A 72,089-nucleotide genomic window follows, 5' to 3' on the forward strand; every position below is an offset into this window, starting at 1 on the left:
CGACTTCCTAAATACGGCATAAAACTATGAATTATCTCCAACCTATAGCAGCAGGATCAATTTTAGAATCAGATTTGGAGCTGGAAGATCTAATATAATCCCCTCATTTGTAGATGAAAAAAACTGAGGCCCAAGGATTTTCAATGACTTGCACAAGAACATACAGAGGATTAGCAAAGAGGGGATTCAAATCCAGGACCTTAAAATTCTATTTCAATTTTCCTTCTTCTACAGTATGCAACCCAAACTTACAGTGGTCCAGATGTAGACTTTAGTCCACTACAAAGCTAAGAATGGAAAAGAACTGGCATATAAGACAGGCTGAGTAGTTGATTTTGCATAGGAATTGAATGTGTAAATGCAATGGGCTTGGTTTTCAGAAAATGGGAAAGGGAATAACTAGTTGAAACTTATGAAATGTCCTAGACTTCTTTTTTCATGTTCCTTCTATATTTTGTCTCCAAGTTATAAAGTAGAAAAAATTCTTTTATATGATCCTTGGTTTCAGATCATTGACTTAACATTCATTGGGCTCTTTGATGGACATGTGTTTTGTTGATATGCATATTGAAAAATAACACATAAATAACACATATAAATAGTCATGCACAAAACCATACATGATTACACACACACACACCACTGAACAAAACAATCAACACATTTTGTCACTGAGATGCTGGTACAAGAGAATATCATTTTCTACACAGTTAAGGAATGAAAATGAATTAACAAAAAAAATTCTCAATTTTTCCTGTGAGTGCAGAGTAGTAGACATACAAATTGAAAAACAACATAGTCCTTGCCTTCAAGAAGCTCATATTCTAATAGGGAGAAACAATACATAGAGGTTTCAGGTCTTAAATGAAGAGGTTTATGGTCCATAGAACATGTTAGCCAAAGAGATAATAATTCACCTTTAATGCAATTTACACTTTTATGGACCTTTTCTGCTTTCATATTGAACCATTTGGCAGTTCATGTATTTTGCTGATGAGAATTTTCTTTTCCAAATAATCAGTTGTAGTGACTATGGGGGAGGTAGGACCTGAAGCATTTGTAGTGGAGTATACAGGTCTCATCTTTATTAGGGATGCTAATGGTGGACTGGAGAGGGGGAGGAAGCATTGAAAGTAGTAATCTGGCAGGTCTGAAGACAAGCTGTGGTGATGGTTTGACTTTCTTGGCACCAGCTGCTTCTTTTTTCTCCCTCAAGAATCCTTTTCTTTATGAATTATAAGCAAAAGCAGTACTTACATAAATATCCCTCATACTGGGATAGTATTTGTCTCTCCCCTTGGACATTCCCATGGAGATAGTGGGTTCAAACAGCACATGTTGCCAAAGAAAAAAAAGTTTCTGGTTACTGGTTACTAGGGCATTTAGGGATAACAGCTGCAGTCCTGAAGTCAATAGTACCTGAGTTCAAATCTGACCTCAGAAACGCAATTCTTGCTAGTGGGCAAGTCTCTTACTTGAGCAAGTCACTTAATCCTGATTGCCTCGCATCCAGGGCCAACTCCAGGTATCCTGATCCATATCTGGTCACTGGACCCAGATGGCTCTGGAGGAGAAAGTGAGAATGGTGATTTAACACAGTCCCCCTCACTGTGCATATCATTATATTATCACCTCTCTGATGTCACAGTCTTCTTCAAGAACAAACAACATGAGTTCAGATGAAGCTCCTTTAGGTAAAGTTCTCACTGACTCCAAGGGTCAGTGTTCTTAGAGTTCAGATTCTGTCCTCCTACTATGTGCTGGGTTGTCCTTAATGGATCTCCAGGTTCTCCATGCAGACACTGTCCTCAGTGACTGCAGCTCCAGGAACACCTCTACTGATTTAATTGGACTTTCAAATCTCCCATTCTTTTGGAGTCCAAGGGATAATCACCCAATCCATGGGGATGAGGAGAGAACATATCTTTCTTCTCCATCTCTCTCTCTCTCCACAATCAGCACTTCTATGACCTGAATGCACCACTGCATTTGACCACTAATTTGCACTAATATACAGGCCCAGAACTGTAAAAAGATATTTCTTGTGCAGCATATGTCATCATTCATTAATCAAAAAATTCACTTCTCTCATACTAATTAGGAACTTATTCACATCTAGCTTATGCTCTACCTTTAATAGATGTAATGCAGCTATCTGGGTCTACTGTTATTACATTAATATTAATGAGGATCAAAAATCTGAAGTCATTAGTTATATATATGATAATATTTAACTTGGATATTTGTCTAAATAATTCTTGATTTACATCATCATGGGTTATGCATGAAAAATGGAAGTAATAATTCAATCTAAATGTCATTGATCCAGCAAGTACCCAGATTAAATCTAATGGTATCAACAACTGAATCTAGTGAGAAGTCAGTAAAGACCCAGTTACTCTTCACTCTAGTTTCTCCCCCCACCAAAGTGGACTGACCAAAGATACCAAGCTCTGTAAGGAACTGATTAATGCAGCTGACTAAGGGAGTTGCTCATCAATCAGTAATGTCTTGCTCATAAGTTAAAATTTGTGGAGATGCTATGAAGGGAAGAAAACCCTTCCTGGTCAAGAGGCAACCCTTGGTGACATGGGTTGGTCCACAGTGGTGTCATATTATTTTCTGCTCTAAATTTGGGTCTACTTTCTTCATGGATTCAATGTAAGAAGAAATAAATTTGATCCAAGTTGGGGGGGGGGTTCTTTTGCATCCTCCATCTTTTTCTCTACCTTTGCAACAAATATACATTGTGAAAATCAATAGAAAAAAATGAACTGCTTAATTGATTTTGGAGTTAGTTGATATTGATATAAACTGGGGTAAGCCAGATGGGACTTCTGAGTCCCTTCTAGAGACTTCCAAATGATGGGAATAGGATTTGGAGAAGCAGGTTGGAAGGTATTGTAAATGTGGGGAAGGGGAGAGGAGTTAATGCTATATTTGATTTTAAAAATTGAATTATAGTATTGGAGAGTCACAAATATTATCAATCACTATGGACAGGCAAAGGAATAAACACAGAATTTGGAGTCAGAAGACATGGGTTTAAATCTTGGCCTTTTTACTTATTACTTTTGTGACCTGGGATCGCTTAACTTTACTGGGGCATGGTTTTGTCCTAATAAAATCAGAGGATAGAGCTAGATGACTTCTAAAGACCTTTTCATATATAACTGTCTATGATCAGATTATTTATTTAATATTTTTGTGGGAAAAATTAATGAGGAAGGGGAAAGGGGAAAGCAAACATATATAAGGAACTGTATAATATATCAAAATGAAAATGAAATAATATAATTTTAATCTAAAAATCACTATTATTTTAAAGGATAGAATAAAAGCTATCATTTTTGATTTGAGTTCATAAATCTATTTTTTAAAATCAAGATGAACAGAAACTAAAAAGATACCTACAAATTAGGAAATGGCTAACCAAATTATAATATAAGAATGCAACAGAATAAATATTGTGGCATAAGAAATGACAAAATGCATGATTTCAGAGAAATCTGGGAAGATTTGTGAGAATTCAAGTATAGTAAAATGAGTAGAATAAGGAGAATAAGAATAATAATAGCATTGTAAAGGCAATTTTAATGGATTTTAGAATTCTGATCAACACAATGGTCAATCATAGTTCCCAATGACTGATAAGGGAAACATCAGGACAGAGAGCTCATGGATGCAGAGTGAAGAATGAGATTTTTTTGATTACAGTCAATTATGACCTCACCCCCACCTCTCCCAATGGGGTAGGTTTTAATTTTTTACAAAGTATCAAATTTCATTTCAACATGAAAAATCAGAAAAGTATATTATACTCATTCATAACATTTCATAGTAGAACAGACTTCTCTAAAGAAAGCTAGAACTAGAACCCAAAATATAAAAGAATATATAACCCCCAAACATCAGTAAAAGAACAACATAAGGCTAGAGATACTCCTCAGAAATAAAAGATTCAAAAATCTTTGATAACTCCTTAGTTTTCTCTTTCTTTAAGAAACGTGAGCTACTTCTACCAAAGGGCAAAACCTGGAATAAGACTTATAGTTATTTTCTGAGCAAAGCTTGGTACAGGAAGGACTGGTGCATATCACCACTATTTATTTCCTAACATTCACTTCCATTAGAAGGGGTGGGTGTGGGGAAAAATAGACAAAAAAGTTCATGTTGCTGAGACTAGACTCTATGAGATTTTGTCTCAGAGTGGGATCACTCAATCATTCTTGCTGAATTAGTTAAAATGATATTTTCATCCAATAAAAGGTCTAATTTTGAAGATTACTCAAAGATTACTAGCAAACTTGCAAGTCTGACATCTGAAATAATAATTCTCAGGAATGAACAGAATATATTATGTTTCAAAGAGGGAAAATGATTTATTTCTCCCAAACTCCTAGTCCACAATAAATAGAATGGACTAAAATTATATAGTGGGTATTATATTCTATTTTGAGCAAACAGAGTATAAGGTTATATTTTTCTTTCAGGTGACTTAAATATTTCGAAAAACAGGTTGTAGGGTGAGAGTGGAATAGATTTCTTCCCTACTCACCTCATGTTCAATAACCCCATAACTGTCTTAGTTTCCTATATCTTTCCCAGAGATATTTTATATTGGGCCAAATTTGTTTATTTTGATCTATATTAACGTTCCTACCTTGAGATCAGTTCTCATGATGCTACCTGTCAGCAGCATACAATAGGAATAGTACAGCTATTTCTGAAGCCAGAATTCTAAACATAATGTGCTTTCTCACATCTGAGAGTAGTAGAGAGAGCAAAGAAGATCATGAAGCAGACCTTAATGATGATCTCATAGGTCTGGGGAAAAAAGAAGAGAGATGAAAGAGGAAAAAACAAGAATACAGATAGGGCAAGGTTAGAGGAACAGAAAGATCCATAAAAGGTGTTTTGACTGACTTCAAAGAGGTGAAAAGAGATTTAAGCCCTTCAAAAGAACCTAGAATTTGTTTGATCTCACTCTCTATGCACTTCAAATCATGCATGGATTAATGTAAGGGTGATGTCAAATTAATTGTTGATATTTAGACATAGTCTAATGAATCTAAAAGGATCTAAAAGTACTCTTCTTCATCTTCCTTCTTTTACTTATCCAAAGGGTTTGCAAACTAAAGCAGACACACTGCTTTAGATACATATTTTTTTAAATATCATAGAAAAATACATGTATAGAAAGTCCCACTTTCTCAAGTTTATATGATTCTGTCTTAGCCAAATTGTAATTAAAACTGAAAAGGGCAACTGATTGAGGGTTTTCTTTGTAAACTGGCACACATTTAAAAATTTTTATTTTTACTTTTCAAAATCCATTGATTATTTAAGAGTCCTTTTTAGCTGCTTATTGTTTAGGCATAAACTTTTTTAAAAAGATATATGACACCCTGAGTTTTATAGGTACCAGAAAACCAAAGTTATATTGACTCTCTACTAGCAAGGCTTGGGTCCTTGCATTTTCATTTGGACTTTGGGGAAGCAATGTTTTAACAAAATAAGAATGACTTATAAAGTCCCATTCTAAACTTCTATACAGCATATATTCTATTTGCTCAAAATAGAATATAATTATTTTTTTCAGAAAGACTACATATACTAATATATTTATAGCAGGCAGCACTTTTTGTAATAGTGATGGGCTACAAATGAAGTTGATTCCCATTGATCAAGGAATGGCTAAATAAATTGTAGTAGGTGAATTGAAGAGATTAGAGGGAGCAGATAGTTGGCACACCTGAAGTCAGGAGGACCTGAGTTCAAAATAGGTCCCTTATTTAGCTGTCTTACCTTAGGCAAATCACTTGACCTTAATGCCTTACAAAAAGAAAAAGAAAAAGAAAAGAAAAGAAAAGAAAAGAAGAAAAAAAGAAAAGAAAAGAAAAAAGAAAAAAGAAAAGAAAAAAAGAAAAGAAAAAAGAAAAGAAAAAAGGAAGAAAAGAAAAAAGAAAAGAAGAAAAGAAAAGAAAAGAAAAGAAAAAAAGAAAAGAAAAGAAAAGAAAAGAAAAGAAAAGAAAAGAAAAGAAAAGAAAAGAAAAGAAGGAAAAGAAAAGAAAAGAAGGAAAAAAAGAAAAGAAAAGAAAAAAGAAAGGAAAGGAAACAAGGAAAGAAAAGAAAAGAAAAGAAGAAAAGAAAAGAAAAAAGAAAAGAAAAAAAGAAAGGAAAGGAAAGGAAAAAAGGAAAGAAAAGAAAAGAAGAAAAGAAAAAAGAAAAGAAAAGAAAAAAAGAAAGGAAAGGAAAAAAGGAAAGAAAAGAAAAGAAAAGAAAGGAAAGGAAAGGAAAGAAAAGAAAAGAAAAGAAGAAAAAAGAAAAGAAAAGAAAAAAGAAAAGAAAGGAAAGGAAAAAGGAAAGAAAAGAAAAGAAAAGAAAAGAAGAAAAGAAAAGAAAAGAAAAGAAAAGAAAAGAAAAAAGAAAAGAAAAGAAAAGAAAAAAAGAAAAGAAAGGAAAGGAAAAAAGGAAAGAAAAGAAAAGAAGAAAAGGAAAGAAAAGAAAAGAAAAGAAAAGAAGAAAAGAAAAGAAAAGAAAGGAAAGGAAAAAAGGAAAGAAAAGAAAAGAAGAAAAGAAAAAAGAAAAGAAAAGAAAAGAAAAGAAAAGAAGAAAAGAAAAGAAAAGAAAGGAAAGGAAAAAAGGAAAGAAAAGAAAAGAAGAAAAGAAAAAAGAAAAGAAAAGAAAAGAAAAGAAAAGAAGAAAAGAAAAGAAAAGAAAGGAAAGGAAAAAAGGAAAGAAAAGAAAAGAAGAAAAGAAAAAAGAAAAGAAAAGAAAAGAAAAGAAAAGAAAAGAAAAGAAAAGAATGGGGGAAGCTCCCAGAACTTTTGTCAAAACAATTTTAAATGAAGCTTCTATTCAGACCTTAAAACTACAAATTCCACCAAAAAAAAAGAGTGAAACAAGTACTCAACTGAAGATATTATGGAGGAACTTCAGTAAAAATCTGCCTTACCTGGGTAAAAGGGAAGAATAACCCAATATAGGTGGAAGAGCTGGAAGGCTATCAGCTAAGGGAGACAATGCTGCAAGTAGCCAAAAAAGAAACAATTTAAATATCAAGGAACCACAGTCAGAATTAAGCATGACTTATCAGCTTCAATATTAAAGGATCAGAGGGCCTGGAATATAATATTCTGGAAGGCAAAGGACCTTGGATTACAATCAAGAATCAACTACCCATGGGGGCTGCTAGGTGGCGTAGTGGATAAAGCACCGGCCTTGGAGTCAGGAGTACCTGGGTTCAAATCCGGTCTCAGACACTTAATAATTACGTAGCTGTGTGGCCTTGGGCAAGCCACTTAACCCCATTTGCCTTGCAAAACCTTAAAAAAAAAAGAAACAACTACCCTGCAATATTCGATATACTCTTTCAAAGGAAAAGATAAGGGGCAGCTAGGTAGCACAGTGAATAGAGCATTGACCCTGGAGTCAGGAGTACCTGTGTTCAAATCCAGCCTCAGACAATTAATAATGACCTAGCTATGTGTCCTTGGGCAAATCACTTAACCCCACTGCCTTGCAAAAAACAACTATAAAAAATGTGGTCTTTAAAAGGAAAAGATGAATTTTCAGTGAAATAGAGGGTTTTCAAACTTAGTTAAAAAGACCAGAACTGAGCAGAAAATTAGATCTTCAAATATAAGACTCAAAAGGTAAAGCATAAAAAGGTAAATAAAGAGGGAAAATGTTAGTCAATAACATTAAACTATATAACACTAAATACATACTGACACAGGAAGATAATACTTATAAGTCTTGAAAATTATCTTTCTCCTAGTATAGTTAAAAGAAGCATACTTACAGAAAGGGTATGGGTATAGATAGAGTGGTCTTGAGAGTGATTTTTACTTTACATGATAATTTAGCTCATGAGGATTGTATTTCTATAGAAAAGTAAAGAGGATTTGGTACAAATTGATTAAAATTTGATTAGGGTTTATGGCTCTTGAGAATTTTTATTTCTAATGTGATAGTTGAGAGGAGTACAAAAGAACACAGGTTGTGGATATGAAGAAATTATAAATTAATGATGCTTATAAATCATTCAATCAATCAATCCTTGAGAACTGTACTTTTATCAGAGCAGATAAAAAGAATAAGATGTACAGGAGAGGCATTAAACAATTAAGACATGAGAAGAAAGATCATATTGAAAGAAGGCAAAGTATTAGAGGAAAAATAATACCACGTTAAGAGGCACAAAGATCTATGTATCATAGTAGAAGGAAAGAAGGAAAGGTGTGAGCATTGAGTAAATTTTACTCTTAACAAATTTAATCTATTAACATACATTTCTGGAAACATATATTTCCAATTGGAATTAAAATTTTATCCTAGCCTACAGGGAAAGAGGAACTAATAAAAGGGTGGGCAAAAGTAAAGTTAAAGTAAAAAGTTTTTAAAAGGAGAATATTAGTGTGTTAAACATGATTGTACATGTACAATCTATATGAGTATTCTCTAATATGGAGGGGAGGTTGGGAAGGGAGGGTGGTAGAAAAATGTGAAACTCAAAACTTTCAAAGTATAAGTGTAGAACCACCTTTGCATAGAACTGGAAAATAAAAAATAATTAAAAAAAATAAGAATGTTAGTGTGGTGCAGTAATAGATGAATACAAATGGAAAAGCAACAATGCCATGATTACAATGATGCTAATTAAAAGAATAACAACAAAACAATGCAAGCTGAGTGCTTCAAAATGATAATGCCCAAGTTTAATCACAGAGAAGAGATTTGAAAAAGCACATCCCTCTGTTCTTTGAGGTGATGGAAGATTATAGCCATGGAGCATTGAACATAAGATCATGCCTTTTTTGACATTTTTGTCAGTTCTGCTTCATTTCTATTTTACCATTTTTTATAAATAATGATTTTATGGGGGGAAGCATGATCAGAGATAAGTTGAGAAATATGATACCTATACATTCTAAATTATTTCTAGGAACTCTCTGTGGGCAAAGAACTGAAAATTGAGGTGATGTCTATCAAATGGGAAACGCCTAAACAAGTTGTGGTATTTGATTGTAGTGGAAAACTATTGGACTATAAGAAAGGATGAGCAAGTTAATTTTAAAAATCATGGAAAGATTTGCAGGAAATAATGAATAGTGAAATGTGTAGAAGCAAGAAAATAATAGATATAGTAACAACAATTTTGTTCTAGGAACAATAAGAATGATTAAATTATTCTGAATATTATATATTTATCCAATTTAACAACTAAGAACCTAAGAAGAGAGATAATATCCACCTTCTGAGGGGAAACAACTGATAAATAGAAATATGCATTATATGATTCACATAAACACACACATATATCTATCTATGTAAGTATGTGTGTGGGAGTCAAATGTGATCTAATGTGTAGTGGATAGAGAAGGAGGGAGAAAGTTTGTGACTTAAAATGTAATAAAAATTAAGAAAGTTAAATTTTTAAAATTCTATCACTTCCCAGGAATTCCTTCCCACTTGTAGAACCTTTTTTGAAGGAAATACAGTCCAAGAAACCAACACATTGTTTTTTTCCTAACAACAAATGTACTGTCCTATAGCTATTGTCCACCATTTTTCTGCTGAAAGAAAAGAAATATGCTTCACCATCAGTTCTCTGAAGTCAAGAATGATTAAAGTTATCAGAACTCTGATTTGCTCCAGTGTTGTATTTCTTTATGTCATTTTACTTATTATATTAATTCTTAGTTTTTTGGCTTCTTATGTACTTTTTTACTTTCTAGTTATTTTATTGGTGCTCTTTTATTTCTGTCACCTAATGACTCTTATTGCCATATACACATCTACCCACTAATTGAAGTCCTCTTTGTAACACATAAATCCAGTTGTAAAAGACAAAGAAACTGCTGGTAGTTCTGATCTAAAGCTGAAAAAAATGGGGCACATCATCCATCTAACCAGAGCAGAGCAAAGATGTTCATTTCAGATAAAGCATTGATTTAGTTGGGTACAGCTTCCTAAATGTATTAATGTTGCTGTTCTATACTCTGAAGTCTTAGGGAAAAGGCTCTAGGTCCAAATGATCTTTCTGTTTTGTACTCAGATAATCATAAATCTATACCTATAGCCTGAGCTTTAGTCCACTGAGCCATCAAATATCAAGAACTATTTAAGTACCTTTTAAGGAAAAGCTAGCCTAACTCAGGGGAAAAAGGGAGAGAGAGTGTGTGGTTAAGTTATTACTGTCACCAATCTGGCAAACAAATCAATATATTGGACATATCTGAAAAGTAATTTTTTGTTCTCTAACAGTATGCCAAATCTCTGTGATAAACAAAGGAGAGGCATACTTCGTGATGTTTCCTCAAACCACAATTGGCCATTGTGTTGATTAGAGTTATAAAAATTTTCAGTGTTGTATTCTGTTCAGAAAACTTTCTACACAATCCCCAGGATAGAAATTTTGTCCCTTCTTCACATCTACCCAGAACCTGACTTTATTGTGTTTCCTGAACTACTCTTTCAACTCTCTAAAAATTGTTTAAAATTTATTTTAATTTGCTGTTTGTGTGTGTGTGTGTGTGTGTGTGTGTGTGTGTGTTTGTGTGTGTGTGTGTGATGTCAGAAATAAAAAAGGGTTGGCTACCATTTAAGGGAGGTCCATGTTTGTTTCAGATTCCATCTCCCTTTTCACTATAATATCTTGGTTTTTAGGGTTATTGGGTTCCAAGATAAATTCTTTCCTGATTTGGGTTTTAGCCCTGATGCCAATATTCAGTTCTTTATTTCCTAGCCATTTAGAACATGCTAACGTTTGATTTTATGTATCCTTTTTCCTAAAGTAACTGAGATCTTGTTCTTTGAGTTATTTTTTTAAGAAAGATTTTATTTATTTTGAGTTTTACAATTTTCCCCCGATCTTGCTTCCCCTCTCCCATTCCCCACAGAATGCAGTCTGTTAGTCTTTACATTGTTTCCATGGTATACATTGATCTCAATTGAATGTGATGAGAGAGAAATCATATCCTTAAGGGAGAAAAATAAAGAATAAGAGATAGGAAAATTACATAATAAGATAATAGAGGGGCAGCTAGGTGGTGTAGTGGATAAAGCACCGGCCTTGGAGTCAGGAGTACCTGGGTTCAAATCCAGTCTCAGACGCTTAAAAATTGCCTAGCTGTGTGGCCTTGGGCAAGCCACTTAACCCCATTTGCCTTGCAAAAAAATGGATTTTTTCCTAAATTGAAGGCAATAGTTTTTGATCATTGTTCAAACTCCACAATTCTTTCTCTGGATACAGATGGAATTCACCATTGCAGATAGCCCAAAATTGTCCCTGATTGTTGCACTGATAGAATGAGCCAGTCCATCAAGGTTGATCATCACCCCCATGATGCTATTAGGGTGTGCAATGTTTTTCTGCTTCTGCTCATCTCGTTGAGTAATTTTTCTTAAAATTACTTGTTCTGTTATTTAATAACAAAGTTGCTACAGTTCTCTAAAATGACTACAATAATATTAAATTATTTAACTAGGTAATCATTTCAATTACTCAGTTCTTTCTCATGACACTATGGCATTAATTCTAAACAACCAGAGAAAACTTTTTGATGTAGATTGAGAGCATTTCTAAAATTCCTAGTCGCAAATGAAGAAGTAGCTATAGGAGTCACACACATTTAGACTTTAAAAATGGATTTTTAAGCATTAAAAGAAAAGTTAGGTAGGGAAATTCTAAAAAGCAATATGTTTAAAAAGAATTAAAGACCCTAACATCTGAAATTTTGACCAGAATAAGAAATAATGCTAATTATATAATTCTAACTTACTAACTGGACTAACTGTACCTTCTCTATCTCTCTTGCTCTCTCTCACTTTTTCTCTCTGCATATGGTGTTACTTCTATTAGATGAATTCTTTCTATTACATGAATGCTGTCTTGACTTGGCAAGGATAAGTATGAAGAAGACATATGTGACTTGACTTGAAGCATCAGGTGGGACATGAAGGCACAAGTCTTCTGAACTTTCTTCCTTTTAATATTGATCCCTTTATGCGGTTGAACTAAGTAACACTGGGCATTTCTAGGTTTTTCTCTAACTTTTTTGTCCAACTACATAATGAGGGAGCAGAAGAATTTTAGTTCTGCTCCTGCTGCTTTGCCTCTCTTTTTTTTTTGGATGGGTGAATAACGTTTTTTTACCATCTTTGTAGATAGCAACAGATGGAAAGGTAGATTTTTAGAAACCACAAATCAAAATGTTTAATAATTTTTTTTAATTTTAAAAATTGTTTTCCCACTTACACTTTCCCCATCTATGTTAAGAGGTTTAAATGGAATGACCAATATTACTTTCAGAAATGCTTACATCATAATTTTCACATTACTCTAAAGGATTTCATTCTAATTCAATATTTTTTATACATTTCAATATTTGTACTGCAATAGTTATTGTATTCTTTTAGTCATCCATTTGCTTGGTGGTAACTATTAAATATCTCTCAGGAAAAATTTGTATTTATTTTATGCACTGTCTCTCAAACAATTTAGACTGCTGAAATCTCAATATTAAACAATATATCAACTAGGAGCAATAAATAAAAGTTGCAAAAAAATCAAACTTAGACTTGTCAAAAGGAACATTTTTTCCAACAATTGGAGCTATAAAAAGGGAAAATGGACTGCCTCAGTAAGTAAGGCTCTTTTTTTATTAAGAGGTCTTCAAGCAAAAGTTAAATATTGAGTGTATTTTAAGTTTGACTGGAGCAGAGAATGGATAAAGGGGAATAATAATGTGAGATAAATCTTTAATAGAAAGTAGTACTCATTGTGAATCCCTATTCAGAGTAGAATATGCTATGGATGGGTTCTTTTTTAAAGGGAAGAACAAGAAAACCAAAAAAATTTCTTTCAACTCTGAAATCTATAAAACTGTGGCAATCAGATAGTTAGTAGAAGAAAACTGTAAAGTTTCAATAGCAATGAAACCAATAAAACTATTCATTTCTTGATAGTCATGGAAAATGAAGGAAATACTGAAAGATTAGATATGAGTATATGTTTCACTTTTTGAGAATGGATAAAACTGGGGGGGGGGAGCCAAGATGGTGTGGAGGTAGCATTTCCCAGGAACTCCTTCCCCAAAAAACTCCAAAAGTCATAAAATTTTGACTCTAGTCAAATTTTAGAAGGGGCAGAATCCACAGAAAGACTGAGTGATACATTTTCCAAGTTCAAGATAACTTAGAAGCTCCACAGGAAAGGTATGTTTCACCAGGACTAGGAGTTGGAAAAATGCCCCGGCCACAATGCAGCCCAACCCAGCCCAGGGATCACCCCAGGAACAACTTGAATGGGTGGTGAGAGAACTCTGCTACACCAGAATGAATGTGGAGTGAGGAGCACCAGCCATATGGGAGAAACCAGCCTGTACCTGCAGAGCACAGCCCACAGACAGTAAGGGGGGTCAGAGGAGACTGCATAAATCTTTTGGCTCTCCATGGGCAGGAATATGCTGTTTACCTACATTCAGATCCAGCTTGCAGTTTGGCCTTCCATACTAAGATAGCAGGGTTCCTCCTCACAGTTCCAGGGAAGAGGGAAGCACCTGTGATCATCTACATATCAAAGCACAGTCAAGAGAGCATAAGACCTTGGAGGAATAAAGGGCCCAATGGAGTATCCCCCCAAGTAAAACAAGCCCAAGGTCTTGGAAGGCCTGAAAATTGGTCCTGGCTTGAGGACATGAGTAAATAACAGAAAAAGAAGAATTTGACCATAGAAAATTATTTTATTTCCATGGAAGATCAAAACACATACTCAGATGATGATAAAATTGAAACTTCCATATCCAAAACCTCCAAGAGAAATAGAAAATGGGCTTAGACTACCGATGAGCTCATAAAAAGACTTTGGAAAGCAATTAAGGGAGGTGGAGGAAAAATTGGGAGGAGAAATGAGATGGATGCAGAAAAATCATGAAAACCAAATCAGCAGCTTAATAAAAAGAAATACCAAAAAATTGAAGAAAATTATAAATATATATATATATATATATATATATATATATAATATTAGTTTTTGCAAGGCAATGGGGTTAAGTGGCTTGCCCAAGGCCACACAGCTAGGTGATTATCAAGCGTCTGAGGCCGGAGAAAATAATATAATAATATATTAAAAGCAAGTTTAGACCAAATGGTAAAATCAAAACAAAAGGCAAATGAGGAGAAGAATGCCTTAAAAAGCAGAACTGGCCAGCTGGAAAAAGAGATTAAAAAAATTCTCTGAAGAAAATAATTCCTTCAAATGCAGAATGGAACTAAAGGAAACTAATGACTTTACAAGAAATCAGGAAGAAATAAAGCACTTCCAAAAAAGGCAAAAATTAGAGGAAAATGTGAAATATCTCATTGGAAAAAAAACAACAAACCTTAAAAACAGATCCAAAAGAAATAATTTAAAAATTATTGGGCTACCTGAAAGTCAAGACCAGGAAAAGAACCTATATTTCATTTTTCAATAAATAATACAGAAAAAATGCCCTGGGATCCTAGAAGCAGAGGGTAAAATAGAAATTGAGGGAATTCACCAGTCACTTCCTGAAAGATAAGCCAAAAGAAAAACTTACAGGAATATTATAGTCAAATTCCAAAACTCCCAAGTCAAAGAGAAAATTCTAATAGTTGCCAGAAACAAACAATTTAACTGCCATGGCTCCATAGATAAACTTACACAGGATCTGGCACCAACTACATTAAGGGCTCATAGGGATTGGAAGATGATATTCTGAAAGGCAAAGGATCTTTGTTTACAACCGAGATTCAACTACCCAGCAAAACTGAACATCCTCTTTCAGGGGAAAAGATGGACTTTCAATGAAACAGGGGACTTTCAAACTTTCCTATTGAAACAACCAGAACTGAACAGAAAGTCTCATCTTCAAGTGTACAGGACTCTGGTGAACCATAGAGGGGGGTAGATGAGGACCAACTATGAGGAATTTAATGATGTTGAACTGTTTGTATTCCTGCATGGGAAGAAGATATTGATAATTCATATGAACTTTCTCATTTATGAGTGCTGTTAGAAGGAACATATCTAGACAGGGCACAGGAAGGAGTGGAATATAATGGTATAATATAGTAAAAAGATGGAGTCAATGAGTAATAAGGGAAAATACTGGGAGGAAGGGAAAGGAGAGGAGGAAGGACCTAAGAAATTTCACATATAAGTCAAGAAAAAGCTTTTTCAATGGAGTAGAATGGGGGAAGACAAGGGGGAATGAGTGAGTCTTCTTTCTCATCAGAAATGGCGCAAAGAGGAAATAGCATACACACTTAATAGGGTATAGAAATCTATTTTACCCTAGAGAAAAAATGAGAGGAAAGGGATGTGATAAGGGGATTGGGGGGAGGGAAGTAGGGAGTAGGTGATAGGAGAGGGAAGATCACGGGAGAGGATTCTCATATACAATACAATTCTGAACAGGGACAGGGTAAAAGGACAGTGAAAATGGAATAAATGAGAGTGGAGAAGAACAGAGTGGAGGGAAATACATCTAGTAATAGCAACTGTGGGAAAAATATTGAAACAACTTCTCTGGTGGACTTATGATAAAGAAGGCAACTCATCCCAGAGACAAAGCCACTGGAATCTGAACACAGACTAAAGTACACTTCTTTTTTTTTCCTCTCTCACTGTTCTTGAGGTTTCTCATCTTCTTGGAGGGAGGGAGGGGGGGTTTGTTTACTCTTATAACAAAATTATTGCAATAATATAAAAATAAATAAACCAAAATCATACTTTAAAAAATGAATGGATAAAACTGAATTCTGGACACTCCAGATCAGATTACTAAATATTGATCTCCAAAATTTTATAATACTAAATTAAATATATCATACCAGAGCACTGAGAAGAAAATTTGATGATCCTTAATAACTGGCATAGGTTCATGCTAAATTAATTTCATTTCTTATTTGAGCTGTAAAATTGCTAAATACAAAGAAAATGGTAAAAATATTTATCTTGGTTTCAGCAAGACAGATGATATATTATTTTGTAATATTCAAATGGGCAAAATAGAAATATAGGCTTTATTATACTATTATTTGAATATCCACAGATCATTGAGTGACTATGTTTATTGAAATAATGATAGTTAAATGCTAGTTAACATTTACATAAAATCTTAAGGTCACTTTACATATGCTATCTCTTTGAATCTTCACAACCATCCTGGGAGTCAGATGCTATTTTAATATCCTCGGGTTTTTTTTTTCTTAAAGGGAACTGAAGCTGAGAGAAATAAAGGGACTTCCCCAGGACGACATAGTTTGTAGGCAATTAAGGAAGTGTATCCAACTTTGGATTTTACTTGCTTCAAATACCACATTCTATCCACTATATTACTGAGCTGTTACAAAGTACATCTAATATTGATATGAAACTGGAGGAAAGTCTATAATATGTCAAAGGACCTTGGTTTCTGCTCTATTTAGCAAATTGCATTGACGACATGAAAGGAGAAACAGAAGACATTCTTTTTAAATTTTCAGAATACAATAACAAAAGGGTATAGCTAATGCAGAGAAAGAATACACTGGATTTTTGATCACATAACTAGTAAATATTTGAGGCTGATTTTTAGTTCAATATTCTTATCTTTAAAATAGAGCTTTCTATCCATAACAAAACCAAGTTGCCTGAAATTGAACAAAACATAAATGGATTCCCAACAGGAACTACAATAACATTTACAAAAATCTTGGGAATAGAGTTTTATCAAATATTTTAAAAATTAATTCCAATATCATATAAATTACTGAAAAAATAGGGGGGAAAAAGAATTCTACAAATTTTCTTCCATGATACAAGATATATTTTTAATTCTTAAACCAGTGAAATTCAGAGAAAATATAGATCAATAATTTTAATAAAAATTTATGAAAAATTTAAATAAATTTATAGCAAATAGTTCATAGTAATAATTTACAAAGATTTTATATTATGATCAAATTCAATTTATACTAGGAATGTAGAGTCAGTGTGAAATGAGGAAAACTACCAATATAATTAACCATAATAATAAAAACAAAAAGCATATAATTATATCAATAAATTAAGAAACTTTTTTAAAAAATCCATACATGTTAAGAAAAAGACACTAAAATAGAAATAAATGGATTTATTTATATTGAGTATAAGTTATATGTGTCTAAAACGCCATTCATCATTATATGTAATGAAAATTACCTAGCATTTTTTCCATAATATCAATGGTAAAACAAAGATACCCATTGTCACCACCATTATTTAAAATTTTGGTTTAATTAGTAGCTATAGCAATAATTTGAGGGGATAAATTGAGGTAATAAGCATAGATAAAGAAATATGTATTGCTTTTTGTAGATAATGCCGCTTGCTTGAAGAATTTTAGAATGCTAACTAAAAAATTATCAAAATAAATTTAGCAAAATTCTAGGACATGCAAAAAACCACATAAATCACCAACATTGCTGTATATTACCAACAAAACCAAATAAGAAGAAATGGAAAGGAAAAAATCCATTTAAAAACTATATAATATTTAAAATACTTTGGAATCTATCTTCTAAGATTTATTTAGGAACAATATGAATACAACTACAAAGCAATCTTCATGATGATAAAGGAATACCTAAATAATTGAAGAAATATTCATTGTTTATGAAAAGGCCAAACTTAAATAATAAAAATGACAATAGTAACCAATGCTCATTAAACTCTACCCAGAAAATTATGCTAAATTTGTGACAATGATCTTTAAAAGTCTTACTGATGAACTACAGAATTTCCAGCCAAGGGTCACAATAAGGATGTCAAGGTGTCGACAAAATAGATCATATGAAAAAAAGGTAGAGGGAACTATGATGTTTAAACTGGAGAAGGAACCCTTAGGGAGCTTATAATACCTGTCTTCAAATATTTGAATGATTGTTAGATGGAAGAGGGAGTGAATATTCTTCTCTTCTCTTTTTCTCTCCAAACATTTACTCTGGGGAATCTTGTTCAAAATGTTGGTTTCAATGACCACTTGGTTCTGAATTTCCCCCATTCCAAAAAGTCTATCTGCCAATATATCTGCTACTACCAACATATCTATGTCAAAAAGCCAGTTTATAAACCTGATTTTGCTCTGATCTTAGTTTTTTTTGTATCACTTTTCATCCTACCTCATGTTAATAAGGGATCTACCTTTAACTCTTCTCTCTCCTTCACATTTCACATTCAATTAGCCTCCAAGTTCTCTCAATTCCATCAGAAACAATTTTTGCATCTAAACAAATAATAACAAAAAATGAATGAAGCACCAGGTCAAGTGCCAGATGCCAAGTGCTAAGAACTTTGAAAATTTCAATTACCTCTCAATATAGACACTCATCACCACCCAACTGGATGACATAGAAATTGCCTTGTTGTTAACTAATGAATAGTATGATGGATAGAGTAATGGTCTCAAAGTAAGGAAGACCTGAATTCAAATTCTGCTTCAGATACTTACTAGTTGGGTAGCAAATCATTTAAATTCTCATGGAATCAGCTTCCTCATCCACAAAGTGAAGAAGCTGTATTCAATTGACTCTAAAATCCAAGATCTTTCCAGCTCTAATTCTATAATCGATGATTCTTATCTCTATTGTTGCTGTTGTTCAGTTATTTTACAGTTATGCCTGACTCTTTTGGACCCCATTTGAAGTTTTCTTGCAAAGTTATCAGAGTGTTTTGCAACTCATTTTCCATTTCATTTTACAAAAGATGAACTGAGGCAAACAAAGCTGAGTGACTCACTCAAAGGTCGCTCAAACATAAGTATCTGAAGCTGGATTTGAACTAAGGAAGGTGTCTTCCTGAATCTAGGCTCTTGCACCTTTTCTACTGTACCACCTAGCAGTCTTATCTCTACCCTGATTTTATCACAATTTACAATTTATACAACTAACGGAATTTTTCTGACTCATGGATCTTGTCATTCTTCTTCTCAAAAATATTCTGATTCCTTATTGCATACTGAATATGATTAAAACTCACTTATCTTGTATTCATAACTTTCCACAATCTGTCACCACTCTGTTGTTCCAAAATTATCTTACCATTCACTCTAATAATAATATTATAATACTATCACAACAACAACAATAATAATAATAATAATAATTCAGCTCTAATATTTACCTGCATTTGCTCTTTTCCTTATGGCTGGAGCATCTTCCCTCCCAATCATTAAAAAATAATAATAATTAATGATGGGAAAAATTCTAAATAATATTAAATGGCATGGACATCTATGGCATTAGGCATTCCAGGCATGGACAATATGTGCCAATACAGAATAGGACAAGATAATACTGGCGGGGGGTGGAAGCAACCATTCAGTTGATATAGTAAGTAAAAGTGGCTGGTATACAATTTTTTTCCTCAATTGATGCTTCAGAAGTCAGGATTAAGGTTATCAAGGAAATTCTATAGAAACTGATAAGAAAGTTCTTGTCCAAACTATCCTATTCCATTTGATTTCCCTCACTTCAAATAGTATATGCATATAAATTCAAGCTGGCATATGCATTTTATACACATAGAAGAAATAGTAACACTAATCTATTTAGTAAATGAAGATAAACTAAATGTAAACAAATGTTTGTAATTGTTATTCCTTGATCATCTCCAAGTGACATTAGCCAAGTGAATTTCTTTTTGCAATCATTTCTTTTATGAGCCCCATTTGGAGTAGAGTAATGGTGGATGATGTGGAAGAAAAATGCAGCCACATGTCTTAAACACATACTTTTATAAACTGGAATATGAAACCATCATGCCTTGAACTGGCATATTTGCCAGAGCAATTTTCTGTAATTAAAGAGATAAATTAAAAGAAAAAATTAAGGGAGGTGATAATGACTTTGGTCATAACAATATAAACCAATCATGTCACAAAAGAAATGTGGCAAACTCAAAATGATTCAATGACACTAATTAAAGCAGCAGTGGGAAATACAATTATAAAATGAGTTCTGGCTGACCCATTTCTTCTTCCCTTTTCCATTCTGAATCCAGTTCAGGGAGATGAGTTGCCCTCTTCAGTCTTCCATGTTTATTTTATAAACCACTGCTGATTAATATTTGAAATTCAAGGGCAAAAATATCATAACAAGAAAGTGGTTTAAAACACGAAGGTCTGATTACTACAGGGTCTGTTTCACATTGAATTAAATCCTATATACAATATGTCGCTGGCAAGAGAGAAGCTTTACGTAGAAAATTGCCAATGTGTTGTATTCAGCTGCTTGGTTTTTATGGTAAATTAAATTTGGAGTAATTGTTTTTTAGTAAATTTATCTTTGCTCTGGCCGGCAGCTAATTAAACTTAGTAAAGATTATACAAAGTGGTGACACAGGGCTCCTTATAAAGCAACAAGAGACTTTGCTTCAAAGATGGCACTTTTATACTAATTAGGAAAGGAAAGTTTAAATGCTAAACATTGACTTTTCTTCTCTACAAAGTTTTATGGTTCTTTTAAAAAGTGCTGAGGCAAATGGTTAAATTTTTTCTTATACACCAACACTGTCTAATCTTCCAAACTACCTTGAACAATAAAAAGAGGGAGAACAGGTGTAATACAGAGGAGAAGAAGGCAGCAGCCATGGAAGGAGTTATACATTATTGCTTCTTAACCCCTAAGAAGGCCAGTGGGTATATAGAAAAAAAAAAATAACCAACAGCCTCAGTTTTGTGAGTTTTAGAATGAGAGGGTTGATCTAGACAGATATTGTGTTTTTAATTCTAGGTTTGATTCTGTAAAGATAATTACAAATCAGGGCAGCTAGGTGGCTTAGTGGATAGAGCACCAGCCCTGGAGTCAGGAGTACCTGAGTTCAAATCCGGTCTCAGACACTTAATAATGACCTAGCTGTGTGGCCTTGGGCAAGCCACTTAACCCCATTTGCCTTGCAAAAACCTGAAAAAAAAATACAAATCATATAATAGTGCAATGGAACATTACAAAATAAAGTGTCTATATATGGCCTTAGGGAAATTTGTCCTTAAGAATAGCCACAAATTCGCTGAAGTCTTCCCCAGCTTCCCTCTATCTCTCAAGATTAAAAGCAAAACAAAGACAATTCCTGTCCCAAATATTTATGTTTTATCTCTCAGACAAGTGGAACTCTACCTCATAAACATGAGCCAGTTACACATGCATTAAAATTATGTGTACATATGTTTCATCTCCCCTATAATAATTAGCCTTTCTTAAGGGAGAGGACTATTCCATGTTTCACCATCCTATTCCTAATTTCTGGCACAGTAATCTGGATCATAGATAACAATGCTTTTTTAAATGGATTTATGAATGAATAACATGGAAGGAAAAATGAGAAGATAATTGGTAAAAATATCAACTTTGCTTTTTTTTTAGGTTTTTGCAAGGCAAATGGGGTTAAGTGGCTTGCCCAAGGCCACACAGCTAGGTCATTATTAAGTGTCTGAGACCGGATTTGAACCCAGGTACTCCTGACTCCAAGGCTGGTGTTTTATCCACTACGCCACCTAACCGCCCCATCTTTGCTGTTTTTAAGACACAAAAAAATATGGCATCTTGTAGTAGAACCTTCAGATAAATGACACTTATGGAATGATCACTGACTACTTCCAGGATTATTGTGCAAATCAAATAAGAATATAAAAAACAATTCATTAATGCTTGTTACCCCCTCTTCTCCCTGCTTTCAAGGAACATATATTATTTTGTGATTCATTACTAATATTACCAAACTGGTAGGTCTACTTCTTCATTCCATGTATAATTTGGCAAGTAACAAAACCTTTCTGACTCTCATTTTCATCATCTGTAAAAGGGGATGGTAAAATTACTGAATCAAATGAAATAATTTTCAAACCCTAAAACAAAACACTATTTAGAGGTAGTTATTGCTATTATTAATAAATATAAGGTTTTGCCTGTAGGGTCATTATATCATTTGCTTTTATTTTTGTACATTATAACAATATGTAGCACATACAGTACATTTCAGAAGAAATTACCGAGGATATTTCTGTATTATCCTCTCTGTATTAAATGAAGCTTCCATTAGAATCTTCTTCAAATGCCTCTTTGTAGGGTGAAGATAAGCCAGTAGGACACCAACCCACCAGTCTTTAAGTCTGAAAACTTTTCCTTGGGTCTCAGTTTTCTTATCTGTAAAATGAGGCAGTTGGATTACCTCTAAGATGTAGTTGATTAATTGGACTAGAAACAGCAGATCAACTAGAGTGGGTATCTGAGTTCCCTTGAAGTTCTAAAATTGTCTATAAAGTTCTGATATGACGTTCCGAGTTGAAAAAGTTTCAAATTTAACACAGACTAAAACACATTTTTTTCTTTCTTTTACTTAACTTCTCATGAGATTTTAAATTTTTGTGGGGGAGGGGTTATTTTGTTAACTCTTAAAAATATTTTAGTATTGTGTAAATAAATTAAAGTAAATTTCTAAAAAATGAATATGACATAAAATCTAAATACATAAATGGAAAGTAAATTAAGTATGAAAAGTTTGGTTAGGCCTAGAAATGTTACAAATCATTTTCATTATTCAGCCCTTTCTTATTAACTACTTATATACCTTTTTCAAGTTTCTTGTTTTTCTTTGCTTTTCAAAATACTATATTGAAATTTCTCTCTTGCAAATTTAATAAAAAGTAATCTTAAATGATTCAGACTGAAAAAATAAATAAATATACATATTTATACACACAAAAAAAAGAAAAAAAAGAAAAAGTTTCAAATTTGTCCAGTAACAGATGATTGCCTGAAAACTAGGTATGCTTAGTTCAGAGATATTCATCACCAGAAGCCTCTAAGTTATTGTTACTGATGCTGTCATTGTTTTTGTTGATTTTTTTGCTATGGAAATTAATGAAATCTACTAAGGTGTTGACATTACCTGTGTCAGTGAAGAGGTACACAGATGAAATCATGACATTTTTACTGTACTGAAGCAAGTTAAATGTGTAATATTAAGTGTTGCGATTCTAGGGTTCACATACAAATGCATGGTGAACTTTGAAATAGAGTGGGAATCAGTAAATTTACCATGACTTACGGTTCCACATTTTTCCTACGAATTAGTGTACATATTTTCCAGAAGAATATTTCAAATGTCCAATTTCTTGCATGATAAATATTTGATACCCCAACCTCTTAGTTACACAAAGGACCAATGCTGTACCTTGTTGAGACAGATGGATTGAAATTTTATATCAGACTTAATTAGCAATAGAAAGAACAAGTCTTTCCTTTCATAGCACTGATGGCCACAGATATGTGCCCTGATGAATGCTATGATATAAACTCTACAAGTATGTTTTTAGGCATAGGTTAGACACGACTGCATGCTTTAATTGCTCAGGCTCATCCAAATATTTTTGAATCCTTCTATTTAACATGAACTAGTTTATTTGACTGACCACCTGTTAGATATTAAATGTCTCCTGATGCATTTTCATACTATTTAGACATAAAATTGCAGTTTTCTACACATGAATCATAATCATCAAGAGTTCATCCCTACTTAATAGAAAGCTATAATGCACTAATTATGAATTAACTATGCAAAGTAACTGAACAAATCATTAGCATATGTTTGTTACAACAATTAGTTCATGGAAATAAATCCAGATTCTTTATAGTTTCTTCCCCCTTTTTCAGCACTTAAAATTTTTCTTGGGTTCAGAGCTCTGATTTCAGCACTATGGTAAACTCCTAGTGACTAAATTCCCTAAATTGATAAATATAGCTAACTCCTCTATAACACACTATGGAGGAAGAGAAAGTAACTTCCGCATTGTTCCCATTGTTAGTATGTATCAGATGCAAGACTTAAATCTGTCTTCCTAAATTCATGGGGAAGTTCAATATCTCCCTATCTTCTTTCCTTTATATATTTTCCATTAGAGTACTATTATTCTATAAGAACTAGGAATGATCAGACCCTAATGAATCATGGAAAGAATTACAGGAACTAATGCTGAGCAAAGGGAACAGAACCAAGAGATCACTGTACACATTAACAACAAAATTCTGAGTTGATCAACTATGATGGATGCAGCAACTCTCAGTAGTTCAGAGACCTAGGACAACTCTGAGAGACCTGTTATGGACAATGCCATCCACTCCAGAGGGGAAAAAACCGACAGAATCTGAATGAATACTATGTTCATTTATTTAAAAAATTCCTCTTATGTTTTTCCTTTTTTTTCTTTCTTTATTTCTTTTCTCTCAGTCCTAATTCCACATTCACAAAAGGACTAATATGTAAACATGTTAAACACACATTTTTACCAACTTTTACCAGACTATTCACCACTAGGGGAGGGGAGTGGGAAGGGAGGGTGATAGAAAATTGAATTACTTATAAATATGTAATTGGATGAATGCTGAAAAGCTTTCATAATATACAATTGGAAGAATAAAATAAAATGTCAGTCAGAAAAATTAAACATATAAAAATAAAAATATATCCTCCATTCAATATAAAAAGTATTCTCTTGAGCCACAAACATTGACTACTGACAACAATATCCTCCTGTATGTGTCCATGATATTGGTAAATTGCTATTAGTGTTTTTAAAATTATATTTGTGACCAGAATAATCTTGTATACTGTAAATGGAAACAATAAAGATAGATAAGAGATTCTGCTATTTAAAGACACCAACATATATATACATATGTATAGTATATATATATATATATATATATATATATATATATGTGAATCATTATTAAAGCTTATTTTAAATTTATGGAATAGAACAGTCATCTTCATAAAATTGTATAATAAAAAAGATGATTGCACATAAAACTGCAAATCTACCATGTACAACTTGCTAGTGCCTTCAAATATACAACAAAATCTTCATGCAAATATCTTTTTTCTTTTCTCTCCAATCCCCTCCCTAGAGATGTCTACTTTTAGAAACAAACAGGAACAACTCATATGTATTTTTTAAATATATTTTTAAAAATATCAAACATTTATTATTTTCTCCACCTATCCCCAATGAGTAAAGGGAAAGGGGGAAAACTCTTTTAAAAACCTTGTAGAAAGTAAAGGATCCATAAAGAAGAACCGCAGTGGTGGTATTGTCCTGGGTGGTCTTTCTTTTCAATAACCAATAAATTATTTTAATTTCTGTGACCCACCTCAGAGTTATATACAAATTTTGATTTATGGAAGTGAAGCTAAGTAATGAATTATTATGCCTCCAAAAGTTATTTCAGAGTCATTTAAGTCATATTTGATAGAATATTCCATTAGAGGAGCTGCTCCTTGTTAAGGTTAGTGACTGAGTCCAGGAAAAATGTGGCAAGGCTAAAATTTCATATAAATAGATTAAGTATATTATCAAGTAGATTGTCTTTGTCCTAAAGGTAAAATTTTAAAATTAATATGTATATATGCCCATATATATGTTTCCTGTTATTTGTCACTACAAAAGAGCTGATTGTCTACTTTTTAATTTTCTTTGAATTTTACGATTACTTATCAATTGGGGGAATTAAATGAACAAATTATGATATATGGATTTAATGGAATAATTTTATGCTGTAAGAAATGAGGAAAGTGATGGTTTTTAGAAACTAGGGCACAGGCAGAAGTGAGAACCAATAAACCAATATTGGGATAGATTATGAGACATGGGAGACACTGGCACAGAACCAGACAGCATGATGAGCCCTCATAAGAAGGTAATTATGAAGGTGAATATGTTAAAAAAAAAGGTGAATATGTTAATTCAGTGTTGATGGGGTATTCATGGAGGACTAGCATCTCTGGTGTTAGGGCTTGCCAAGTCCTTTTAGAGCTGCTCATCCACCTTTAGTGGCTTTCACCTGTGGTTCCAAAAAGCTTTTACATACACAATGTTCACACCTTGATAAAACCATCTCAGCAGGCTGGCTAAATAAGACTGAGGGTAATCAACAGGTCTCAAACCCATTGGTGAGTTAAGGGAATGTCTATCCCAAGCATGTAAAGATCTTTCCCAGTGAAACAGACAGATGAAACAATTTGTTCCAATGGTCATTATAGTGGACTGAAGTAGGCACAAAGGAGTGCTTAGAACTTTATTAGATATCAAAGATGCCAAGGTCATTTACTGCCATCTAGGCCATTGACGGTCATCTTGACTTTTATCTTGCCACTGGACTTTAATGTCTCTGGAATACAGAGGGAAGCTGGCAGCTTGACTTAACTCTGCCTCCCTTAAATCCAATTCACCCCCTAAACAAAACATTACCTGTGATGTCCTTGTCCTCTTCAAAAAACAAAGGGCAAATATAACAATGAAGAACCTAACAATTATGAAAGAATAAACTACATATTAAACCAGTCACTGCTGTGCTGTGTGGTTCTTGCAGCCCTGTAGAAAACACCTGGGAATTAAAAAATCTGCAGTGTTTAAGCCTATAGAATATTAGCTCATCATTATCTTATTCATTTAATAAGAAAGTATAAAAATCTCACTCATCTAACAATTTTTAACCAAGACTACTCCCACAACATCAGAAAACTTTTAACCTCCAAATGTATAGGATACCCTTCCACTCCCTTAATGACTCATTTCAAAACCAGTGGCACTGAACATTTTTACTTTGAGCTATCCACCTTAGGTGGGCAGTGATATGAATATTGCTCAAAACAAAAAATGATATCTACATCTCTAGAGTATCTCCCACTATCCTTTGGACCCTTTCCCCCATGGTCATTACCTCCCACATACACAGACCACAGATACTAAATATGTTAAGGCTATTTGACTTCTTGAATATAACAAAAAAATGAAGGAAATGATCAATGGCTTATATATGGCACCATCTGCCTGAGGTCTTTAACACTTAAAAATTTTCTATCAAATAGAGCATGCTTAATAGTGGTACAAAAGTTAGGAGAGCTTTTTACAGAAGTAAGAGAAACCATAATTGAGTGTAGGTTCAGAAAAGGACAAGAAAAAAAGTTGAGGAAACTGGAAAATCACCTAACTTAGCATTTATCAGCTTTAATTTATTGGTTTTGGAGATCCTTTGCAGAAAAACCATATAACTTTAAAGACTATCAAAAGAAAACTATATGAATTATTCTTATAAAAAGGCAATGACTTATTTTACATTTACAAAAGTCTTCAGTTCCTCTGTTGAAAATTCAATTATTTGTGCAAAGTAAACATTATTCTCAGAAACATTTCAGTAAACCATTGCTAGTATGTAACTGAACCAATTTTTAAGCCAATTAAAAAAAATCAGTCTTATTAGAATTCCTGACAGGGTAGCTAGGTGGCTAGGTGGCACAGTGGATAGAGTATCTGCCCTGAGGTCAGGAGGACCTGAGTTCAAATCTGTCCTCAGACATTCAGCCATGTGGCCTTGGGCAAAATACTTAACCCCATTGCCTTGCAAACCAATATGTTAAAAAAAAAAAGAACACCATCACAAAAAAATTAAGTTGATAATTGGGATTCATTCTCAATTAAATTCAATGAGACATTTTATTTTCTGGAAGTTGCTTCCTTTTTCTGCTTCCTTTTGTCTAAGGAGATCCAACTTTTTCTGATCCCTATTTTCTCTCTCAGTTGTTCTCTAGGCAGCCAGACAGAACAGAGCTTAAAGAACTCAATTGTACTAAGTATTTTATAAAATATAAAGGATATACACTAGGTCTGCATGCCAAATAGACCATTAAAAAAGAAAAAAGGACCTACATGTACAGAAATATTCATAGCACTCTTTTTGTGGAGGCAAAGAAATGGAAATTGAGGGAATACCAGGCAGTTGGGGTAATGGGTGAACAAGTTGTGGTATATGAATGTAATATAATACTACTGTGCTGTAAAAAATAAGCAGGTAGATTTCAGGAAAAACCTGGAAAGACTTACAGGAACTGATATTGAATGAACTGAGCAGAACCATGAGAACATTATACACAATATAAGGAACATTGTGTGATGATCATTTATGATAGACTTAGCTCTTCTCAGCAATAAAATGATCCAAGATAATTTTTTTAAAAATCGATGTAAAATGCTATACAGAACCAGAGAAAGAATTCTGGAGTCTAAATGCAGATCAAACTATATTATTTTCATTTTGATTTTGTTTTCTGCTTTTTCTTTCCCATGGTTTTCCTTGTTGTTTTGTTTCACAACATGACTAATATGGAAATATGTTAAACATGATTATACATTTATAAATAACCTACATCACATTCCTTGAAATCTTGAAGGAAGAGAAAAATTTGAAACTCAAAAATCTTACAAAAATGAATGAGAACTATCTTTCCATGTATTTGAAAAAACACTATAAATATTGGTGGGAAATATTTAACAAGATTTTTAAAATTACAAAAATAAAATAAAATGAAGGGTAGACAGAAGGATGAATAAAATCTAGCTAAGAGAAATCAATGAGTTTCTGTGGAATTGCAAAAGAAACAGGTGGGGTGTTGACAGAATTCCCTGAGTGTCACTCCTGCTAGATAAGGACTATATTGATAGGTTGAGGAGTTTGGGACAATGTAGCCTAGGCTATTCCAAATACAGCATGTCCCCGTAATGATAATTTTTTATTAAATATTATAGAGAAGTCCTAAAGTAACTTAATTTGAGGAAACCTCATGCAATGGGAATGATAAAGCTCTTCTCTCAGTCTTACTTTTGTCCCTACTTTCCATCTAGTATGATAATAATAATAGCTTCACCACCCATCAATCTTTTTTATCCCAATCTTCATTTTTTAAAAAGTTCTTATTTTTGAAAGGTTTTGAGGAATTAAATATGTTTATCATCTTTCTTCCATTCTGTATTTTAAGTTAAAGCAGATAAAGATGGTCAAACACATGAGATGAGGCAATAAAAGAAATAATGGAGAATAATAAAGGACTCAATTTGGAGGCAAGAAGATCTAAGCTCAAGTACTTCTGACATTTATTATTTATCTGATCCATTGGGCAAGCCCTTTAATCCTTATAAATCTATTTTCTCGGGTCAAAAGTAAGAATAATAATATCTATGATACCTTCCTCATAGGTTTCTCCTGAAGATTAAATAGTTACATGTCAAGATATCTTGCATTCTAGTGTGTTCTAAAGTATGTCAAGCACTATACAGATGTTGCATCACAATGAACTCAGAAGATAGGTATTCTTATTCTCTCCATTTCACATATGAGATAAATAGGGGTTAAGCTACTTGTCCAATATCACCAAGCCAGAACTTAGATTTTTCTGATTCTAGGTCCAGAACTCAATCTACTGTGCCATTTATCTGCTTCCAGATAAAGTGGTTTGCAAACTTTAAAGGACTATACAAATGTCATTTATTATTTTTGTTATTATAGAGAAAAAAGAGAGAGAAAGGGGTGATTTATAGATAGAGATAAGGATATAAGCATGCAAGGATGTATCCCAAAGCATTCAACAAATTAGCTTTTGGTCCCAAAGTCCAGAACAGCAATGTCTACTGGACATGAGAAGACTATCAAGAAGCAAGCCCATTGTAATCAACATGATGACATCATTAGTATCCCAATGACATCTGAAGAATTCCTTCACATGTGTGTTCTTGATTCCTCTCTTTCCCATTTGTGTCCTCTGTTCCACCTGTGAGTTCTACTCTTCCCATTGAAATTCTTTGTATTTCTAGGAAAGTGTGGGAAAAGACATATTAGACTAACTACCAAATTGAAGGTCTACAGAACATTTGCTGACCTCATTGCTCTCATGTCAGGAAACTGAATCACTTCCATTTAAATTGTCTTAGAGAGATTCTGAAGATCACCTGACAAAAATATACCAGAGACTGGGGTCCTTTCTAGAGCTCAACTGCCTAGCATTCCAACATTACTAGAGAGCCCAGTTATGATGGGTGACTATGTTGTTAAAATACCAGACATTTGTTTGTTTAAAAAAAAAAACTATTCTATGGAGAACTCATGCAGAGCAAGTACTCTGGGGTGGGGTGGGTGCTCTAGATAGGGGGGTGGGATCAGAAGAAGTGATACCAAGACACCCTGAAAGTCTCATTGAAGAATTTTAGAATTGATTGTTCAGCATGGAAGACACTACACAGGGCCGCCCAGCATGGCATGCCTTCATCAGTGAGGGGGTTGCGTTCTGTAAGCAAGGAAGAAGGAAAACAGCTCAAAGGAAATGTGTAATAAGTTTAAAGTACCCCAGGTGTTCACATGGACTATTTGCACCCAACCTGTGGCTCTTATTTGGCTGATCAATCACAGTCAGATACTCTGTAATTTATCTCAGATATAGTGATGTCATTTTTGGTCTTCTTCAATAATGAAGGACAAGAACCATTTCTGAGAAAGTACACTTCACATTTGGGGGGGGGTGTTGCTATTTTTTCCATCTGAACAAATTCTTGTCTCTGGTTTGTAAATTAAATATAATAATGAAAGCTTATAAACTATGATTTTATGAAATGAAGCCATATAAGTGCACCTTGAATTTGTGGTAGATTTTCCCTGGAGTGCTTCTCTTGTGTGTTCTCACTCTCTGTTTTTCTGTCTCTATCTCTGTTTCTGTCTCTGTCTCTATCTGTCTTTCTCCACACACATAAACACACACACATACACACACACACACACTATATATATATATATATATATATATATATATATATATATATATATATGTATGGTTTCCATATATTCTGTATTTACATATATATATATATATATATATATGAACATGTCATATCTACTAGATAATTTAATCTCCTAGAGGGTAAGGGATGCTTCATTTTTGTCTTTGTATTCCAAACATGATACTAGCACAGATTATCCTAAGCTTATTGATTGATGAACTGATTGAAAAAAATGTATTACATATACTGCATATGAACACTATTATTTGTTAGTGCAGGTGCCAAAATAAAAGGACAAGATAGAACCTACCCTCCCAACTTACTGGTTGATTTGAATTAGGCAGGGATAACTATAATACCTAAATACATACATACACACACACACACACATATAATATATATTCAATTCATTAGAAAGGTGAAAAAAAGTGCATATGAAATCTGAGCAAGGTAAAAGGTCATGTAAGGAAACAGGACAATTTGCCAGTATTAAAAAGTTTTTTTTAATTTTCTTCTTTTCTCTTTTTTGCAGAGTATAATAAATCTGTAAAATGGAAACAGTAATACCTTTATCTCTTGACTCAAAAAATTGTTATGAAAATAAAAAATCGGAGTGTGTAAAAACACTTAGCCAAACAGAGTGTTATAGAAGGTTCAGTTAGTGTTATCATCATCATTGTCATCACTTAGGTTAGAGAAGAAATACAAGCTTTTTTTAAAATTTTTCCTCAGGATTCTTTAGCCTGGTCAACAATCATTCTAGCCTGGCTTAATTCTTCAGCTGTTTTCTCAGAAAAGTTCCAAAAAGAAGATACAAGAGAAAAGAAAGAGGGCAGGGTACACAGTCCAATGTGCCTTCACTACAGTCATACTCCAGTTATCCCAACTCTTCCTATTTTTATATAAACTCTGAAACAACCCTACTCTGTCTTAGAAATGAGAACTAAGTTATCAGAGAGCACTGGACACTAAATTTGTTAAATGTGAGCCTAGTTTCTTTCTTGCTTTTAAAGAGTTAGGGCTGTTGTCCCTAAGAAAGTGTCTTTAGCTTAATGGGCAGAAAATTAGCTTACCAGTACATTATCTGTTTGAGACAGATGATAGATATATGTATACATGTATAATTTGCATATATTCTGTTTTACATATATATGAACATGCCATATCTACTGGATAATTTAATCTCCTTGAGGACAAGGAATGCTTCATTTTTGTCTTTGTATTCCAAATGCAATACAAGCAAAGAATATCATAACAGTCAGGTAAATAGATATTCATTTATTTTTAATAAACACACCTTAAAATTTCATTTAAACATTTTATCTTTACTTCACTTTCACCCTTTCTACCCTCCCTTCTCTTACTCAACAAATCATTCCTTATAACATCTTTCCCCTTAAAGTTCAGAAAAACCAGCCAAAAGTCTTCAAAGTTCCATTCCCATGTTCCCTACCTCAACAAAGAAGAGAGATGGGTACATTTGGGGATAAACTTGGCCATCATATTTATTAAAAATTCAATTTCAGGTGGATATGTTATCATTCTTTCTGTTTATATTATCATAATTATTAAATATGTCATTTTTAAATTCTGCTTATACAATTTCCCTATCAGTTAACCTAACCTGTTCATCCTTCCTTATATTCATCATTTCATATTGTTCAATTATATTCCATCTCATTTATGTAAAATAACTAGTCATTCCCCAATCAATGGGTATCTGTTATTTCCAAGACTTTGTTTTAATTAACATGAGAGATAATATGGTACAATTACTACGGTGTTATACAAGAACTCAGGAGGACCAGGGTTCAAAGTATATCTATGGTGCTAGTTGGGTGATCCATGCCTAAGTTTCCTTTCTCATCTTCAAAATAAGGTGAAGGGATAAAGTTTGGACCTTAGGGGTCACTTTAAGCTCTAGCTCTATGATTCTATGAATTTTCATTAATACACAAGGACTCTTCTTGGACTACAAGTAGATGCCTACCATATACGAATATAAAAAATTTTAATATAAATGACAAATGGCTATAACTGGAACCTAATGATAATTAAGAATGGAATAGTATTAAATAAGAGGAAGTACAAGCCTGGCTACAAGAGAGTATTCTTTAGTGTAATGTTAAGGAAAATATTCCTTAATAACATGAAATAGAGAGACTATTAAAAAAACAAGGAAAGATGCCATTCAATATTCACATGTATCTTCATGAATTAAGAGCCATGGACCTAACAAAGGACATTGAGTGGCATTCCCAGAGGATGAAATTAAGCATCACTTGCTCAGTAAGGTGCCTGCTCATTAGGAAAGTATTTGTAATTGAAAAACTGAATAAAAACCCAAAGTCTTATCCAAGTTGCGAAGGGCTTCACATCAAATTGCTGAATGAAAAATCTCTCTGTCTACAAATTCCCTGGAGCTTAATTCATGCTACCTCAGGAGATACTGCTTCTCATGGCTTCCTACAGCATCTCATGTATATATAATAGACTGCATTTATGAGAGCAGCGTTCTTTTCCCTGGTCTGCATGATATGCTATGGAATAGAATTTGGTTTCTGCATTATTATAAAAATCAATGGCATCATTAATATTTCAACTTTAGTCAATCCTAGTTGGATGTAATTAGGACCTGGTTTTCAGGGAGAAAGCAATGTTCAAAATAGCTTCAAAAAAGAAATCAATTAAGAAAATAATTTGGAAAATTATAACAGAAAATAAAGTCAGAATGTGTTCTAATATGAAAGTTTTTTTAAAAGCAGGGCAAACATAAGTTCTCATAAAGTTGAATATGGTATGTGGTTTATGATCTGCCAATTTTTCATGTCATTACTTATTAGTTGATCATGATCTGTATCATGAACAGCTGAAATTATTCACTTGAAAGAGAAAGAAGACAAATTCTTAAGTGGAATAAATATGAATTGTGTGCCTCTCTCTCTCCTTGAGGGCAAGAAACTATTTCATTTTGATCTTTCTTTTTCCATATTCCCAGTTTCTAGTATAATGACTACATAAACAAAATACTTAATAGATGTTCAATGATGAATTAATCAATTAAAATGATGAACAGAAATTGCCATCTGTAAAATGGTAATTACATTAGAGACAGCTACAGACCTCCAAAAAGTACATTGAACATGAATCAGAAGTACTGCATTCTACCATTGGCACTTACTTGCTCTGTTTCCATGAACAAGTCCCTTAACTTCTCTGAGCCTCAGTTTACTCATCTGCAAAAGGGAAGTAAAAGCTATAAGATTTATTTCATAGGGTTCTATGAGTCTATCATGAGATAAATTTTGTAAAACATTTTTAAAAATGCTATTTAAAAGGGCAGGACAGGGTTTGTGTGATGGTTGATTTGATAGCTCAAGTATCTGATAAGAGGTGGGGAAAGAGGTAGCTGGAAATAGATCAAGCAGTGGGTAGTACAGGAAAAGATTGGTACCAGGAGAATATGTGAAAAGGTGGGATAGGAGGAAGTTATGTTATGCTTGAGAGAGGAACAGAAAGCTTCTACACAAAGAAGCAATTCAGGTAACAGCCATACTGCCAAGCATTCCCACAGTCCCAAATAGGCACACCCTCTATATAATGGGAAAACCCAACAGCCTTTGTAAGGAGTTTTAAAGCATCCAGGAAGAATTGTACAAAATCCAAGTCTAACTAACTTTTACACCTTTTTTACCCTTTCATCCCCTATTTCCTACCAGCCACACATTGCTTTTGGATTTCTGTCACCCTGGTATGCTTTTCTTCCTCAGGAAATTCATCATTGAAAAATCTCTTTATCCTGCAAGATTGAATTTGCCTAGTCTTCATATCTCATTAGTTCTCTGTTCCTATGATTGAACCTGCAGCAGGAAGGTAGGGTCATAGATTCTAGGCTTTTTTAAGGGGAATTGTATCCTCCACAAAGTCTTTTCCCCACCTCCCAGAAGTCACATTGCTTTTGAATTTCTTTGGACTCTACCATACCCCAGATCTAAATACCTTCCTCTCCTCTTTGCCCTCCTCTAAATTCTAAACATTAGATAGATGTATATAATTTACTCATATGTTTTTCATATCCACAGAATTTTAGATATAGAACTGGATCTTAGAGTCCATCTCATCTAACCCCTTCATATTACAGATGAAGAAACTGAGAACCAGAGAGATTAATGTAATGGGTTGGAGTTGGAGTTAAATTCAGGTCCTCTAACTTTAATATCACTATGTCAGATTGTACTATTGGAATATATTTGTTAATAGGAAGAACATTGTCATCCTCCCACCCTTCATTTCTTCATTCCTTCCTTCTTAAATTCCTTTTGTCTTCTTTTTTATTTCTCTCCCTCTCTCTCTCTCTCTCTTTCTTATCCCACATATCTAACAAAATATTTAGAACATAGCAGTGCTAAATAAATGTTTATGGAGTCAATTGGGATAGACTTTGAAGTATGACACTAACTGAACAGAGATGCTCCTAATAGAGATTAATGGGAAAAAATAAAGAGTTTAATGTTTTCCTACTTAATTGTGATGTCTTCAATCACAAAGCTTAGTTTTTCCTTAAAACAGAAAAGCATGAGTGTTCAAGTCAAATATGCAAGATGTGCACAGTTATAGCCTTTATCAGTAAGCATCAGCCCTTAAGACCAAAGATCTGAGTACTTTCTCTTTACTGCTTTTTAGAATATACAGTGTTTGCCTTTTCAGATTTTCTGCATCTCAAGTTTCCTTTGTTTTCTTACTGGAACAGTAAAAAGTCTTGCTAATGAGGTGCCAAAGTCTGTTCTATTTATACTATTGAAATATTACAACAATATCAGGATTGATATTGTTAAGCATGCCACGCTCTAATTTCAGAACCTTAGAGTAAACTCTGACTGCCCTACTCTAGTTATAGCCTATGACTCAGTGATCATCATTTTTAGAGTTGCCCAAAGCTAATTCCTTTCCTTTGAGGACATTCTGCCTATGCCAATAAGAAAAAAGGAAATAAAACTACATCCAAAATGGAAAGAAGCATTTTGATGGTGGGATACATTTATCCCTTTGAAAGAATAGAAACTAATGATATCCCAGTGTCACAAATTAGATAGGATCTTTGTAAAACAAAACTCCACTGATATTCCAGAAAGGATACCTTCATTCTTCTATTCTTACATAAAAGTTGAAATGAAAACTGTACCCCTACCCACACAATTAAGATTGAAGAGTGTGAAAATGACACCTAGGAACAACTATATATGTAAATTGGACACCCACATCAAAGGAGCATGCATCCTACATTGTGCATACTTACCAAAAAAATTGCTCCTGAAGGGAATATTTTGGTTTAGAGATGCTTTGAAATAGCAAGTGATAATTATAGCTTCATTATAACTGTATTTTCCATGGATTTTGGAGTTAATAAGGTGAGAAGGTAAAAGAATTTGAGAATGTATGGTACTATAAAAGGATTTTTTGATACCCCCAAAAGAAGCAATACACAGGTGACAAATGCATTAATCTTCAAATGCTGCAGTGCCATCATGTGAGAAGCCCTAGATTTTAAACTGAGTTAAAGAAGAAATAATACATCTCAGTCTAATCTTGCAACATAAGACAGTCTGATGTCAGAAAATGTACTTTCTCATGGCTTCAGCCTAACTGTGATCAAGGAGAGGTGTAGCTTAATATGCATGAAGACCACAGAGCAGCCTTTAAAGGCTGATCAACTCGCACAACAAATAATCTTTCATTTCTGTAATCAAGTTTGATAAGTGTCTTCTATCTCGGTGAATCTGGGAAGACATTTTATAAAGCAAATGTGGAATCAAGCAGAGACAAATCTTGGAAACAATAAAGCACTATGATAGGATATGAGAATGAGATTGTTTAATCTCAGAATGATAGTCAAGCAATTACCTTTATACGGGAAAACTAATCATAAGTCACAGAAGAGAAATTCTTTTTCTAAGAAAGCATTGAATGGTCTGTGTGCATATGATGCTATTTACAGAATAAAAGGTGGTAAGGCACCCTGTCCTTCTCCTATGATTGTTTCTAGTTCTTGTTAAAACCATTTTTTCTAGTAATTTAGCTCCAGTGGAGGAGAAGGGGAAAGTGGAACCCTAAATGCTTAACAATTTTGCTTTGATTTCATTGTAACATATAGTCCTATTCCTAACTGTACTTAATATAAACTCCTTACTTTTAGTTTGTAATCTCTCCTATTCTTTCTAATTCATCTTTTCTATTATCACCAAAATAATCTTCTGCAGGCTACCTAGGAAAATTTCTCCATGGTCCAATCCTTTAGTCTCATTTTCAGATTCCTTAACAGTGGCTCCAACAAGACTCTGGATCTCTGCCACATCTCCTCAACAATTGAATTGAGGTTGGAATTTGGGATCCTGTCTATAGATTCAAAAATTACTTCTTATAAGAAAGGTTAATCCTCAGACAGAGGCTAAACTTGTACTTTGAGCCTTTCCACCTTTGGAGAACTTTCATGCTCCTGGCACAGCCTTCTTTGACATGATGAGACGTTGAAGATAAACTTCTCTGGTGTCCAAAAGAGAAATCATTTCTCCCCTGTCTTTTCCACTCAGCACAGAGCTTCTGTTCCTCATTATAGAAGAGCATTCCAATGCAGAGGTCACCACAGCCAGTACTATACATCTTTACCTCATATCCCACTTTTAATAGTATTTTTCCAGACTATTTCTTGGCTTTTATCACATTCCCATCTATTTTTTTCCCTATTTGGGAAGTCATGAATACACTGCTTTCACAATGAGAAAAGAGGATAGATTGAGAATCTAGAGCTACAATGCAGAACTTTCATTGTACTGCTAGGACCTAGTCCTGTGTCTGGAAAATAATAACAGTTAGTTGTCAATTTTATTAACACTTTAAGATTTGCAATATGATTTGCATATTATGTCATTTAATCTTTACAATAATTCTATGAGATAGGGACTATTATTACCTCCCATTTTACAGATAAGGAAATTAAAGTGGTGGATAATCGATTTACTTAGTGTCACAAAACCAGTAAATATCTAAGAAAGATTTGTACTTAAATCTTGACTATAGATCCAAAGCTCTATATATAACGTTGCCAACTAGCCCACTTAATAAATACTTTTTTGACTGATTGATTGGTCTCTGTTGATCCCAAAAGGTTGAATAGGAGGAATTTATTCTCCTAAATATCATTTTGTTCTGATCTCAATTTGGGTTTCCTTGCATCTATTCTTATATGCTCTTCTTTATCACAACTTTTAAACAGCACATCAAACAGTGTTAATTGGAGTCTATCTGTCCAATCACCATAATTCTAAAGGCTGAATAAAATTTGGTTTTCAATGAACCTAATAGAGATAGATTGATAAAGCAATAGTGCTATACAGAAATATGTTAGTATATGTGTATGCATATAAGAATATGTATATAGCATTCATATACATATGCATGTATATATATATATATATATGTATATACAAGTTACAGTATAACTGGTGACCGCTGATTTTTTTGAGGTAAATATAGATTTACAGAAATGGAGATATATCCTAAAGAAAATTAGCAGTCACTAACTATACTATTATATACTAGAGAGAAATTTCTCTAGGAATAAAAATCTAGAATTGCTGAACATGGTGGAAATGTTATTGGATTTTAAAATGAGAAGTCTAAGAGATCAGGATTCAAATGCTATTTAAGACATTTATGAATGGAATAATCTGGCAACTAAACCTGAGAGTCTCAATTTCCTCATCTATACAATGAGAATGAGAATACTTAGACTACATACTCCATATAGTTGTTGTGAGGCAAGAGTTTCATAAAACACAGTACATTGTTTCTTATGTGTTATTTCACTGTCATTTTGTTCTATTCTTTGTAATTTAACTGCCTGAACAATAGCCTGATTATTATTTATTATTTACTTTTAATCTGATGAATTCAATAAGATGGTCAAAAATAAAGTGGTCCAGATTGCTGTCTAAGGCAAATGTCTTTAATTGGCAATGAAATTATAACTACAGCTGTGCAGATAATATAATTTAGACATTTTCCTCATTGAAATAGATCACCGATATAGTTTTAGGTTATTGCTCGTCTAAACATTAAATTTAAGAATGAATTTTAAAAGTTAGTAAATTTAGGATTGTAGAACTGTAGATCACGAAGGAATTGTAAACATACCTAGAGCAGAATCATATTTTTTCCATTTTATGACTCTTAAAAAGCATCCAACCCAACAAACATCAAATTAGCACAGATTGATACTCTGTTCAAGGGACTGTCAGAAAATCAGCTTAAAAGGAAAACCAAACTCTGACCTCAAGGGGCTTACATTTGACAATTTGACCTCCAAGAAGAGTTGAAGTGAATGTAAATAAATATAAGGTTGTTATTGTTTAGTCAAGTATTAGATCAAATCTTAATTCAGAGAAGTATTTAAATGAGTTTTAGTTGAGGCACAGATAGGGGAAGAGAGGCTATTATTGAGAACATTGTTATCCTTCAAGGAGGGTTCCCAGAGAATTTTGTGACTAGAAACTGTAGGGTAGATGTTTATTTCTATTGGTAAAGGAAATTTTCTTAGTGGGAGTTGCTTAAGTACAAAATCATAGATCATTAAAAAAAAGAAAAGGTATTTCCCAATCTCCCACAATACTAGAGCTTTTCCTCTAAGAATTCTTCTAATTTGCCCTGTATTTAGCACAAATGCATATAAGTGTGTGTGTGTGTGTGTGTTTGTGTGTGTGTGTGTGTGTGTGTGTGTGTGTGTGTGTGTGTTTAAGAACTTATTCCTCCAAGGTTAGAAGTTCAGGAATTGAGCAGAACCAAGAGAACAATGTATACATTAGCAACAACAGCCTTGATGGAAGCAGCTCCTCTCAGCAGTTCAGAGAACTAGGACAACTGTATTAGACTGGCTATGGACAATGTTATCCCTATTAAGAGGAAGAAAACAAAAAACAAAACAGAAAAAACAACCCTTCAAAATATGATGAACACTTTATGAAAATTATCTCATGTATCTCTTTCCCATAATCCTAATTCCTCATACCAAAAATTCCTCATACCTAATATGCAAACACATTTATCCAAATTATGGTTGTACAATGCTACCCTGATTGTTCACCACTGAAGGGAGGGGGGTGGGAAGGGAGGATAAAGGAAATTTTGCAACTTAAAAATATAATGTGCAAATGGATAAAAATAAATAAATGAATAAAAGTTTTTTAAAATGTTCAGGAAACACTAATGGGCCCTGATAGCAGTATTGATAGATACTGGGCTTTGAACTGCTAGGTTTTCATCTTTTTAAGGTTTGCCTTTTCTTAAACAACTTGATAGGCAGTGAGTTGGTGCAACGAACAGAAATCAGATCTGGAGTCAGGAAGACTCATCTCCCTGAGTTCAAAACTGCCCTCAGATATTTACTAGCTGTGGACCCTGAACAATCCACTTTACCCTGTTTGCCTCGGTTTCCCAAGCTTTAAAATGAACTGAAGAAGGAAATGAATCACTGCAATATCTTTTCCAAGAAAACCCCAAATAGGGTCAAGCAGAGTCAGACACAATTGAAATGACTGAACAATAATAACAAAGGTGTCCTGGTGATGCTCCTCTTCATACTAATGTCAATTAGTATACAAATGCCAATAACCACCTGCAGCTTAGAAGCCCCAAAATTCAATATGTTCACTAGCTCAGATCCTCAATAGTTAAGATTTCAGATACATAATATCTCCACTGGGTCTACATAGTTGTTCAATTGTATTCCCCATTAGAATGCAAACTGATTGAGGGAAAGAATTGTGTTTTCATCTTTCTTTATAACTCTCTGCTTAGCATATGGATGATCATTGTTGACTTGGTATTTCAGTGGCTCAGAAATTAAAGTATGTAAAAGATTTCCACTGTTGTGAAAAAAAAGGATAATTGAAATCATATGTCTAGAAAGCTCCAGAGTAGAAATACTGTTCTATTAGATAAAAAGAGAATTTCTTTTATAGTGACCATATTTTCTCATCAGTCAAATGCACAGTTTCAATTCCTACTTTTTATTTTTGGATATTCTGTATGTAAATCAATCTCTTAGGTAGATTACATTTCACTTGGAAGAATCATTTACAACCTAAGTCACCTCCATTGATAACTTCGATTCTTTACAAAATCCTAATTTTTTTTCAATTTCATGTCTAAGATGATGAACCCAAAGTAACTCATCAATCAGAGATGTTATGTGAATGCTTTTAATGTTTTCTTTTTCTTATCATTCTTTGGACTCAATTTCAAAATGCCAATTTTATGTTATTTTTCTTACTTAGTTTATCCTGGTTCTCTGTTCATTTCCATCTTATCCTTATAATTCTTTATTTTTATCAAGTATTTCACTTTTAGTGTCCCATTAGTCTGGACCATGTGACTCCTTAAATTACATTTTCCCCTTTAACAGTATTGAAAAGTTCTCATTTTCCTCTTAACACTGATGTTTCTTTCTCAGTGAAATATTTTCACAAATTAAGAGTTGGAAGGGATCCTAGAAACTATCTCATTGTTCACAAAATATTATATTATGTAAAATAATACAAATATAGGTCTAAAATGTAAGAATATATACCATGAAAACTCTTCTTTTAAAGTGAGCCTCTAACTAAACTAGAGAAATATTAAAAACACACACTTCATTCATGATTTTTGTTGTTTAATTTATGTCTGATTCTTTGTGACCACATTTGGGGTTTTCTTGGCAAAGATACTGGAGTGATCTCCAACTCATTTTATGAATGAGGAAACAGAGGCAAATAGGGTTAAGTGACTTGCCTAGGGTCAAACTAAGTAAGTGCCTGAAACCAGATTTGAACTTCAAGCCCAGCACTGTATTCAATGTACCCTCCTAGACACCCAATACATTGAAGACTACACTTTAATAACTCGGATGTATCTGTGATTTTGATGATGTGAATGCTCCCTTAAACTATGCTATTTCAAACTATATAATCCTTCTCATCCTATATAACTCTTTTCCATATCTTTGTGTTCTATACAAGAGGGCAGCAAAAGCTTCCTGAGGGCCTTCACTAATGGCAACCAGCTGGAGCCATATAAAGAGCTTAGAATTAGGAAGGCATAAATTCAAATCCAGCATTTGATACTTGCTAACTATGTGACCTTGGGCAAATCATTTAATCTCTGTCTCTGTTTTATCCTCTGGTAATCAATATTATAATAATAGCAGCTAATTTCCAGGTTATTGTGAGAAAATACAATAAAATTTGTAAATCACTTAGCACAGTGTCTGAAACATAATAGGTACTTGACAAACCCTTACCTCCTTCTCTCCATCCCTCCTTCCTTCCTTCCTTCCTCCCTTCCTTCCTCCCTTCCTCCCTTCTTTCCTCCCTCCTTTCCTTCCTTTCCTTCCTTTCCTTCCTACCTTCCTTCCTTCCTTCCATTCTTCCTTCCTTCCTTCCATTCTTCCTTCCTTTTATCTCAACATTATACAAAAACCAAAGAAATGCACAGGTCATCTGTAAGTTCCTATTCACTCTAAACCTATCTCTTTTGCTGGCCTTTGTCTTTTCCATCCCTACTTTCCATCCCAACAACAATGCACACTGTGGGAGTGAGAAGGTCAATGGGTGGAGGGTGGGCATTCTCAAAGTTTAGGTAATAAGGAACCAGTTACAAACTTCACCCTTCTCATGCATTTGTCCAGGATATCCCTACTATGATGCATTTATACACACACACACACACACACACACACACACACACACATATATATATATATATATATATATATATATGCACATGTGTGTATAGATTTCTGACTTTATATACATTTGTATGTGCAGTGATAACTAAAACAAGAAATAAAATCCTCCTTTTGGATTGTGTAATAGAAAAAGTACAGGAGTCATGCCTGATTTCTAGTCCTGCAACTCAAGACAAGTCATCAAACATTACAGGTCTACTATGTAACAGTAAAGTGGACGCAGCTGGATAGTATATAGAGGGCTGTGCCCACAGTCTGTAAGACCTGAGTTTAAATCCAGATTCAGACACTAGTTCTGAGCAAGTCATCTGATTTCTATTTACCTTAATCCACTTGAGAAGGAAATTGCAAACCTCTCCAGAGTCTTTACCAAGAGAACTCTATTAAGAATATCGATATATTAAAGTCCATGTGATAACAGAGTCAGACACAACTAAATGACTGAACAATAGCAATGTGCCAGGGCACTAACTAACATTTTTTTTCTTTGCCACAGATGAGCTGTACAAATCTGGACCAATTGATTAATTTCTCTGGAACCTCAGATTCCTCATCTCTGAAATAGGAAGTTGAACTACATGATCCCTAAGATCTCTTTCATTCATGAACCTATTTCATTCTCCTTTTTTTCAGAATCCATAATATAGAGTTTATTTATAAATGAGAATGCTTTCTCAAACTCACAGAAGCTCAGAGTGAGAATCCAATCTATATTTGAATCAGAAAAATTTCTACACTAAAATCAAGTGGTCATCTAGTCTTTTCTGGAAGACTTCTCATGAAAGAAAACTCACTTTTTTTCCAAGGCAATCCATTCTATCTTTGTAAGCTTCTTTTTTGGGCGGGGGGGAGGCAATTGGGATTAAATTACTTATCCAAGGTCACACAGTAAGTATGTGAACTCAAACTTGAACTTAGGTCCTCCTAACTACAGGGTGAGTGATAAGGTACTAATTCTTAGAAATATTTTCATCTTATTTAGAGCTAAAAAATCTGTCTCTGGGACAAAGGAGAAAAAGACCAATCACAGATTCCTGGGACAGCCCTTTCATAGTTATCATTCACTAGTACCAATTCCATCTTTGCTTTTTTCCAGGCTACACTATGAATTCTCCTGATATTTCTCTGCAATACCTTAGAAAATTCATCTTAGGTGCTCTTTTTAACCCTAATCTTCATATATTAAAAGTATTCTCTGTCTATGGTGCCTTACTCTCTGATTACCTGGTACCTCCTATAATCTTAATTTATGGAGGAGATCCAGGTCAACCATGTGCCTTATCTTTATATATTAAAAGCATCTTCTGCCCATGATGCCTCATTCTTTTATTACCTGATGCCTCCCATAACCTTCATTTTATGGAAGAGATCCAGGCCAGTCATGTACCTTCATTCTTCTCCGGGATATTCTCTGGACTTTACTGAACTTTCTCTACAATGCTCCTACAATGCTCTCCACTTAAACTGCATTTTCAGTCCCCATAAATGAGTTGTCTTTTCTCCTTAGGATATAAATTCCCTGAGGAAAATAATTGTCATTCCTTCTGCTTATATCTGTATTTCCACTGCCTAGCATATTTCTTGAAACATAATTTGTTGTTGTTCAGTCATATTCAACTCTTCATGACCCCCTTAGGGGTTTTCTTGGCAAAGACATTGGAGTAGTTTGCCATTTTCTACTCCAGTTCATTTTACAGATGAGAAAACTGAGACATACAGGGTGAAGTGACTTGACCAAGGTAACACAGTGTCTGAGATCATATTCAAACTCAGTATGATGAGTCTTCCTGACTCCACACCAATCACTTTGTCCACTGAATCACCTAGCTGCCCTAGTTAATTACGTTACTATTATAATAATTATTCGAAGTGTGCTTAGATTCTTCTCTGACATTTCATTTCTTCCTTTTGTTTTTAAGATACTCTATAAATCTGGACGTTTTCATACCTTCTCTCTTGATATTTTGATGTTTTACTTTTTCTCATGTTTTTTCCTGTTACTAATCCCTCATTGGTCTCTCACCTTCTTATTGCACACTAATCCCAAAATAGGACTTTCAGATAGCCTCAACCTTTTTATATTGAAGCTGGTGACTTTTGGTCCTGTTCTGTATAACTTTCTGGGGATGGAATTAGTACCAGATGAATTTCTAGTCTCCTTTTCTCCTTTTCTTTAGGACCTAAAACTCATTGCCTTCTAAGCACTAATGCTTAATCACTAAAAACACTGTTGTTACAATTGGGGTTTTTTGGTTTTATTTTTCCATCATTGGAGCTGGTCAAAACCCTTGTAGTTTCTGAGGGATTTTGGAAGATTTGAAGACACTGGGGATCTCTATAAGTGGAACTTTAGTCACAAGTCTGTCAGCTCACTGATGCTTACTACTTTAGCCATGTGGAACGGTTTGATGTAGGGATGTTGAATTGCAGTTATAAATATTCAATTATTCGATGTTAATCCATGAGATTTTCACCTTATGTTACTATTTTCTTTTCTTATTCAAGTTCATTATTTCTTCCTCTATGGGTCTTGAGGTTGGAGAAATTTGGGGGGGGGGGGGTGGAAGCCATTCTGCCATTTTTCTGGGCAAATCCCATTCCAAGCTTGTTTTTTTTTGTTTTAATATTTATTAAAGCTTCTGTGTTTTGGGGGTGGAGACAAGTTGGTGGAGTAAAAGCAGGGACTCCCCAAAGCTCTCATGGATACTCCAAATACCTTTAAATAATAATTCTAGAATGGCAGAACTCATAAAAGGACTGAGTGAAAATTTTTTAAATGAGGGTTAAAAAGGACCTGCAGTGCATCTTGAGTCACCAAGTTGGAGCAAACTGATTCCAGCATCCAAGAACAGACCGAGGGGCATCTGGATCTGTGGCAACAGTGGTGGTTTCCAGCTCTTTAAGTCCAGTAATTGCCAAGGATAATCTGGAATGTCAGCAGAAAAATTGTCACACCAGAGAGTGAAGCACAGTTCAGCACAGAGCTCAGCCCAAAGCCAACCCCCAGGGGACCAGGAGCAGACCTCAGGAGTCACCCCTCAGCTGCTTCCAGAGATCTCAGCTCACTGATGGTAAGGAGGTCAAGGGGAATTTATGAGTCTCTTTGCTATCCCTGAGACACAATTCTCTGACTTTCCCCTCACTCAGATCCAGGTCACAATCTGAGAAAGTCTCAGAAAAAGGAGCAGAAACCCAGCAGAGGTAATGCCTTTAGTGAAGCAGGGTCTCTTCTCATGGTTTCAGGGAAGAAAGGAGTACTTGAGGTCACCCATAGATCAGAGCACAGGCCTGGAGAGCAGTCAGAATTTCTCATAAGACTTTGGAGGAATGGAGAACTTGCAGGACACTGGAGGTTCTGAAACAGCTGCAAAAACCCTCAAAATATTGGGATAATGTGTCTTCCTCCTGGAAGCAGAGCTCCACCTTAACAAAGAGTTAAACTTAAGTCACAGATTAGGCAAATGAGGAAACAACAGAAGGAAAAATCCTACCATAAATTATTTTGGTCATATGAAGGATCAAAATACACACTCAGAAGAAGATTTAAAAAAAGTCAAAGGTTCTGCAACCAAAGCCTCTAAGAAAAATATGAATTGGTTTCATGTCATGAAAGAATTCAAAAATTATTTTGAAAATCAAGTAAGGGAGGCAGAAGAAAAATTAGGAAGAAAATTGAGAGAAATGCAGGGAAATCATAAAAACTGAGTCAGCAGTTTGGTGAAGGAGATTAAAAAAATACTGAAGAAAATAGCATCTTAAAAACTAATTTGGATCAAATGGAAAAGGGATTCCAAAAGATCAATGAGGAAAAGAATGCCTTAAAAAGCAGAATTGGTAAAATGGAAAAGGATGTACAAAAGCTCTCTGAAGAAAATAATTCCTTAAAATATAGAATAGAGCTAAGGGAAGCTGATGATTTTTTGAGAAATCAAGAAACAATAAAACCAAACAAAAAGAATGAAAAACTAGAAGAAAATGTGAAATATCTCCTTGCAAAAACAATTGACCTAGAAAACAGATCCAGAAGAGATTATTTTAGAATTATCAGACTCCCTGAAAACCATGACCCAAAAAAGAGGCAACACATCATTTTTCAAGAAATTATCCCTGATATCCTAGAAGCAGGGGGTAAAACAGAAATTGAAAAAATCCATTGGTTATCTCCTGAAAGAGATCCCCAAATAAAAACAATCAGGAATATCTAGCCAAATTTCAGAACTACCAAGTCAAGGAGAAAATATTATAAGCAGCCAGAAAGAAACAATTCAAATATCATGGGGCTACAGTCAGAATAACACAAGATTCAACAGTTTCTACATTAAGGATTCATATATGGCTAGGAATGTGATATTCCATAAGGCAAAAGAACTTGAATACAACCAAGAATCAATTTCACAACAAAACTGAACATATTCTTTTAGGGAAAGATGGGCATTCAATAAGTAAGGGATTTTCAATCTTTCATGATAAAATGACCAGAGCTGAATCAGAAAATTTGATCTTCAAATACAAGACTCAAGTGAAGTATGAAAAAAGGAAAGAGGAAAGGCAAATCATAAAGGGATTTAATGATGTTGAATGGTTTATATTACTGCATGGGAAGATGAAACTGATAACTCATATGAACTTTCTCATTTATTAGGGTAGGCATAGGTACAAGAGGGAATTGAATTTCAAGGCATAATATATTAAAAGGATGAAGTTAGTGACTGAAAAAAGAATGTTTTGAGAAAGGAGAGGTAGAATAGGGTAAGCTATTTCACATAAAAGAGGCAAGAAAAAGCTTTTATAGAGGACTACAAGAGGGGAAAGGTGAGGAGATGTGTGTGAGCCTTAGGATCATCAGAAGTGGATTAGAGAGGAAATAAGATTCACATTCATTTGGGTATAGAAATCTATCTTAACCAAGAGGAAAGTAAGAGAGGAAAGGGATGGGAGAAAGGAGCTAGGGTGCGGGGAGTGAAGGTGATAAAAGATAGGGAAGATTGTGGGAGGGGGGAGGCAGATGCAAAAACTTTTGAAGAGGGATAGGGTGAAAGGAGAGAGAGATTAGAATAATTGTAGGTTAAGGGAAATAGGATGAAGGGGAATACAATTGGAAATAGTAACTGTGGGAAAAATAGTGAAATAAGTTTCTGATAAAGACCTCAGGTCTCAAATATAGAGAATTGAGTCAAATTTATAAAATATAAGAGCCATTCTCTAATTGTAAGAAATATGAACAGTTTTCAGTTGAGTTTATCAGTGCAATCAATTTAAATTATTTTTAATATCCTAACACTTTTGATAGAAATATGGATTGCAACAATTCTGAGGCATTACCTTATTGAATTGACTAAAAGGACAGAAGGAGAAGATGGCAAATATTGGAAGGTATGTAGGGAAATTGAGACATTGATGTACTGTTAAAGGAGTTGTGAAATGATTCAACAATTCTGTAGAGCAATTTGGAAGTATGCCCAAATGGTTATTAAACCATGCCTCTTTAGTCTAGCAGTGACACTGATAGTTCTATATTCCAGAAGAGATGAAATATGGAAAAAAAAGAATCTATATGTATAGGAATATTTATAACAGCTATTTTCTTGTGGTGGGGAGCTGGAAATCGAGGGATACCTAGCAGTAGGAGAATGACTGAACAATTTGTGATGTGTGAAATGATATGCTGTCTTTTATGGGTAATGATGAACAGTACACTCTCAGTAAAAAACTTACATGAGCAGATGTAATGAGAAATGTAAATTAATCAAAGTAACAGTAATATTGCACAATGAGCAGCTGTGGATGATCTACTCAACAGTGTTATGACTCAGGATAATAAAGAATGCTATTCATCCCAATGACAGAGCTGATGGTGTCTGAATACAGATTCAAGCATATTTTCCTTCACTTTGTTCTTCTTGGGGTTTCTTTTTTGGAGGGGGGGTTATGTTTACTTTTAAAATGACAATTATAATGCTTTTCATGACTACATACTTTTAACCTATATCAAGTGAATTGATTTTTTGGTGGAAAGGAGTGAGGTGGAAGGAAGGAAGAGAATTTGGATCTCAGGATTTAAAGGTAATCACTGAAACTTGTTTTTTTTTTACATTTGAAAATAAAATAAAATTTTGTTTTTAAACAAATAAACATTTCAGCAAAGCCAAGAAGTAGAAATAAATGCAGAAATTTGACAAAACCTCCCCCAAACCCCTTCAAATATCATTCATTGGAATGGAAGAGGGAATAAAATAAAAATAAACAAACAAATAAATAAATGAATAGATGAATAAATAAATAAATAGATAAATAAATAAATAAGAGAGGGAAGGTGGCAGGAAGTGAGTGAGCCTTACTCTATTGGAATTGGCTCAGAGAAAGGAATAATGTACAATTGGGTATAGAAATCTGTTTTACCTTACAGGAAAGTAGGAGGAGAAGAGGAGGGATGAAGTGGGAGAAGGTGAGAGGAAGAAGAATAGATGAGGGAGTAGTCAGAATCAAAACATTTTTGAGGAGGGCCAGGGTGAAAGGAGAGAGGGGGGGGAGGGGGATGAAATAAAATGGAAGAAAATATAGTTAGCAATAGTAACTGTCAGGAAAAAAATTTGAAACAAATTTCTCTGGTAAAGGTCTCATTTCTAACTATAGAGAACTGAGTCAAATTTTCTAAAAAATAAGAGCCATTCCCCAACTGATACTCAAATGATATGAACAGTTTTCAGATGAGCTGTGAGTAAATTTTTTAAATGTTCTAACTCATTATTGATTGGAGAAGTGCAAATTAAAATAATTCTGAGGTACTACCTTATATCTATTGGATAGGGTAATAGGACAAAAAGGGAAAACAACACTTTTTGGAGGTAATATAGGGAAAATGAGACATTAGTGCACTATTGGAGGAGTTGTGAAATTATTCAACTGTCTGTAGAGAAATTTGGAGCTATACCCAAAGGATGATAAAATCATGCCCACCCTTTGACCTAGCAATGTCACCACTAGGTCTGTATTCCAAAAGAGATGGAAAAAAGGAAGGAAAAGGGCATATGTTGGGAAATGACTGAACAAACTGTGATACATATAATTATGATGGAATGCTGTTCTGCTATAAGAAATGATGAGCAGGGTGCTTTCAGTAAAATCTAGAAAGACTTACATGAACAGATGCAATGTGAAAAGCACTGTAAACAAAGTAACAGCAATCTTGTAAGATGAGCAGTCTTAGATTTTCTTAGAAGTTCTGTGATCCAAGATAACTCTGAAGAACATATGATAAAGAATGCTGCTCATCTCCAGAAAGAGAGAGCTAAAGGCATCCGAATACAGATTGAAGCATTATTCTTAAACTTTATTTTTCTTGTGGTTCCTTTTTTAAATGTCTATGTTTTCTTTTATGAAATGACTATTATAGAAAATGTTTTACATGACTATACGTTTTAATCTATATCAAGCTACTTACTTTCTCAGCTAGGTGAGGGGGAGTAGTTAGGGAAGGAAAGGGAGAGAATTAGAAACTCAAAACTTTAAAAATGAATATAAAATTTGCTTTCACATATAATGAGATTTAAAATAAAATAAATTAGTAAACAATTTTTGCACAAATAAAGCTAATGCAACCAAGATTAGAAGGAACACAGAAGACTGGGAAACAATTTTCAGAACTATTGTTTCTGATAAAGAGCTCATTTCTAAAATATATAGAGATGTAAATCAAATTTATAATGATATAGGTCATTCTTCAGTTGGCAAATGGTTAAAGAATAAGAAGAGGCAGTTTTCAGATGATGGAATTAAAGCTATTCATGGTCATATGAAAAAATTCTCTAAATAATTATTGATTAGAGAAATGCAAATTAAAATAACTCTGAGGTACTACCTCCCAGCTATCATACTGGCTAAAATGTCAAAAAAAAAGGAAAATAAACAATGTTGAAGATGATGTGGAAAAATTGGGACAATAATGCATTTTTGGTGGAGTTGTGAACTGATACATCCGTTCTGTAGAGCAAATTGGAACTATGCCCAAAAAAGCAATAGAGTTGATTATATACTTTGATCCAGTAATACTGGCAATAGGTCTGAATCTCAAAAAGATCACAAAAAGAGAAAAGATTCACATGTGCAAAAATATTTCTAGTTATTGTTTTCATAGTGACAAAGAATTGGAAAATGAGGGGATGCCCATCAACTTTGGAATGGCTGGATGAATTATGATATATGAATATGATGGAGTATTATTTTTCTGTAAGAATTCATGAGCAGAATAGCTTGGAAAGACTTGCATGAACTTATGACAAGTGAAGTGAGCAGAACTGGGAGAACATTGTACACAATAATAGCAATATTCTGGACCTGATTAGCTATGGTGAATACAATTCCTCTCAGCGATTTAGGGATCAAAGACACTCATAATAGACCTGTTTTTGGAAGATGTGATCCACATCCTGAGGAAAAAACTATGAAGTCTAAATGTAGAGCAAAGCATACTATATTTACTTTTTTTAAACTTGTTTTATATTTTTTTCTTTCTTATAGTTTTTTCCCTTTAGTTGTAATTTTTCACAACAGACTAATATGGGAATATGTTAAGCCCAATTTTACATATATAGATTGTTCACTGCCATGGGAAGGGGAAGTATAGTGGAACTCAAAATATGAAACTCAAAATCTTCTAAAAGGATAAATGTTTGAAAATTATGTTTGCAAGTAAGTGAAAAATAAAATAACAAACTAACAAAAGAAAAACATCAGGGAAATGGAAATAAGATATAGAAAGTTTATTAAGATCTATATATAAAACATATTATACTGAATTATATTTAAAGCAAAATATAAACATTTGAATAATATTCATACTATATTCAGATTTTGTCTACAAATGTTTATGTAGAACATTTTGATTGAAGAGACTATCCAACTCATTTAAACAACTAGTTTGATTTTCTTTTCTTGCTGCTATGGACTGAGCAAGTTGGGCAGTTAATTCTGGAATTGTAGAGACATTCACAGGATATGAAAACCTATTGATGTTATAATAGCTAGAAAAGTATTTCTCCTTTCCTAGGTGTTTTATGGATCCAAATATGCAATTGAAAAGTAATTTTCTTATGATATTTTCTATGGGATTATGTGGAATGGTGGAATGCTGTGAGCTTGCATACAATTTGTAGCATTTCACCACAAAAATTATTCAAAAAACCTGCAATATTGAAAAGACTTCATATTCAGATGCTTGGAATTATTATGTTGTTCTGCAGAGAGTTCATGTTCCCTTTTGGAAAGGTTTGCACTGATTTTGTTCATTCTTTAATTTTTCTTTCTTGTGAGCAGCTCAAACATCAGAAATGAATATTAGAGAAATTTCTGAGGGGAAAATAATAATTATTAGTCATGTAGCTTTAAGGAAAAGAAAGTGATAACCCCCTTGTCCTCTGCTCTGGACAGATCATATTTAGAGTACTGACTATGTTTAGTACTAAGCACTACAGTTATAAAGCACATGCTAAGATTTTCCAAAGGAAGGTATCCAGAATAATGAAGAGTCTTGTATACATTTCATATCCAAACCAGTTGAAGGAACTATGGATGTTTAACCTAGGAATAAAGAATGCAGGGCAGAAGGTATTGTTCAAAGGAAAGAGAATTAACATTGGAGTCCAAAGACCTGGATGCAAATTCTGCTTCTATCATTCAGTAGACCTATTTCCTTGAACAAGTCATTTAACCTCTCTGTCCTCAGTCTCCCCATCTGTAAAAATGAGGGTTGAATTAGGGGGCTTCTAAGGTCCCTTTCAAATTTAAATCCATGAGCCTGTGATCTTATTATGCATGAAGATAAAAATTAATGACAATAAAATAATGCAAAAGAACCTTGATCTAATGTTTATTTCAATATATACATTGCTGGCTAAATTCTCATTCCAATCTGTTGTTGAGTGGCTTCGCCAAATGACTCCACTTTCTTATGTCCCTGAAGCATTGTACTTGGAAGAATACCAAAGTTAGCAGGAAAGAGGTAAAATATTATTTACATGCTAAACAAGCAATAGCGACTTTTGAATATTTAGAATTTCATCTCATGATTGATGTATCAAATTTTCATTTAAAGAATAGAAAATTATGATATTTATGTAATACAATGTGTCATCGTGGATTGAATCTTTATTTTCCTCACTTTAGGTGGGATTTAGCCATTGTGCACACTCTGATGGCAAGTAACTGTGTGCACAAACAATGGGAATGAATTCATTTACAATAAAATAAACTAATATACAAAATATCACTAGCATTGGCAAAACAAGACATAGTAAGGTTCTTTCCAGTTGTCTAATTAGATGAAAGAAAAGGAGAGTGGGCAGTGGGGAAAAAGTTGGGGCAAGGAAGAACAGAGGTGGGGTTTTTTGTTTGTTTTCGAGAGGTTTATCCCCCATTCCATTAAATAGTCTCCACTCTGTAGAAACCCTTTAACTCCTCATACAGCCCTAATTCTCATCTTTTCCCAACACTGAAATAAAATTAGTTCCACTCAGATATTATTGAATTCCTCCTGGAACATTGTAGGTAGGACTATATTCATATATTTATATTGATTTATCCATGATCAGGTTCCACTTGCCAGTCTTCTTTCCTCTCCATATCCCACCCTTGACTCTCTGGACTTTCTCTATCATGCCACAAAGCCTCTTAACCCTCTAAGTACATTCTTTTGCTGGACTAGTCATGCTGAAAGTACACTCCATTCCTTTGGTCATTTCCTCTGATTTTATGGTTCTTTCTGCCTGTTTTTGTTTTCTCAGTGCTTAGCATAGTAAATGATTCATAGTAAGCAAATTAATGTGGATTGGATTTTGTTTTTTGTTTTTAAATATATTACTATCATATATGTTATGAGTAGATCGAATTCTACTTTATTCCTTATCTTTGACTTGCCCCTTCTCCCTTTTTTTAACTCAGATTACCCTTCCCTTACTGGGGCAAATTTTTTTTCTCCCCCCCCCCACTTTTCCCAGTTTTTGAAATTCCTTCCTTCTTTCAAGACTCAACCTATTCCATAACTCCCCAACTCAACAAAAAAAAACTTACTTAGTAAATGTCTTTCTTCCTTAGCAATTTTTAATTAATCATGTTTTCTGTATCTTTCCTTCATATTTTTCTCACTCTCCTTTTTGTCATAGTTATTGATTGCTATGTTAAAACATAGCATAAAACCACAAGCAAAGAAGTTACAACCTTTCATTAGTAGAAGAAGCTCCTTTATCAAAGGGATCATAGGTCTGGGCTATTTACATACATATATGTGTGTGTTTTTATGTTTATGCAATGAGAAACAGATTGGCATGACAGTAAAAGGGTTGGTCTTGTAATCAAAAAGACCTCTAACACTTCTCCTCCTATCTCAAATTGACTTATACTTAATATCTTGTAAATTTTCTTTTGCAAACTTCCAGCACACAGTAGATACTTAATAAATATTTGATTATTGAATTAAATTATACCTTGTTACCCCATCTAAGTTCTACTTTAGATTCTTGAAGGCTCTGCCAACAGGACACAAACTTTGGCAAGACATGCCAAGTTGGAAAGCTTTCAGCTATAGGTCCAGTGACAGAGTATGTATTTGTTGTATTAAAAGTAGATTCACTCTTTTCAGAGAAGTTCATTACCAAAAGATTGGCATTAGGTTGATGATTTCTTTTGACCACAGACACTCATACTGCACCTCTCTAAAACTATAAAGAGGTTGAAGTTTTTATCAATGGAGTGAAATTTTTACACCAATTAGGATAAGGTAACTTGAAGTACCAAATATTTATCTATTTGCTAGGAGAGTGTCCAAGATCATGTAAGGAGCATAAATGCCCAAGATGGAACTTTGTTTAGGAGCAATGCCATGTTTTATTTCTTTGAAGAGAATAAGCAGACATTAACAGTAAATATTTTATCTCTAATTTTATTTCTTTTAAATTCCATTTGTGTGTGTGTGTTTAAGACGTGCTCAAAACCTCTCTTCCAAAGATGTCAATGTGTACCAAAAAAACTTACTAAAAGCAGAGAACTTCACTGTAGTAACCTACAGTTGGCACCATCTCATAATAATATAGTTGGGCATTGATAAATGTTTTCATAAACCCTGTGACTTTTAGCAAAAGAGTTCTTTATGAATTTTGCAGCTTCAAAAACTATTTAAGGGGAAATTCTGTTAACATTAGGAAAAATAAGGATAACTTTGCTTATGAGTGAATAAAAGAAACGGGTATATTTGGCAAACCACTAGATAATTAGAGTATCCTTTTCTACCTAAAAATATTTAGTTTCAGCTTCTCCAAAATACACTAAGAAGAGCTTTTCTTGTTTTCATGGTAACAGGACAGAGAAACCATCTAAACCAACTCTGGTAGATATTAAGTTCTCTGATTAAACTATTTCATGGGGGAAAATATTATATTCTCAGTGGAGAATGCACTAATAGGTATAATGAGAAATACAAATATACCATAGAATCAGTGTCCACTTTTTAGCAAAGCTAGGGGTTCCAAAAGTTTTGTTCTGTGAATATCACAGATACTGTTTTGTAACCTAGGTGCACACCAGTGATCTTCATTTGACTTTCACATAACTGGCTTGAAATCTAAGAGTAAATGACCAATTTATTTTTCTAGTGTGATTTTCCTTTTTCTTATATAACCATATTCTATTTGAGTGTAGTGAGACTCTGAACCTACTCTTGTTACCCCCAAACAGATGAACAGATCCAGTTCCCATAGCAAGATTAGCTATGTCATTCCCCCCCCCAGGATTTGATAAGTACTGCTGATGGGCAGGTGACTATCGATTTGATCACTCTCCCTAATATCAGCTGTCAGTGATTGATTGCTCAGTTTCATTTAATTATCAATTAGTTTTTGTAAAGGGATATTTGCTGAGAGGAACACATATACAAACCCATATAGTTTGGTTTGTACTAGTCATTTCATCAATAAAGGGATATTAAACTACCTATTAAAAGCACCTAAGCTTTTATAGCATAATTTTTAGTTTCCTGAGGCACTGAAATGTTAAGTGATTTGTGCATGATAGCACAACTAGTTTGTGCCAGAGTTAAGAATTGAACCACTTTATGTCAAGACCAATCCTTTCCCTTCCTATGCCAATGTTTCTCATTATACACATAAACATGCATACCCACATCCCACATCTTCCCTCCATATACACATACATATGCATATGGATTAGATCTGTTTTTACAATGGTATAGGAATCTTCTTTACCTACAAAAGTTCACAACTTCCTTGCATATTATAATTTTTTTATCTTCTTTTCCCTAAATAATCTGTGGATTCTTTTGGTTAGCACTTTCTTTTCTATGTTCAGAAGCAGTTCTCATATTATTTATTATGATTTATCATAATTATGAAATATAGTTATATAATATAATTATAATATATATAGCATTCATATTTTTATGACTTTTCACTTTCTTTTGGAAAATCAATGATGCTTAACTTTTCTCTCTGCAACCTATCTTTCAGATTAATATTTTGGCTTCATACAGATAAGTTTTTTTGAGTTTTGCTTCATCTTTTCCAGATTGTCTTTTACCATTGAATATTTGTATTCTCAATTGGTTGTAATATTTTATTTCATTCTATTGACTCAAGACTGGATTCTTTTTTAATTCTGACAATTCTATAAAAATCTGCTTTTGTGATTTTTTATTTCTCTTGAACCATCTAGGTACATCTTATTATAGTTCCCTGTTCTCTTGGGTAATGGAAAAGATCCTCAGTTTTATCAAGTATTGATTCATTTTCCTTTGTCTTGTAATATTTTTACAGAAGTGTTTGAGTTCATTTAGGTTTTTCCACCCAAGATTTTAACTGAAATTTGTTCCTCATGAGAGTTTCACTAATTTCAGACTATTTTCCTTATGTTTCCCTCTTAATTGCTTTCTGACTCCTTCCTCTTTGATAGCGAATTCCCTAATTATCAAATCTCTCTGACTCCTCCTATGCTAAGTAATTGATTTTTCACCAGCTTCACTCCTCAACTAGGTAGCCAGTCCCCTTTCCTTGAGGTCTAGCACAATCCCACATAAATGCTGGTGCCCTACCCCATTCTTCTCTGCTTTCAAGGTCTCCAGCAGGTCTGTAGGACAGTGTTCTATGCATTTTCTTATGCATAGGAGTGAGATCTACTGTGTATTGCCATAGCATGCTCTCTTGAGGGTAGAAGAAAGGTTTGCTATTAGAAACTGACTTGGGAGCAAAAGAATTTTTGAATGGATCCCAGGCAATTTGATCATGGGTTGCATTATACATTCTTACTAGAAAATGGGAGAGGAACTAAGTAAGTTCTCAAGGGCTTAGAGAACAACTTTCTCTGCTGTTAATTTATTAGATTATTTGTTGGGGTTCTTGGTCTCTTAGTCACTGAAAATAACTGCAATTACTTTGCTCCTTGCACATTATTATTTATGGGAATTTTGAGGAGTATTGAGGATCAGAGAAAAGGTCTGGTCCTCTTTGTCCTGTGCAATCACTAACTTATAGTTTATAATTGTTGCATAGAGCATGGAGAGATTGTGATTTGCCCAGAATAAAACAGTCAATATGTGTCATAGGCAGAATTTGAACCTAGATCTTCTTGGCTTCAACACTAGTTTTCTAACACTACTATGCAACAATAGCTATCATATATATCATTCATTATCCTTTTCAAAGTGCTTTACAAACTTTATTTGGTCACCACAATAAATGTGGGTTATGTAGTTGATGGATGATGAAAATAATTTCCAGAAAAGATAAAATGTCCAAGGATACATAAGGAGTTAATATTAATACCAAGCATCAAACGTAGTTCCAAATGATTTTGTCATTACCCCCTGGCATCTGCTTTTGAGATATTTAAATTGAGATACTTAAAAAGAAGCCAGAACTAATAATCCAAACTTTGACAACTCATGAAGGTGAGGAAATAAAAAAGTCACTAAATTCACTGCACTCATCTAACTTAAACTGGATTTGTGACTCTCTTTTCAAGGAAACAATCACTCTCCTGCGGCTGCCACCCTGAACTATTGCCAGATCCATGCCACCTAAGAATTAAAAAAGTGTCAGAGCAATGGTGTGTGACCTCTTGCAGTACCCCTAATAAAAGCTTGCCAAACTGTCCTTGTGTTAGATTAAGGACATCAAAGAAAGTTCAGTAACCCTCCTAGAATCCTCTGAACCAAGATGGCATGTGCAACAATGTTTGTCTCAAATACAGCAGGAAGTTTTTACTCCTACCTCTTGAAAATATTTCATTCACAGACAAATCCCAGTTAAGTATCTGATCCATGAGTCAAAGAGATGCTTCATTAAGTAAGAGAAGATTGGTGAAACATGGAAACAATTTATTATTTTAGTACCCTATTATGGAGAAGAACAATTGGGAAGAAAAATCATCCTCTCTGTTCTTGCTCTCCAGAGTGAAAAAGAAGAAAGAGAAGAAGGAAGAGGAGGAGGAGGAGGAGGAGGAGGAAAGAAGGAGGGGAGGAAGGAAGGAAGGAAGGAAGGAAGGAAGGAAGGAAGGAAGGAAGGAAGGAAGGAAGGAAGGAAGGAAGGAAGGAAGGAAGGAAGGAAGGAAGAGAAAGAAGAAGTATGTCATGATCCAGGCAAGTGAAATTAAGCTCTTTGAGCAAGATGAAGAAAAAAACTAGATTGAAGCATCTAGAGTGGTTGACTAATATCAATTAGATCTTCCCTAACTCCAAAAAATTCCAGCAACCCCTCTAATTAATCTTATCTCATCTACTCAGGATTGATATATTCCAACGTACTTCATGCCTACTTATTTTAGATGTATGTTCCAAAATTTAGATTTAGAAATGACCTTACAATTCATCCAAATTCAAGCTTTTTAGTTTACAAATGAGGAAATTGAAGCCCAGAGTAGTTAAATATCTTATTCACTGTCACACAGGTAGGAAATAGCAACTTAGATGAACTTATGTATTTCTGATAATTTAATGTAGATAAAAAAATTATATAACAGAGAAAGTAGAGATTGGCAGAAACCTCTCTAGGCTCTATCTTCAATGATTTCTCTATATACACAGTCCCACTTTCAACCACTCACATTCCTATCACTCCAGTTCCAATTTTCTTCCCATTTTTCTAACCACACAAAAAAAAATCTCTGATTCTCACTGGGAATTTGATTTTTCTCTTAGAAATATTTTCATTTACATTTCAAGGGTAGGGAGCCTTTTTCTGACAAGGGTCATTTGGATATTTATAACACCATTTGCCTGCTATGTTTGGTCAATCCATTAATCATTTCACCCCTAAAAAGCTCCTGGATTTATTGAGTTTTAAATCCCTCCTGCAGTTGCTATGACAGGGTCAGACCACAGGCCTTATACTCTGGAGGGTTGGATGATCCTCATCTCTGATTTACATTATTAGAGTCATGGTGTATACTGTCTCCCTGGTTCTACTCCCATCAATTTGAGTCAGTTTCTTTTAAGTTCATTGAACTATTTTAGGATATAATCACAATCCTGTGATCTGATCTGAAATGTATATTCAGAGGAGAACAAATGCACATCTTAATATTAAAGACTCAGTGCTATATTATACCACCTAGCTGTCTTTGTGGTCTTGTTTCCTGCTTAAGATGTAATGATTATTGACAATAATTTTTAGATTCGTTAAACCATGTCTTTTGGGTCCATGTGACTCAGAAGTATTTAGGTGCCATTAATTTTTATTATTCCAAGGATTATTATTCTCTTTCAAGAAGATTATAGGCCTTTCTATATCAAGTCAACAAACAGCTGCCTTGGTTTGTCAAGCAAGGAAGTAAGTCACCAAGTACATATTTTTTTTCTTCTCTACCATTTAGTAAATGATCTATTACTAGTAGTTTCTCTGGTTCTACAATATCATTTTTCAGAAGACAGTCAGCTTCTTTCATCTTATATCATCCAGTTTTCTCCTCTTCAGGAGGACTTTCTGATTAATTTTTAAGGTCTAAATATATAGCTGTTCTTTGCCTTTCATTTCTTCTTTGTGTACAGCTATCCTTTTCCTTCACTTTCTTCTCTGCCAATACTCTTCAATTCTTCATCATTAGGACAAATTTCTTTTCTTCCACCTTAGAACCCTCTTTTCTCCCTGAAGCCTTTGATAAACCCCACAATCTGGAATGTGGAAAGGCATTCTTCCAGGCCCTTCACCTTCTCCAGGAGCAAGGTTAATCTATACCATAAACAAAAATAAAGAACTGTAGAAAAAAATTTGCATATGTGTACAGTTAGTGCAAGTCACTGCAAATTTTCCCCCTTCTCTATAATATTTGAGAATTTTAGTCTTATTTCTTGAAATTTATTTCTGCTTTTTACTATTTTTAATTTAATTTTATTTTTTTACTATTTATATTTAGACTTCAACCCAAATATTAGCAAAAACATTTAACAATCAATTATCATTGCTTAATAACTTAGCAACTTCATCAAAAATGTTTTATCTAGTTTCAATAATTGCATAGCCAGGACCATATCCATTTCAGTTTCAACCTTTGATCAATCTTTTGTCTTTTTACCAATTTGCCTCACTCTCCAATACACTTTTTTCAATTTGTTTAAGAAATTAATTGTTCCATTTACCTTTTCCGACTTTGCTTTGTTTTGCAAACTACCTTTACTTTCTCCTTCTTAAGTCTAAGACTTCAGGTACTATTCCTTAAACATCCTTGGCCCTTCTTAATTCTTTTATATTATCCTTAATTTTTCTTGCTCTTTGGTTCTCACAATTCCACTTTTTCTTCAAATTTTCCTTTATTTCTTTCCCTCTATCCCTTAATATTTAACCTCATTTTTTTTCTCTTTATGCTGACATATTCTTTTTTTCCTACTAACTTATATCATAGGAAGAGGAAGTAAAGCTGTATTTCGATCAAAATATAAACTACAATGAATATTGGGATAAAGTTAAAGAATGCTTCTTTGGATGCCATCAAGACTATATAACATTGTTTCCTCTGTTCAGTGAAAATAATCAAGTATCAGGAGGTTGTTTGGCATTTATTATCGGGCTGAATTGCAATTTTAGACTTAGAGGTAGTCAAAGGAAGGTAAGAATCCCTATTTTAGTTAGCACAGGCATGTAGAATCATATATCAGTAACAATTGGGCATATGAAGGAGTAACAGAAAGTTGTTAAACTCATGCTGCTCCCTTTGAGCAAAAGAGGTATTTGTACTTTCAAGTGTGGTTGAGGGAGTCAGAAAGGAAACAATATTTTTTCATCCCTGGACTTCATGATAAAAAGATGAGAACTTTGAGCCAATTGGAATAAAGATAGTCTTTTCCTACCTTTAGGACAGTTCATTCTTCTTTAACTTAGAATAATCATCCTAATTTTAAATAGGAATATTTTCGAATTTCTTATCATCATGTAACAAAAAATAACTTGGTGTTCTCTTATTCCATTAGCAATCATATTAGCCAATATTCAATATCCTGGAAGATTTCTTAGTATAGTGATGAAAAGATTTGGTCTTGATCTATATCTGTCAAAACATTCTCAGCATAAAAAGGAAGGAACAGTTGTTTTATTTTTTAAGGAAGATACAGGAAATGAGCCTCAAAAGCAATGCTCAATACCTTGATCATGACTTTTTAATCTCCTAAAAATCAAAGATTTGTAGATTCTGCATAATTAATCATCTCTAGAAAGCCTTAAGATTATTAAAAATTAAAAAAACAGAGAACACAAATTCCTTTCTTTCTGAAAACACTGATCTTTCTGACACTAAATAATGATATGCTACTGACAAAGTAACTTGGAAATCAGAAATGCTTCCCCACCACCACCCCAGTCACATCTGCCACTGACAAGAAAATAATCACATCCTTTTAAAGCCTTTCTCTATTTCTTTCTCTGTTTGTCTACAACAACATCTTTCTGTTTTCCACTCCAACTCTCTCTCTCTCTCTCTCTCTCTCTCTCTCTCGCTCGCTCTCGTTTGCCCTGAGTATAATAAAAAGTGTAAGCGAGAAATTAGTTTTAAATTCTATAAATCTGTAATTCTATAGCTTAAGAAAAATATACATTTCAAAAATATATATTTCAATCTTTCCATATACCCTTTTGATAGATGATGATGATAAATACATAGATAGATAGAGAGAGATGATAAATAAATATATATATATATATATATATATAGATGATTAATTGGCTAGAAGGATGGATGAGCAGATAGATATATTGGAAATCAAAATTCAAAATGTTTCATTCCCTTGCTTAGGGTCATAGAACCAGAAGACACATCCAATATTATCCTCTCATTTTAAAGATGGGAAAATGAAGGAAATCTACAGAGCCCCAAATCTAAGACAGAGACCATACAGAGGTATATGACACTTCCTACCTGTAAGGATCTTGTCAGAACAAAAGAGCTATTATAATTGCTCCATCTTCTCTCAAGAGAGAAGGGATTTATCTCAGGTAACAAGACAACTGCTAATTATTGGACACCAGATTCCAGCTCAGGTTTTCTGACTTCATGTTTGGTTCTCTTCCCTATTACACTGAGCCTCCAAATCTTCTGTGTTATGCTACTTTAGTTTTAGCTAAAAATTCCTAAACACTGGAGAACTGACTGTTTTTGGACAACTTTTGTATGTTCTTCAGATGGTCTTTATAAAAGGATTCAAGCAAATTAGAAAACAATAAATTTCAGTGAAGCCAGTGGTGCTCGAAGAATGTTGCTAGTCCCTGGCAGTGGATTATTTTTAAAAAAGAAAAAATTATGCTATGTCACATCATTCTAATCCCTAGCTGAATGACCTTGTCCACAGCTCTTTTCTTCCTCTGACTTCAAGTGTCCTCAACTAGAAATGGCAGGGTAAGTGTCATTTCTAGCTTTAACATTAAAGATCTTCAATGATCAAATCAAGACAGCAAACCACTTGATCACTGTGGTTTATAGTAACAAATTTTGACAATAAAAACAAGAAGTGATATTTATGTACATAGTCATTTAAAATTTGTAAAGCTTTTTATAGCTTTTCTTTCACTTGATCTTCACAAAAACCCTTTGAGTTGGATAGTATAGATAATTTTATTCTCATTTTACAAAAAAAGGAAACAGTCTCAGAGAAGTCAAGAAACTTGCCTTTCTATGGTAATATAATGTCAGAGTTTGGATTTGAACCCAGAGTAACTTCTAAGCACATCTCCACCATATCTAACATAATAAAGACACTACTTCAAATCCAGAAATATTTGTAATACAGTTGAAAATTATTTATTTTTGCATCCCAGGAATGGAGTATTATAAAAAATATTTTCCAGCAATCATATTGCTTGTAATATTGACTTGTAACAGTTCTCGGTCTTCGAAGTTTAATCACTGGTTCTCTATCTAAATGTTACACACAGAATCACAGAATCTCAATCATACCTCAGAGGTTATCTAAACCAACATGAATTAAAAAATATAAGAGCAAGCAAGCATATTTAAGTCATCTTATCTTCCTAAATGGTTTCAAGGTAACTGAGATACAGGAAAAAAGTGGATTGGAAGATATTTCATCATTTCTATGCAAAGCAAGATACAGAGATCCATAATTTAGTGTGAAATGTCTTGTAAAATTACTTGAAACTTTTGTTTTCTTTTTTTTTGAATAGGGAAAAAGATTCTCATTTCATTCATTCACAATAATCAGAAAGGAGGGAGAAGTTATGCTGGTATTAAATAAAAAGTCACAGTGATAAACATATTTTAATGGAATTTCATTTTCTTCATCTAAGTAAATTCAATAGACATTCATTAAGTGTTAAGGGGCAAGGTTACAAAGAAAGGTAAAATATAGGTCCTGTTATTAGGGAGCTCACAGTCTAATGGATGAGATAATGTACAAACAGAATAAAAATTGGTTCAAACAAGTTATATACAGGATAAATTGAAAATAATTAAGAGAGAGAGAGAGAGAGAGAGAGAGAGAGAGAGAGAGAGAGAGAGAGAGAGAGAGAGAGAAGGCACTGAAATTCAGAAGAGTGTGCAAAGCTTCCCTGTAGAAAATGGGATTTTTAACTGGGACTTGAAGGATGCCAAAGAAGCCAAAATTAGGAAGGATGATGCAGGTGAGAAATATGGAATGTCAGAGTGGAGTGGGAAAAATCATTCTATTTATTACAAAGGATTCCACACATAAAGTATAGCCACACATAAAGGATAGCCAGTGAAAATGCTCTGAGTCAGGAAACAAAAACCAACAGCTAATAAATAAAACACAAAAGTCTCCTGCTATAAAGTATAAATGAAAATCATTTGCAATTAGCATACTGTTTACCTATGTAAATAAATAGCTTTAACTTAGTTTTAAACAGTTTGCTTTTTGAATTAGGTGACTGCTATTCTTTTTGGCAATGTTAGTTGTTCTACAAATACACTTTGCAAACTCATTTTTTCTTTTTGCAAACTCTTCTTTCAAACAGCAATACAAAAAACAAAAATTTACCCCAGGGTCTGTCTGAATTATTCCATATTATAAAAAAGTAGGGCTCAAATGAATATGATTTAACTGTATTTTGCAGAAGATTTTAGGAATTTGGTATCTCTCTGCTTTGGGAAAATGTTTGAGGAAAGATGCCATGGGTTCTCTAATTATTTCCCTCTCAATATGCTATAGTTGATCTGAGATCAAACATGTTGAGATGAGGTAATGTCACTTGGTCCCATATGCTGTCATTCCCTAAAATACAACCTTCTGGCAATGTTTGTAGAAATAAGACTAAACCAGGTGGATTCATCACAAGAAGGTCAGACTTTACAGGCAGGTAGAAATATAGGGGGAATTCACATTTTGAAAAGGCCACTATGAGTCTGTCATTCTCTTTCAGCTGACTGGGAGTTACACAAAGATGGTCTGTTTTCCCTCCACAGAACTAGTCTAAAAATATTTATCAGCCTTTTCTCAAAACTGTACACAGCACTTGTTGAAATGTCTAGACAGGAATAATTGCTATTTAAATTACATGATTATTGCAATGAATTGGAAGCAGTAGGGAACATTTCTTTGACTGTGTATAGACTTTTGATCTTTGAATTCCTCGGAAAACATTAGTTTCCTAAGCTTGTCTATTTCTTCCCTAAGGGTTCCATTTCCAATCAGTCTGAACCAACTTCATTTCTTTCTTCCCCACTTCAGGCTCCACATCAGGTGAGCTCATCTGTTTATTGTCCCGCACACATGGCTTTCTCATTGCCTTCACTATCCCACTGAATAAATCCTTTGTAATGTTGATTTTTCCCACTCCACTCTGACATTCCATATTTCTCACCTGCATCAAAACTCATCTCCAGACTAACCTTCTCTAGAGAGTTTTCATTGATTTAGCCTCACATATTTCCACTCATTCCTCTAATCAGTAAAGAAGCACATGAACCAATAGCAGTTTTGCTTCTCCTTCCCTCCAGAGAGTTTCTGTGAAGCAGCCCAGCATAATTTGAATAATCTGTCCTAATTGCCTCAAGGAAAAGACAGAGAAAGGAAGGAGAATCTGGAAGAGAGATGGGGTGCTAACTAAACTACTAGACCCACCAGAGGGTTTACACTTGACATACACGGGTGTTGAGGAAAAGAAAAGGAGGGACATGGTACAGGTTCACCTTAACACCACATCAATCAGGTTTCTTTTGAACAATTCACAAAAGGGGAATTCTCACAACAACCAAACTAGCTTACTATGTATAGCTTAAAAGAGAACTTAATTTTTAGAAGTTTAAAACTAACAAAAGTGGTTTGGGGGGTCATAAAGTAAATTATTTTGCATACCTTATCTCAACAAAGGTATTTTACATACCTTATTCACAACAAACCTATGTGAACCACATGGGACAGTAGGAGGCGTTTATTGAACTGATCCACAGGCTTAGAAAAGGAACATCATATTCTAAACAAAACCAGAACTTTGGGGAGCATCGAACAGAGCAGATAGATGTTGGCCATCATCTACTAGGGGAAAGCTGTAGAAACCAGAGACTGCAGAAGACAGAGATAATAATGGAGTCCTTTAAGTCTGCAGACTGGGGAGAGCTGCAACAGAACAATGGGTCCCCCCAAAAAGTTAATGGGGAATAGTGATCAGTGACACTGTTGGAATCAAAGGAAGGAAATGAAGGAAAACCTTGGAGAATTTTCATGGTGAAGTGCAAGACTCCTTCCCAAGGCAGTTTGGTGAGTATGATAGATAGGATAAATCATTAGCAAAGGGTTGATTCATTGAAGATGTAGTATTTTCCATAGGTTTAAATGTGAGACTGGTGTATTTCTGGTAAATTGTGAAAGGAACTTATCATATTTCTCTTATGCTTAGGAGATACTAAATGCCAAGATCCCCAGATTATCAATACGGGGCAATGAGCAGGAAAAAATGAGAATTTCCCATATTGTATGAGGCTTTTCCAAATTACAAACAAGTTTCTGACTCAAAGGTTTCATGTGTATCATTTCTGCATTCATTGTGTCATTAATTAGCATTTATTGCATTTTTCCTCGAAGTAAACTTTGTTTCATGTACACATTCTTACAAATTACTCATAAAAATCTAAGACGAGTTCTCTTAGCTTTTTTTTTCTTTTTAAGGGAAAGGAACTATTCCTATTTCCATTATACTCACTTGCAAATTACAACATACCAATCCTAATATTATAAATATCATTGTCTCAATTGATACTTATTATGTCTGTACATATATTTGCTTGCATTTATGTTCCTCCTCTAAATCTATGCTGTCTCTTTGTGGCAATAAATAGCCCTCAAATTTGAAAAGTGAACTCAGTGAAGTGAACTTAATGAAATGAAAATTCCAATAAGGTCTTCCAAATTCTACTTCAATATTACAATATTGATAACAATATAACAAATTTTGTTTCTGTATGGGTTGATTTGGGTGACCCCAACCATATAGAACTATCATTCTCTGAAGAAAAAAGATCATTTATGACCCTGGAAGTGAACTTCCTCTCTCTTTTGAAGATTCATTCTAGGTGTGGCTAGGTGGCACAATGGATAGAGCACCGGCCCTGGAGTCAGGAGTACCTGGGTTCAAATAAGGTCTCAGATTTAATAATTACCTAGCTGTGTGGCCTTGGGCAAGCCACTTAACCCCATTTGCATTGCAAAAACCTAAAATAAAACAAAAGAACAAAAAAAATCCTTGTAGAAAGTAAAGGATTCCTACAGAACAAGAGCTCATCTTTTATTGAGAGTTATAAAAGTTATCTCCTTTGCTAATCTCTAATTTAGATGGTTTTATATGTGTGTGTTAAACCCTTTTGACAGCCTGATGAAGTCAATATATCCTTCCTTAGAATATTTTTAATAAATAAAATAAAATACATAAGATTATAAAGAAAACAAATTTTAAAAACATGTTTGTACAACCAGGTTAAGAATTCTTACTCTGAAAAAAAAAAGAATTCTTACTCTGGGTGGCTAGGTTGCACAGTGGATAGAGCACCGGCCCTGGAGTCAGGAGTACCCGAGTTCAAATCCGGACTCAGGCACTTAATAATTACCTAGTTGTGTGGCCTTGGGCAAGCCACTTAACCCCATCACCTTGCAAAAAAAAAAAAAACTTAAAAAAAGAATTCTTAATATGTTGTTTATGATAATATATATATATATATATATATATATATATATATATAAAATCCACAAACACATTCACAGTACACATATAGAACATATATCCTTATATTTTCCTATATATAATTATTATGGAATATAGCATAATATACTAGTCTCAACCTTATTTTTCCAGACTGCTTTCTAGCTTTCTAGTCGTCTTTGTTGAATAGTGAGCTCTTACCCAGGTTGGAGTCTTTGCTTTTGTCAATTATGATGCTACTAAATTTATTTGTGTTCCTAATCTCTCCATTGACCAACTTTTGTTTTTTTAATCAGTCTCAGATTGCTTTCATGATTTTTGCTTTGTAGAAAAGTTTGATATCTGATTTACTAGTCCATCTCCCTTTCTACTTTCCCATTCTTCCTCTAGAGATTCTTGATTTTTTTCCTCCAAATAAAATTTATTATAATTATAATTATTATTATTTATTAAATATATTGAGTTTCACAATTTCCCCATCTTACTTCCCTCCCCCACCCTATTCTTATTCTTATTATTCTTATTATTTAGTTTCATAAAAAGGGTTTTCATGGTGTGATTGATAGAGATCTGACCTCAAAATCAGAAACTCAAATCTCAGTTTCTGACAAATAGTGGCTGAATTACCCTGAAAAGGTTGTTTAACTTCTTAATTCTCTAAGTCATGTTACCCAGAGATGGCATGCAACCCACAGCAATAATTAGTACTGTCTGAATCAAATTAGAATGTAATTGTTAAATATTTAACAAAGTAAATACAAATATAATAAAACATAGCTAATATTATATTTTTGAATAATATTTACTCAGCAAAGTTCCTTATTTTTTAGCATATATTGTCTCTTTTTTATTTGAATCTGACAGTACTGCTCTAGGTAATTCTCTAAAACTTTATAATGCTGAGAAGATGCCTACCAGTATTGGTAGAGGTACTTTCTTTATTAACCTGAGAGTTCCTTATTCCTATCTCAGTCTTCTCTGTTAAATTCCTATCTCAGTCAGTTAAATTGTTATTCCACTTTGTCCTTTTGAGTCATATTGGCCATAACTAAACTATGAGCATTTAATAGCCTTCAAATTATTTATGTTTATTTTCATTTGTGTAAAGATTAAGTCATATTGGTGTGTATCATGATATGTGGTTTCATACATAATTAAAATATTCTATAGCTATTTTCAAAAGAATTATGTTTTCAAAAAGGATTTGTGTTTTATTGATAATGAAATCATTTGGGTCAGCTACTTTGCTGACATTTCAAATAACTTAGGTTGAATCTTTTTTTTTTTAGGTTTCTGCAAGGCAAACTAGGTTAAGTGGCTTGCCCAAAGCCACAAAGCTAGGTAAATTATTAAGTGTCTGAGACCGGATTTGAACCCGGGTACTCCTGACTCCAGGGCTGGTGCTTTATCCACTATGCCACCTAGCCTCCCCACAAGGTTGAATCTTTAAGATTCTCTAAATAGACCATTTTGTAGTGTGCAAAAAAAATGACAATTTTATTTCTTCTTTGCCTACACTTATATTCCTAATTACCTTTTCTCATATTATTACTGTTGTTAGAATTTCTAGTATTATATAAAGTAACAATATTAATGATAGATATGCTTTATCCCTGACCTTAGTAAAATGTTTCAATATCTGTCTATTGCAGATGAAATAGTCTTGGTTTTAGATAGAGCCTATTTAACACATTAAGAAAATATGTTTGTTCCTATGCTTTTTCATGTTTTATTCAAAATGTGTTGCAATTTTGTCAGAATGTTTTTTGTATATATATATATATAGATATATAGATATATATATAGATATATATAGATATAGATAAATTATACAATTTTAATTTTGTTTGCTATTAATCTAATTTACTGTAATTATAGCATCCCTAACATTGAACCAAGTAACATTCCTAATATAAATTCAACCTCATCATAATACTTAATAATTTTAATATGTTGTAGTAGTCTCATTTTTGTTTTTATTTAGAGACATTAGTCTTTAGTTTTTTTCTTATTTGTTTCTCCTTTGTTTAAATAACAAAATCACATGTCTTATAGTGGAAATTGGAAGAAACAATACATTTCCTATTTTTAAAAATCAGTTTCAAAATATTGGAACTAATTATCTTTGAATATTTTATAGTGTTGATCCTGGAGAGATTTTTTTTATAAGTTCATTAATGACTAATGAATTTCTTTTCCTAGTGTTACATTATTTAATTTCTATATTTTTTACTCTGTTAAACTAAGTAACATAGTTTATCAATATTTATTCATTTAATTTAAATTATTAATACTGTTGATATATTACTAGGCAAGATAGTTTCTAGTAATTTAATTCTTAATTAGTTTCTAATAATTTCTTCTTTATTTGTTGTGAATTCCTCTTCTTATAGTGTTAATTTGATTTTCCTATTTATTTTTCAAATGAATTCAATAATAGTTCATTAATTTTATTATTTTTTAATCTCCTAAATCTCTTTTTTTTTTAACAATTCAATAAGGGCTGGTTTTTTTGGGGGGGGGGGTTGGCTTTCATTTTCAATCTTTGATTTTCAGATTGTCCATTCCTAGTTAGTTGGGTCATTTTGATTGTCCCCCACCCTTTTGTTGATGCTGGCATTTCATGACATAAATTTCCCCTTAGGAAATTAATTTGGTTTAACCATTTGGGCATTTAATGCCCAAAATTTTGCTATGTTTTCTCATTCTTGCAATTTCTTTTGATGAAATTACCTAGGGTTCCTATGATTTGTTCTTTCCCTGACAAATGATTTAGAATTCAATTATTTAATCTCTAAGTTTAAATCTTTTCTTTAAAGAATTTTTAATTTTAAATATTATAATTTTTATCATATGTAAAAATATATTTTCTATTTTCTGCCTTTTAGGATTTGCTTGTGAGGTTTTTTAATTTCCTAAAAGGTGGCAAAAGGGATTGTCTTTTTTTTGGCAAGGCAATGGGGTTAAGTGACTTGCCCAAGGTCACACCTAGGTAATTATTAAGTGTCTGAGATCACATTTGAACTCAGGTCCTCCCGACTCCAGGGCCAGTGCTCTATCCACTATGTCACCTAGCTGCCCCAAGGGATTCTTTTTGATAAGATTCACAATGAGCAAAACTATATTAGAATACCTAAAATATTTCAAATGTCCTTGACTAATTTTAAGATGTTTTTTCAAAATATTCTATTACACAGTTTTGGAGACAGGAGTAAATGATTTGAAGTATAAGGGATTTGGGGATCAAATATGTTTCCTTGTAGAATTACAGTATTAGAGATAGATGTTCATGGTAATGATAGAATTTCCATCTTGAGATTACATTTCAGTGTGTTTTGGTAAAGGGTGACTGAGTTTCAGAGGAATATAGGGTGAAATAACTGAACAAGTAATGAAATAGTTAATAAAAAAACAAAAGAATTAGAAAGAAAAGATAGATATGTTGATTATTTCAAGAATAACTGCCTCAGTAACAAATAGCATTTATTAAATATGTATTCCATATCAGGAACCTTTATTACGTTATATGCATTAGGAATACAAAAAATAAAGATTAAAAACAGTCCCTGCTTTCAAGAACTCACATCAAACACTTATGTACAAATAAGTTATATTTAGCATAAATTTGAAATTCTCAACAGATGAGAGACACTAGAATTAAAGAGGATTAGAGTTGGCACAGAAGACTAGTAGATAGATATAAGAAAGAAGAGATCAGAAATAGAATAATCATGGCCCTGTAAACATTTAACTTATCTTTTCCTTGGACAAGACAAGAACAAGGGTGGGAATGAAACAAGGAAATCACAATTTTTCATTTCATACTAGAGTGGAGCTAAAGTTCCCAAATGAAATCTATTTTTTTCTTTCTCATCAGCCATCTGTACCTTTTCTTTTTAAAAATAAATTTTTAAAAATGCAATTACCAAAAAACCTATTTTATCTCCCTTCACCAGTTACTGGAAACAAGAAAAAGGAAACCTTGGGAAAAAAAATTATACACATACATAGGAAAAAATTCCTCTATTGGTCATGTCTAAATCATACATACATACATGTATATACAAATATGCTTCCTTCTGCAGTAGGGTAGGATAGAACATCATCAGTCCTCTAGGATCAGGATTAATCACTTAATTGATCAGAGATCTATTAACATAGACTATTCTCCTCCTTCCAGCCTCTGATCTTTTCTCTTTCAACATTTACGCATAGTATCTGTAGTGTGAAGACTCTCAATCTTTATTAATCTTTCTGACTTTCTCTAGTTCCAATACTCAATCAAAACAGGCATTAAGCACATTCTATGTGCTAAATGTTAAAACTGTCTAAAGATGGTTAAAGATAGGGCCAGCTAGGTGACACAATAGATAAGAGTACTGGGCTTGGAGTCAGGAGGACCTGAGTTCAAATCCTATCTCAGACTCTTAATAGTTATCCAGCTGTGTAACTTTGGACAAATGATTTAACTCCACTGTCTTGCAACTCCCCACAAAAAAATATGCCTAAAGATATGTCATGAGTTGTGTAAAGACAAAAGTGACCTAACATTTTACCATTAATGAGGAACAGAATTCCTTACAGATCAGTATTACAGGAGATGTTGACCTTGTACTATTCTGAGAGCCCAATACCTTCTTTCAAATTGCTGTACATTAGAGCTTAGGATGCTCTCCTACCTCAACTTCTAACCAGCACAACCCAACAGATATTATTTTATTGTCAACTTCAGTAAACTAAAGTTTCTAGTTATTTGGATTCAAAACCCTCTAGTTTTCATTAGAGTACAATTTTATGTATCATCTTGTCTCTCTTACCCAAACCCAAATACACAAGCACACATAATTCACAAAGAATGATTTATATAGTTATGACCCAGTGGGGTATTTATGATCCTTTGATTAATTGAAGATGAACCAATACACTCTTGGTTTCAGTCCTTGTTGTTTGGTCTAAAATATGAAAACACTTTTCTATCCTAATAAGTACATGATTCTGAATATGATTCAA

This window comes from Macrotis lagotis, chromosome 3, assembly GCF_037893015.1.
Source record: "Macrotis lagotis isolate mMagLag1 chromosome 3, bilby.v1.9.chrom.fasta, whole genome shotgun sequence".
Taxonomy (NCBI): Eukaryota; Metazoa; Chordata; class Mammalia; order Peramelemorphia; family Peramelidae; genus Macrotis; species Macrotis lagotis.